Source organism: Phodopus roborovskii, unplaced genomic scaffold (assembly GCF_943737965.1).
Source record: "Phodopus roborovskii unplaced genomic scaffold, PHOROB, whole genome shotgun sequence".
NCBI lineage: Eukaryota > Metazoa > Chordata > Mammalia > Rodentia > Cricetidae > Phodopus > Phodopus roborovskii.
This window is the reverse complement of record NW_026125940.1, coordinates 685-72,773: the sequence shown is the minus strand read 5'-3', so window position 1 is coordinate 72,773 and position 72,089 is coordinate 685. Positions and strand designations below refer to the sequence as shown.

Sequence of the window (72,089 nt, the reverse complement as noted above, 5' to 3'; positions counted from 1 at the left end):
TCTCTAGGACATTAAAGACACAGCTATAGCCACCACCCTCTTCAACTACTGAACACCTCCTTAGATAGGTGTGTCTGCTGCTGATTGTGATAGACTGCTAGAATTATCTGCTGGTTTTCTTGTATATGATTTTATGATATTCTTTTAAATGTACTGTTTCTACCCTCGAGAGAATTAGCATCATTCTTATAAGCTTACTTTAAGGGCTATCATATTTTTTTTTCCTTTTCTTTTCTTTCTTTCTTTCTTTCTTCCCCCCCCCCCCCCTTATTGTAGAAAGTCTTTGTAGCTATTTGCTATGGATGGCATACTTTTGCCACCTGGTGTTCAAAGGGTAAACTGCAGCTTGAAGCCCGCTGAGCTAGGTGAAAGGGAGGGGCCAAGGCTGATTGTGCTCATAGAGCTTTCTGGAAATCTGAATGGATAAAGAGGAATTTAAGGCTACTACGGCTGCCAGACAAAGAGTACTGTCTAACACCATGTAGAATTAAAAACCATGAGAGAGGCACAAAATATTTTATTTTCATTTTTGTGTGTAGCTCTGCTGGGTTGATAGCTAAGAGATATATGAAAAAGTAAATCCTAGCCCATTGTGTTCTTTGTGGCCACCTTTTGCCTATATTATGACCCTATTTATATAGAAATACGTTTAAAATAGCTCTATAGTACAGTTCTGTTTTACATTTTATATCAAATTGTTGTTTCTTTAGAATAAGTGCCAAGTTAGTTTTACCAGTAGTTTTATGATAAAATTTCATTTCCTTACATTTTTAAATTAAACTTTAGTTTTAATACCCATGTACATATATAAGTAAGTGCACTCTAAATCAGTTTTCTACACTAATATTTTCAAAATGTTCTTTGAACACTATGAAATGTGTACTATGCATGTATTGACAGAAGACATTCAGTATATTATTATTGCTTATTGTTATCAATATAATATGAAATGGTGGTATTAATTTGTACTATTGCTAATGTGACAGACACTATATCCATCTGTCATCATTGTATTGTTTTATTATAGTTATTTATACTTCCTTCTAGAATTTTTCATCTTATACTTATGAAAGAATTTTTCACAAAATTCATCTTATGTATTCTGATATCTTTTACTATAAAATAGGTAAATAGGTGTGTGTGTGTGTGTGTGTGTGTGTGTGTGTGTGTGTAAGGGAGATGGAGTGTGTCCAAACGCTTGTGATGAAAACCGTATTTTCCGCTGATTCCTTCTGCCCCTTTCATAGTTTGTCTTTTGCTTGGCTAAATTTCCTAAATTCAGGCCCAGAAGTGAAAGAAACACAATTTCAGGGTGGCATCATTGGAATTCCTTAGAGTGTCTTATTGGAATTCCCCCACTCTATCCTTAAGGCTAGCTTCTGCAAAGCTCTTTTGACAAGTATTGCCATCCTGACACCCAGGAGGTGGTTCTAATTTATGCTCACTGACATGAAATCATTCGAAGAAGTCTAGAGACACACAAGGACACTAACAATACTGACTTCATAGAAAGCAGATCTTGGGCACTTTCGTAGGTCCATCCTCTTTTTTTGTTTTGTTTTGTTTTTGTTGTTGCTATTGTTCTTTTTGAGACAGGGTTTCCCTGTGTAGGTCTGGGCTGTCCTGGAAGTCACTCTATAGCCCAAATTGGTCTCACACTCGCAGAGATCCACCTGCCTCTGCCTCCAGAGTGCTGTTGATTAAAGGCACGTGTTACCACAACTCAGCTGTTGATCCATTCTTAAGGTACTACTTCAGAATATGGGAAAGTAATCAGATATAAGGGTAGCCTAGTGAAGTATGCAGAGAAGAAGGAGAAGTCAGTGATTGGAAAAATACAGGACAGGGTCAGAATGACTAGGAGCATATAGCCAGCTTTATATGTATTAGTGTTTATGTAACATATATTCATTGGGTCTTCTTTGTATGAAAAAGATGGTTGCTCCTGTGGCACAGAAGACACGGTTTTAACAACTTAAAATTATTTATTTTTGAGATTATAATATGTAATATTATCAGCAATATATATCATGAATATCTATGTAGTAATATAGATATATAATTATATCATTTTCCACTTCCCTTTCATCCCTTCAAAATCTCCTACATATCCCTCCTCACTCCCTTTCAAATTCATGGCTCTTTTTTCAATAATTGTTGTTACATACATACATTGTAGATACGTGTGTGTGTGTGTGTGTGTGTGTGTGTGTGTGTGTATTACTTAATACATAAGCACAACCTTCTTGGTTTTGTATATTCTTACTTGTGTGTCTGTGTTTTCAGGGTTGACCATTTTGTACTGAATAGGTGTGCTTTTCCTTGGAGAAAACTATTTCTCCCATTCTCAGCGTTTTTAGTTGCTGTAGCTCTTTGTGTAGGGCTGAGGCCGGATAAGGTTTCCCCATCCACTTTAGCATGTTAGTTATTGTTGTTCATGTTCAGCTCATGTTTAGGTAGACATGTTGGCAAGGGTTTATGGGTGTAGCTTCTGCCTTGACTAGGAGATGCACTCTCACAACAGATTCCCACGATCTTCCTGTCCTGCCCTCCTTATTCAATGTCCCCTGAACCTTAGTTGTGGGTGGTGTTTTCTAGATTTAGCCAGTAGGACTGGACTCCAAAACTCTGCATTTTGATTGTCTGTGGTTTTCTGTAATGGTCTCTGTCTGTTGCGAAGAGAGGCTTCTTTGATGATGGGTGAGTAATACACTTCTCTGTGGGTAAAAGGACAACTATCTAGGATATATTTGGGGATTATCATGGTTTAGTTAAGTGGTGGCTGTACGTTCTCTAAAATCTATGACTTCACTAGCTCTGGGTAGTTGGCTAGAGTACCAGGCATGGTCTCCTTAATGAGCCAATATTGAATTCTGTCCAATTAGAGAGCTAAAGTGTGGATACCACTGCAGGACCCTTGGGGTTATTGTGCCACGCCAGTCATTTTGTGGTTCATAGGCATCACATTGTGTAGGGCTATTGGTTGCTTTCCTTTTTGGAAGCATGCATGGTGCCTTATGGTACCATGAAGGCCAGTCCTCAAGTCTGTTCCCATTTTGTACAAAATAATTTAAAAACAATTAAAGGCTACATATTTAAGCCAGGTATTGTGGATCACACCTCTAACCTTGGTACTTAGGAAGATGAGGTAGGAGGATTACCATACATTTGAGGCCAGTGAAGACTACAGAATGTGACCTTATCTCAAACAACAATAAAACATACCCCAATATATTAAGGATAATTTTCAGTAAATATATGTCATCATGTACCACTGTAATAACTTTCAGATACTTCTGTCACCTTAAAGCCTCTTATTATGGTTTAGTATAGTTAGACTTTTACACTCCAGTTGAATATGGAACAGTATTGTGAGACAGGCTCTGTTTGTGTAGGCTACACTGACTTTAAATTCACTCTGTAGTTGGAGCTAACCTTAAACTTGCAATCCTCTAGCACCAGCTTGCTTCCTGAAAGCTGGGATTATAAAAGAGTAGTGTCCTGTCCAGTCACAGATGTCTCTCTGGATTCTCCCTTTCTCTACTGGAGCATTTGATATAAATGGATTCATGCTATATTTGTTTTACATCAGGTTTCCTTCCATTTTGTGATGTTTTCACAGTTCATCCATATTCTAGAATGTGGGAGAATTTATTTCTTTGTCTTTAAACGTCTGAATAATAGTCTATTGTTTGGATAGTTCACATTTTATTTATTTGTTAATCACTTGGTGGTCTTTAGACGATTTTCACTTTGGACATGTTATAAGTAATGTTCCTGTAAACTTTTGTGTACAAATGTTTATGTAGACTTAGGTCTAACTTTTTCTTGGGTTTGTACCTAGAAGTGGAATTGCTGTGTACATGGCTACTCTGTGCGTATCCAGTAGAGGAATTCCTACAAGGCTTTAAGTGGCCCTGATACCCATGAAGAGCACTGGTTTCATTAACTGTCTTTCCTGAAATTCAACCATTCTTCAGGATTATGGAAAGAATACCACAGAGTTGAATGGCCCTTCTCATCACACCACCTCTGGGAGCACATGATGCTAATGTGACATTATGGGTAATGCTGGTTAATTGCACATGCATACACTCATGTTCATCAAGTATCTACAGTGTACAGCAACTGGAACCATCTAAGAGTAGGTGAGAAAGTTGGAGGAAAATTTTGGCATGTTTTTGCTTCCTGTAAGTCCATGTGGTGGCCTGAGTGTCCTCATTTGTTTAGAAGAGACAAAGGGGATCGAACTTCCATTGACTAAAGTCACCACTGACTCCATTTGATGTGCTTGTGGAGTTTTCTTGTTCCCATAATTTACTTTTCCTCCTTTCCCCACTTTCCCTGAGAGAAATGTGCTACCTTTGAGCTCCAAAAGGGTGAGGTGGGATCCTTGTGCATTTTCAGCTGGACTGGACACCAGAGTGATAGCTCGCCAATGGCAGGTACCACTCTCAAAGCAGAAAAATCTGTGACACGCTTTTCTATGGGAAAGTCTCTATAGTCTCTTGAACTAAAGAGGAAATACACAAGTTGAACAGAATTCTAAGATACCACTGAGTTACAAAGGGCTCATCTGGGTGCTTTGTGTCCCCTGCATTGCGTGTCACCCTGGGTTGTAGGCATCTGGAGGTTCCCCTCCCCTTGGACATCAGACAACCTCTCTCACACTGGTGACCATTGGGCCTGGCAGCTACAGAAGCTTACCTGGGGCTTTGTCCAGGGTGCTTTGGCTCTACTCCACAGAATATTCCAGGTGCAGAGCTGCCAGATTAAATTTAATCCAGTTACATTTGAATTTCAGGCCACAATAAATAGTTACACAAATATGCCATATAAGTTTTTTTAATCTGAAATGCAAGTGAAACTGGATGGCCTACATGTATTCAGATTTGTTAAATCTGACATCTCAGGAGAAGAAACTTTGAGTTCATTAACAAGAAGATAAAAGACTTCTAAAACAGATGTCTATGAAGCAAAGAAGCATCCAAAGCTGTGAGCAAAAGCTGAGAAGACTGACAGGGCAACAGACAAATCCACAGGAACAAATGAAGTCAATAACAGAGGGGATTAGGAGAAAGAGAAAGCAACAGGGTCCAGGTGAGCTGAATACCATTGACCAAGTGTATCTGCTGGGTGTGGGCTTTACATTCTATCTAAAAACAAGGGAATGTACACTCCTCAAATAGCTGTGGGTCATTCACTAGTGTGTGAGTGTGTGTGTGTGTGTGTCTGTGTCTGTGTGCGTGTGTGTGTGTCATGGGTCACATAACCACACAGAAAAACAAGAAGTTAAGTAAAAACAAAATGGGTTATTTGGCAATAATGAATATAACTATAAATAAAAGTATCCAGGAATATAGAAATTAGACATCTACCTAATTGATTCATGCATTAAAGAAAGTATGTCAATATAATTAAATTATATGCAGATATATTATACAGAAAACTCCCATGTGCCAAATTTGAGAGGATCAGAATTTAGTTTATAACAATGGTTGTGATGTACAGTACAGATACACTTTAAGAAACAGAGGATAAACCAGGCATGATGGTGCACGCCTTTAATCCCAGTATTCTGGAGGCAGAGGCAAGCACATCTCTGAGAGTTTGAGACCAGCCTGGTCTACACAGCAAGTTCTAGGACAGCCAGGGCTATTAAAAAAAAACCCTGTCTCAAAAAGAATAAAACAAAAACATCAAAAAAAAAAAAACTATAACTAGATAGAGACAGTAGAGAAGGCCTATGATGATAAGGCTGTTGTATATCTTCATTGTGAATCAAATAGGATCATATACCCTTGTTAAGACTTGCAGAATTGTATCCCAAAAGAATGGATTTTACTAATCCAATGAAAAAGTGATGTACAAAACTAAACAAGAATTCTCAATGGAGGAATTTTAAATGGCTGAAAAACACCTAAGAAAGTGTTCAACATCCTTAGCCATAAGTGAAATGCAGGTCAAACAAATCTGAGATACCGTCTTCCTCCAGTCACAAAGGCTAAAATTAAAAACACTAATGACAGATTAAGCTAGACAGGATTGAAGAAAGGGGAACACTCCTCCACTCCTGGTAGGAGGGCAAACTCATATAGCCACTTTGGAAATCAGTATGATAGTTTCTCAAAAAAAAAAAAAAAATGGCAACCAGTCTACCTCAAGACAAAGCAAATCCACCCTTAGACATATACCCAAAGGATGCACAATCATACAAGGACATCTATTCACCTATGATCATAAAAGCACTATTTGTAACAGCCAGAATCTGGAAGCAAACTTGATGACCCTCAACTGAAGAATGGATAAAGAATGTGGTACATTTACACAATAGAGTATTACTCAGTGGGTGGAAAAACAAACAAACAAAAAACCAATGAAATCTTGAACTATTTCAGGCAAGTGGATGGAACTAGAAGAAATCATCCTGAGTGAGGTAACCCAGTCACAAAAAGACTAACATGGCGTGTACTCACTCATATACGGGTGTTAGACATAGAGCAAAGGATTAGCAGCCTACACTCCACACTGCCAGAGAAACTAGGAAGCAAGGAGGACCCTAAAAGAGACATGCACGGTCGCTCGGGGAAGGGGAAAAATGACAAGAGCTCCTGAGAAAATGGGGAGCAGGGGGTGAAGAGAGAGGGAGTTAGGCGAAAGGGGAAGTAAGAAGAGGAGGGGAGAGGAGGACATGAGGGAGCAGGGAGATTGAGTTGGGGGAAAATACAGGAGAGCAAGAAAAGTGATGTCATATTACAGGGAGCCATTATAGGTCTAAAGAGAAACCTGACAATAGGGAAATGTCCAGAGACCTACAAGAATGGCCCCAATGAACAATCTGAGCAACAGTGCAGTGGCTACCTTAAATGCCCTTCCCCTATAATGAGATTGATGACTACCTTATATGGCATCTTAGAGCCTTCATCCAGTGGCTGATGGAAGCAGAAGCAGACACTCATGGCTAAACACTGAGCTGAACTCCTGGAATCCAATTGGAGAGGGAGGAGTGATGAGCAAAGGGGTCAAGAACAGGCTGCAGAAATCCTCAGAAACAGCTGGCCTGAACAAGGGGGAGCTCATGGACCCAAGTCTGACAGCTGGGAAACCAGCATAGGACTGACCCAGGCTGCCTGAATATGCGTGTCAATTAGGAGGACTGGGCAGTCTATGAGACCTCTGGTAGTGGATCAGCATTTATCCCTAGTGTACGAATGGATTTTGGGAGCCCATTCCACAGAGAGAGATACTGTCTGAGTCTAACCACAGGGGGAGGGCCTAGGCCCTGCTCCAAATGATGTGACAGACTTTGAAGATCCCCCATGGAAGGCCTCACCCTCCCTGGAGAGCAGACAGGGGATGGGATGGGGGTTGGTGGGGGGCAGAGGAGGAGGGGAGGGAGAGGGAACTGGGAATGACATGTAAAACAAGATTGTTTCAAATTTAAATAAAAAATCCTGCAAAGGAATGAATTTGACTTTAAGCAATACTTTACTAAGATACACATCTATGTGAACAGTATTAATTAGGAGATCAGTTTTATTTTGGGATTCCAATTTGTCATCCTAAAATTAAATTGAAAACCAGCCAATGTATAGTCAAGTGTATATGTGTGTACGTGCAGTTCTATAAGCATAAAAATATCACAGTACAGACTAAAAGAAAGCTGAACTTCATTTTTACAGAACAAGACAAAAGTATATGAGTCAAAAATCTTTCATATTAATGGTAAAGGGATTGTTTGCTTCCTCCAACCACATGAACAGTGGCGAGGATGGATTCATGTATAGGGCATTTTTAATTGCACATAAAATTACCCTCACAACCCATTAGAAGTCAGTATGTATAGGGATGGGATTCTGATGAGCAGTGGAATGCTGCGGAAAATGAAGATGATATTCAGTGTAGACTTAACATGTTTTTGTCCTTCCTTTGTTCTATCAAAAAAAAAATGATGTGATAATTTCTGATGTAAAACGCAAAAAAAAAAAAATAAGTAAAATTATGTCCTGTAGGTAACAAAATTTTTAAATAGATATAATTTATGGTCCTTTCAAATTATAACTCGTTAAGTGAAATGGTTATTGTCTTATAAAGAATAGTTATGTCGGGATGAAGAGATGGCTCAGTAGTTAAGAGCACTGGCTGCTGTGGCAAAGAACCTGGATTCAGTGGTCAGCATCTGTATCAGGTGGCTCACAACCACAGGTAACTCCAGTTCAGGGGGGACCCAAGCCCTCTTTTAACATCTGCAGTCAAGATGTTGATGGGAACACAGAACTTTTCTCAAAAACAGAAAGAGAAGGTCTAACCATTTCAGTTTCTTTCAGCCCCATGCAAGGAAGTAGGGCCACGTGTCTCTGTGGCCTTTGTCCTATCTTACTGTATCTTGACAGTCTAGCCTGAATTCCAGGTGGACCATCTGTCTTTATGTCCTCTTTGCCTCAGGCTATCCACTCACTTGGTAGAAGGATCACGAGTATCCTATCAGCCTTAGCCACCTCCAAGTCCTATGACAGGCCCTAAAATTATCACCAGCCCAATGGCAGGCTTCTGAAATAAAAGGGTAATATTCTGTTTGCTCCAGTGCCTGCATTCACATCCCATGCATCCCATTTAGTATCTCTACCTCCATTATGGTTCCCACGATGGTGAGACGCTCTTCCTCTCTCTGTCTCTGTTCCTCTCTCTTCTTACATCTGTGTTTGACACAGGAGAGAAAAAAAATTACAGGATTTGGTTTTGTGAGACTGTTTTATAAGCAGTAAAAATAATGATTTCTAGCTCCATCCATTTCCCTGAAAATGTTGGTTTTACCGAGAGCAAAAGCCAGGTCCTGGATTTCTTTTTTTTTTAATTTATTAGAGGAGCTCTTGAACAAGCGAAAGAGCTGCTCTCTCAATCTCCTCAGGCTTGACACAAAGGTCTGTGTGTGAACCAAAAGCTCATCATTGAGCAATGTGACATCTACAACACAAATGAGTGGACTGTGATGGGATACATCAACACTGCACACAATTTTGCTTTTATTAGACAGACTGTTCCCATCTGAAGCAGTCACAAATGAATCCTCAAGTAAACATCCAAGATCTCTAACAGAGGACCACAAGAGCTCCATGCATGTGCTGCGGCTTTGGGGCCACACATGAAGACAACACTAATAATGACAGAGCTGGGGTAGGTAGGCTATGGGTGAAACTCAGAAACACAGTGCATGGTTAAACCTGCCATTTACATAATAGTAACCCTCTGCATGTGTGTGCCAATCGTGTAGCTTGATCTCCTAGCAAGGCTTCCCACAGTGAGAGCAGGACCTCTCCCTGGCACTTAGCTGGCTTTTGGTAAACTTCTCCCCAAACTGGATTACATGGCCCTGCCTTGATATAAGGGGAGGAGGAGGTCCTGACTCAACTTGATGAGCAAAGCTTCCTGCAAGCCCATGGGAGGCCTGTCCCTTTCTGAATGGAGAGGGAGGAGGAATGGATAGGGAGTGGGTAGATGGGGAAGGGGAGGAGATGTGAGGAGAGGAACGAGGGGAAACTGGTTCGCATTTAAAATAAATGAAAAAAAATGTTATTTAAATTAAAGAATAACAAAAATGTGAGCGTATACTAGTTAAAAAGTTTCCTGTACAATTTTGTTAAAATGAAGGTGTTTGGAGCCTATCCCTGATATACTGAATCTCTTACTTGATGTTCTTTTAGTATAAATGGTTGCTGCCTTATATACTGGTGAAACATTATGTCTCGGGAAATTATTACATGTTTTATCACAAGATGTTTTCTTTACAAGTATTAGATCCATCATTTTTTGTGAATCAGATGTAACATTCATTGTTTCAAATGAAGACATAAAAATTAGCAATATCTATGTTTATTTTATAATTTTTGGGACCAACTTTGTTACACTTGTTGCCATAAAAGCAACTAAATCTCATCAGCTGCACTATTTAGATTACAGGTGTCCTTCTAATTTTGCTTTAGAAACTTATTACTGTTAAATTAACTACAGCCATTTTTATTGAGACTGAATTTCTCTATGTAACTAGCCTGGCTGTCTCACAACTAGCTCCTGTAGACCAGGCTGACCTGGAGCTCACAGAGATCTACCGATCTACCTGACTCTGCCTCTGAGTGCTGGAATCAAAGGCTTGCACCACCACCACCAGGCCTTAAACATAGCCATTTAAAACACCTCTTTCCTACAAGCAATTCTTGCTTTTCTCTCACACTTTGCTAATGTGTATCTCCAGGGAAGAAAGCCTGAGAGCCCTGTGTAAATGCATGTCAGCATAAAGGTGGTGTGTCGGTTAGTTTTATGTCATTTTGACACAAGCTAGAGACTTTTTTGAGGAGGCACCCTCAACTGAGAAATTTTCTCCATAAGATCGAGTTGTAGGCAGGCCTGTAAGACATCTTTCTAATCAGTGATTGACAGGGGAGGATCCAGCCCATTGTGTGTGGTGCCATCCCCGGGCTGGCAATCCTGTTGTCTGTGAGAAAGCAGAGTGAACAAGCCACAAGAACAAGCCAGCAAGCAGCATCCTCCATGGCCTCTGCATCAGTCAGCTCCTGCCTCCAGGTTCCTGCCCTGTGTGAATTTCCGTCCTGATTTCCTTCAATAATGAAGAGCAGTATGGAAGTGTAAGCCAAATAAACTTCTATCTCCCCGACCTTATTTAGTCATGGGGTTTCATCACAGCAATAGAAATTCTGACTAAGACAGATGGGGAGGTAGGATATGTGAGGGAAGAATCAGAGAGTCTCGCATGCGGACATTTTAAGACTTACAAAGGCATTAAAGGGGTAAGTAGGCAGAATGCAAGAGCTCCCTTTGCCCCCCTGTTTTGGAAAAACAAGAGGTCATTTGTTCATCGTGGGTCAAGGCTATCATGCCAGGAAACAGTTTCTACCCTAAAGCTGTGCCCCAAAAGAGTGAAGAAAAAGCCCAAAGGTCACCAGGACCCAGGAAGCAGTGACAGACTCTTATGAGCAGGAAGGGGGCGTGAACAGAAGAGCACTGTGGCCTCCTAGTCTGGGAGAACCAGGAGGTGTTCTCCTGACATGTGGGTGATCAGTGCTTAAGTGTTTGCCTCTAGGGCCTGTCTAAATGTGTATAAAGTTGTTTGTGTGTCAGAGAGCAGCTCTTCTCCAAGTGACTACATGTCCTGTATAGTTGTTTTTAAAATATAAGCTCAATGTAAAAAGTGCTGCATTTTCACATTATATAAAAGGTTCAATATGTTAATATAGAATTATCAGTCCTTGTTATAAGAGTCAATATGCAGTAGAAATATTGACTGTGTGCAATTCTAAAGAGAGTCAGTCATTTTAAAAATGTGTTTTTAACAGTATTTTTGTTTATGTTACAAAATACCATAACCACAAACAAGTTGAAGAGGAAGTTATTTATTTCTTCTTAAATATCCAACACCAAATGAAGTCAGGACAAGATTTCAAGCAGGGCAAGAATCTGGAGGCAGAATGGAGGGATGTTGTTTATTCTCTTGTTCCTAGTGGCTTACTTAGCCTGATTTCTTAAAGCAGCAATGACTACCCAACTAGAGATGGCACTGCTCCCAGAGAGCTGTGCCCTCCCCCATCCCTATCAGTCACTACTTAAGGCCAATCATGTGGAGACTTTCTCTATTTAGATTTCCCCTTCCAAAATGTCTGCCTGTGTCAATCTGATGTAAAACTAGCCAACAGGGTCTTATTGAATCTACCTCTATCTAGTGTGTGTGTGTGTGTGTGTGTGTGTGTGTGTGTGTGTGTGTCTGTTCAGTTGACTCTAAACCATTGATGTGTATTTCTCCATATCTTGTTTCATTTGTTGTGAGGACATGTTGAATCCAATGGTTTGGATTTCCCAAAACCTGTCCAGTACCAGCCCCGAGCCCCCACTCTAGGCTTGCTGACCACTATTTGTATATACCAGTCGTGTATTAATTATACTCTTTCAATCTTATAACAGTCAGGAAATTAGGTACTGCAAAATGGAAATTTGTGGAGGGAAGTGTATAGTGTATGTTTGGTATATGCATAATCCAAGTGTATGGAGGAAACGCTTTCCTATGCATGGAGGCCAGTGATGGACATTGCTTGTTATCTCCCATTGTTCTCTTCATTATTCATTTAAGGTAAAGTCTAATCTTTGACTCAAATACTTTATTCTTTAGCTAAAATGGCTGGTCAATAAGCTCCAAGAATTCACCTGTATCTGCCCTTCAATGTTGGGATGACAAGCATGTGCAGCCATGCCTGACTTTTTTTTATGTAATTGCTAGAGATTCATAGTGAGGTTCTCATGCTTGCACAATAAGTACTGTAACTCACTGAACCATTTCCCTGGTCTCTGTAAAATGAAAATTTGAAAATAATATCTTTTCCTGTTGCTTTCCCACTCTCTGTTGAATGTACAAATTTAAATTGAGTATTTTCATTATTCATGCACATATGATAACCTGTAGGCTGATAACTATGAGATTGTTTATAAGCCTTAGGAAGTAATGACTGCCATGAACTACACAAATCAATTGGTAATTTTTCACAGAAATAGGAAAAATCATCTTAAAATTAATAAGGAAAAAGCTGATGAAATTATCCAGTGGTTAAGAACACTTGCTGCTCTTTAGGAGAGCCTGGGTTTATTTCCCAGTGCCCACATAATGACTCTCATCCATCAGGAACTGCACTTCCAGGATGACCTCTTCTGACCTGTGTGGCCACCAGGCACACACTTGGTACACATACATACATGCAGGCAAACATCCACACATATAAAATAAAAGAAATAAATATTAAAACATCTTAAAATTCATATGGAAGCACAAAAGACTTCAGCTATCAAACAACCCTGAACAGTAAAAGTATTGCCGGAGGTATCACCATACATGATTTCAAGTTATACTACAGAGTCAGAGTAGTAAAAACAGGATGGTACTGGCACAAAAACAGAGACACTGATGAATGGACCAGAATTGAGGATCCAGAATATAAGAATATAGAATTGAAGTCCATGCACCTACAGACACTGGAGTTTTGACAAAGAACGGTGTTGGGAAAACTGTATGTCTACATGTAGTAGAAAGAAACTTGATCCATCTCTTTCACTTTGCACACAAAATTCAAATAAGTCAAAGATCTCAGTGTTATACCTGACACTTCTAGAAGAGAGTATGTATGTCAGGATGGAGATTTCTTTTTGAAAAGGATTTTGCTTACCCAGGAATAAGACTGACTATCAACAATTCATACAATTGAAAAGCATTTGTACTTTAAGGAAGTGGATAATCAAATGAAGACGTAGCCTACAGAATGGGACAAAATCTTTACCATCAGTACATCAGACACAGAATTAGTGTCTACTATATACAAAACAAAAACAAAAACAAACAAAAAAACATCAAAAATCCAAACACCAAGAAAACATACAGCCTGATTTTAAAAAATAATGTGGTGTAGAGACTAGAGAGATAGTTCAATGAGCTTTGGCTTGGCTGCTCTACCTTTAGATCCCCAGCACCCATGTGGAGGTTCACAAACATCAGGCCCAAGGGATCTGACAACTTCTTCTTTTGTGGGAAATATATGCACAGGGTACCACAGACATACATGCAGGCAACACACCATACACATAAAATAAAATTAAAAATAAAAGTGGGCTACAAAAACTGAAGAAGTATAAATGGCTAAGAAATATTTTTCCAAGTGTTCATCATTAGTCATCAGGAAAATGCAAATCAAAACAACTTTGAGATTCCACCTTACTCCAGTTAGAATTGCTAAGATAAAAGGAAAAAAAAAAAAAACCGCTAGTTAGGATGCGTGGGATGGGGAAGCCTTATGCATTATCGATGGAGCTGTAAATTAGTGCAGCCACTGTGGAAATCAGTGTGGTTGTTCCTAATAAAACTAGAAATGTGACCAGATAATATAACTTCTGTGCATATACCCAAAAGATTCTATTTACTACTAAAGAGACATATGATCATTTATATTTGTAGTGGCTCTATTCACAATAGCTAGGACATAAAAAGAACCTGAAGTCTCCATCAACTGAAAAATAGACATTGAAAATATGCTGCCTATATGCAACAAAGTTTTATTCAGCTGTTGAAATGAAATTATCAAGCTTACTGGTAAGTGAAATGAGCTGGAACATATTATACTGTAGTGACATGCTATTTATGATTTATTAAAGCTTGCCTGAGGATTCAGAAAGCAAAGTCAGCCACAAGCCATAGAAGCCAGACACACACCTTTAATCCCAGCAGCCAGAAACTAGGAAGTGGTGGCACACACTTTTAATCCTAGGACTCAGGATTAAGAAGTAGAAGGCTCTCTGTTAGTCCATGGCCACCCAGATCTACGCAAGAGTGAATCTAAAAAAGAATTATAGCTCACACCTTTAATCTCAGTACTCAAGAGAGGTATATAATTCAGTATCAGGATTCAGTATGAGACATTTGTTCTCCATTCACACTGAGGAGAGGCAGCAGTTTGAGACTCTTGTGTGGATCAGCCCCTTAACCTGAGCTAGAGGTGAGAGCTAGAGGCTGGCTGCTTTGCTTTTCTGATATTCAGCTTGAAGCTTGAACCCCAATATCTGTCTTTGGGTCTTTGATTTATTCTTGTTATATTTTGGTACTCCACATTGGGTACCACATGGAAATTGATGTTTCTGAACTGCCTTAGTCCCTCAAACATTTAGTTCCAAATAAACACACAGAGGCTTATATTAATTATAAACTGTTTATCCAATGGCTTAAGCTTCTTACTGGCTAGCTCTCTCTAAATTGCTAACCCATAACTATTAATCTATGTATTTCCACATGGCCTTATCTTGCCAGAGAATGCCCTACTTGGAAGGTAGGATGCCTGTGGCATCTCTCTGGAGACTTGACTCTGCCTCCTTCCTCCCAGAATTCTCTGGTAGCTCTGCCTATACTTCCTGCCTAGATACATCCTGCCTGTCCATTGGCCAAACAGCTTTATTCATCAACCAATAAGAGAAACATATATTCACATCATATAGAAGGACAGTCCCCATCATTATACTGAGATAAGTAACTGAGTCTCAGAAAGACCAATGTAACATCTTCTCACACATGAATCTTAGCATTGAATCATTACATTTATGTGTTTAATTTATATTGCCTATAGAATCCAGGAAACTAGAAAGGGATCCTTGATGGAAAGAGTGAAGAAAGGTCCTAAGGAAGAACACTGTGAAAAGGAAATGTGAAATAGTGGGGAGTGAGGTTTAAATAGGAAGAGGGATAGGATGGTAGAGCAGAAGGATAGATTAAGGGAAGAATAGCTAATATTGTAGGTGTTCGATTGAAAAAGCCATATGGAAAGCTACTATTTGTGAGGTTCATGTGTGTGCATTTGTGTGTGTGTGTGTGTGTGTGTGTGTGTGTGTGAGAGAGAGAGAGAGAGAGAGAGAGAGAGAGAGAGAGAGAGAGCCATTGGTTGCCAAATAAAAGACCAGCACCATGGGCGAGATAATTCCTTTGGAATTTTAGTCAGAAGTGTTCAAGAGACCTTCCTAAACAACACAGGTCACTGACAGTACATGGGCGCACATTGGTGTGCATATATATTCTTGTCATAGTCACCACCTACTCTTTCTTGTATCCCTTCAACACATATCAACACCCACCCTCCTTCCAGTAAAGTCTCCTATCACTGTAATGTCTCTTTGCTTTCTTTTTCTTTTGTTAACAACTGAGTTGAACAAAGGCTACCTACAAGGGGATGGGTATAGAGCTAGCCATCGCAGTGTGGAAGATGAAATAGTGGCTGTATCACTGAAGATAATGATGACGATTCCTTTAGCAGCCATCAGTTAATTCCCAGTACCTGTCAGGAAGAGGAGAGGCTCCATGAGACCCTCACACATCTATGACTTAATGTTGGAAGCTCCATGTAAGCAACCATAGCTGATGTGAGTCATAAGAGCAATAGTCTTGTAATACCTAGAGATAACATTTTATGATTCTCCTCACTATTGTCTCTTGACTGCTTAGACATCAATGACAATTTTATCAGAGTTAAAAAGAAAAATTCCAATGGCTTTACACCATGTGTTCTTGTAGAAATAAGACGCAGGTTTGGTTCCCACCATCTACCAGTAAGCTCACAACCATGTATAACTCAACTTCCAGGGGAATCTGATGACATTTCTGACTGCTTTAGATACCAGTTGCCTACCTGGAACACAGACACTTATGCATGCAAGATACTCCCACACATATATTAAAATAAATTTAAGAGGACAATAAGAAAAGTTCCAGGGCAGGTAAGCTATAAATCTCCGCAGTTGTCCCCAGGAAAACTGTGTAGCAGAAGCAGAGGAAACGCTGTATCATTGGAAATAAGCCTGCAGGGATGACTCCCACATGGTTAATAAGCAGCCACACAGTAGGAAGGGAGCTTCAGAGAAAGAGTGAAGCTCATGGTGTTAGGGAAGCAGGAAGAGTTAGTGAAACCACACCTAGAACAGAGAAGAAAAGTGTGCAGATTGAAGAGGCTGCAAGACTGCAGCTCTGAGGGAGACCTCTGGAGGAGCAGGGCTTATGGGAAGGGAGAACACAGTGCCTCAAGAAAGGATCCTTATTGTCCCTTTTCTTTTAGTATGGGGTAGGGAGAGGGATCCCCATTTGTTGAGAAGGGGTCCTTTGGCCTGCTGGTTGGCTGACCCAAGTGGACTGGACTAACTCTTAACCAGGGAGAGAGTGGCATGCCTCCACTGACAGGGACATTTCATCCTTTGGGAAGGGAGTCAACAACATCCCATTTTAAAGAGGCTTCCAGGCTATTGTAATGGAACCATCCTAAGGCTTTTGCATGGGGGCGGGGAGGCTACACACACAAGCACAAATAGGGGCTCCTTGTTTACAACTTGATAAAGCAGGGGAGTCAGACATCATTAGTGCTTGCCAAAGATGCAAGCTAGAAAGCTTTGTGATGGAGATCATTTTAAAACACCAAAGACTTCAGGCATGGATTGCATATGCAACAGGAATTTCTTGAGACTATTAAACTGGAAACAAGGCATGTCACAGATTATGGGGCATATTCAGATGTATGTAAAGGCAAGTGAGGTAGAGAAGAAGTCAGAACTCCCCAGATACACCTGCTTGCCTTTCACACCCCACCAAAATAACACACATAACACAAGTTTTTGTTTTCTGTCTCTTCAGACCCTCAATATGATTCTTGGATGTGAGCATCATTATATCCTTTCTATACAGGGGCTCAGAGAGTGCCAAGTTTAGACTCAGGATATTCTCCAGAGGTACCAGCTGAACACTTATGCCATCATAAATGGATTCTTCAGGCCAATACTGGGATATATTGAGCATCATGATAGGAAGGACAATATGAGAGGATAATAGTAATGGGTATCCTGAGCTATACTAATATAAGTCAGTACATGAATAAATACAAAGAATAAATAAGGAATATGCTAAACACCAGATAATAATTGAAGAAGCAGAAGTAGAATTATACCACTTACAAGCTGTCATAGCATTAGGTAATTTAATTCATTTTCAAGAGCATGTCATCAGTTTCTTCCAAATTCCACAGAAGTCATTTACTCCCTGAGGTAATGATGCAAGGGTAAAAAGGTACAACACCAAACTTGTTCTATGTGCTAGAATCTATGAAGGACATGAACACATCATTTAACTCCCAGTGGGCCACAAGATGAATATGTCTGGCAACTTCAGAGACACGTTTACAGATGTAAATGAAAAAAGGACAGTTCTCCCCTCAAAGCAGGAAGATAGAGTTTATTCTGGGGTCAAATATGAATGAGACAGATTTAGGTTAGTACAAATTCCATGTCACAATGTGGGAACAGTTACATGAAGGTTTTGTAGTAACAGAACAAAGACCACTATGAATCCAGGCACCCCTTATAAATACATTGGTAGAAATACTAAGTAGGCTGTTAGCATAAAGCAGAGGAACCTCAGCTACGGTTGTTAGTGAGCTGGATGTGATGACACACAGTCATTTGACTGGCAGAATAGTAAGGCCTTGTTAAGGTGATATATTCTGATTTGTTTTAAAATCTATTAGTGTGTCAGGTCCAACTTCATCTGCTACTGACAAGAAGTGAGGTAATTCCAACACAGAGGGACCAAAGAATGGCTACTCATGGCCTAAAGAGAACATAAATTATAATTATACAATGGGCCTCCGAACTTCCATTCTCTCGCATCACTCAGGGTTCTATCCATCAATGCACTTGTCTCTGCACACTGGACATCTGTCCAGGATATCCTTTTCACACATACACATACACCTCTCACTCTCACCATCTTAGCTCCCTGCTATTCATTACAGTGCTTAATGAGATGTCAAGAGGTATAACCATATCTTGCAACAGACCCATCTCTAAGCACACATGTGATGCTGAAAGCTACTAAATATGTTCTTTCGGTGTGATTCCTGGGAAGATGGCCTGTGGACTTGTGGAAATGTGGGCAAACTGCATCAAGCATCAAAGAAAGTCTCTATAATGGAGTAATCCATGCTTTCAACAAAAAACATCTTTCATGATCACCATTGACATTTGGCTCCTGGCAGTTCACAGAAAATTTAATAGTAATTAGGTACTGTATTTTAAAAATAATATCAGGTATAGTTGAATGAAAAAGTACAAAAACTTAATGAATAATCCTGCCATATAGATCCATAGTATCTATAGATTGAAACATGCCAAAACATTGCTGAATTGGGGACAACCTACATAATGAATTATGTTCATGTGTCAAATGTCCAAATACTGGTAAGATGTTTACTGATTCAAAATTGATCCACAGATTCAGTGCAATAACAATAAATCTAGACTATTTTTTAAAAAATTGGCTAATTCTAATATTTGTGGATCAATGCTCTGTATGGGAAAAACCTTAGAAACAGGAAAAGTTAGAGAACACCATTGCTTGATAGGAGCTCTACATATGAAGCTACATTAGTTGGGTCATCCTGCTACTGGAATCCAAGTTGGCAAATAAAGGACACAAATCAGAAGTCCAGGCTTACACCCATACGTTTACAGACCACAGCTTCTTTGAAGCCAGCCCTTTTCAGTGTATCCCATGCTGCCATCAAACTTGTGTGTCGTCTAGGCTAAGGAGAACTGACAATAATCCTCTTGCAACCTCCTAGGCAGTGGGGTTATTGATATAAGTGCCATGCCTGGATTACTGGAGAACTAGTGCTTGACAAATGTGCAAAGGCAATTTGGTGTAGAAAGGATGGACTTTAAGCAAACAATGCTGAGACAAGGGTATGTCATTCCCCTCATATATAAATCAGGATATACATCGTACCATGTGGAAAAATTTAAAAATAAGCCTATATATATCAAAGGGAACACACAGAAGAAAGTCCATGTCACTGTGCCTAGGTGAATACTTCACAGAAAAGACATCAAATTAAACCCATAACTAGCACAGGGGAATCAACAGGAATACACAAGGAAGACCCCAACTAAGAATCTAAGCAAAACTGGAGAGGCTAACTTAAATGTCCTTCCCCTATAATGAGATTGATGACTACCTTAAATGCCATCATAGAGCCTTCATCTAGTAGATGATGGATATAGAAGCAGACACCCACAGCTAAACACTGAGTAGAACTACAAGAATCCAGTTGCAGAGAGGGAGGATTAATGAGCAAAGGGGCCAAGACCAGGCTGGAGAAACCCACAGAAACAGCTGACCTGACCACCAACTGGCAGCTCAAAAACCAGCAGAAGACAAAATCAGGCACCCTAACTGTGGGTGTCAGTTGGGAGCCAGGGCAGTCTATGGGGCCTCTAATCGTGGATCAGTATTTATCCCTAGTATTAGAATGGATTTTGGGAGCCTATTCCTTATGGAGTGATACTCACACAGTCTAGATACATGGGGAGGGGCCTGGGTCCTGCCTGAAAGAAATGATGTGTCAGATTTGATGATCCACCATAGGAGCCCTCACCCACCCTGGGTAGTAGATGGGGGTGGGACGCAGGGAATGGGAGGACTGGAAGCAGAGGAAACTGGAAGGCTTTGTAAAGGAAGACTGTTTTTAATTTAAATAAAACAAGAATTTAAAAATAAAACCATAACTGAAGAATTGGAGAAGGAATACTTACAAATTAAAATCTCCTGTATTTCCAAATGCACCTATGAGAACTGAAAAGACATAAGTCTATGGATAGGAGAAAAGTTAGACAAACATATAAAATAAATAATTGCCAAGAAACAGGAAGAAAAGGTCACAAAGTCAGTTACAAAATAGGAATTGAAAAATGTGAAAGATTTATTTGGTCTATTCAAGGGGACATTGATAGGACTGTTCTATTTATAAGACATTCAATAGAGATTTTCATGCATATGCAGAGAGCATCATGGCAGGAATTCTGAGGAAAGATAAGCGACAATTGGAAGGGTGGATCCCACAATAAAGGAAATTAAAGTCACAAACTGGTGCCAAGGATACAGTGTCCCACACTTGTAATCCCCACAGCTGAGGCAGGAGATTCACTGAGAGTTATGAGCCAGGGTAGGACACTTTGAAACACTGTCTGAAAACCAAACTAAATTGAAAACTACTAAAAAGGAAAAAATGTCTAACCACCTGCATATTTAAATGATCATCTTAGAAATGCAGGTTAATCACCGATTGCTCTTTAAGCATTTCTGCTTAATGTCCCTCAGAACCTGTGGAGGAACAACCTCATTCCCCTTTCACAGAGCACAAGCTGGGATCAGGGAGAGCTCACTCTACTGACTTATCTCTCTCCAACCACTCCCCCACCCCCATGGCTCCAGTAAACCCAGGTACAGAGAGAACAGCAAACTGAGGAGGCAGAATGGTTCCAAGGGTCTCTTCTTCTGGAAACATACTGGCTGCAAATCAGGAAGTGGAAGTAAAAACACATGGGTGTGGGATCCCTGCATCTGCCACCCCACCAACAGAAAGATTCAGGTACTCACCTCCAGGAACACAGAAGCTTGCTCACTCCAAACACCAGAAGAGCTCCTTTCCATATCATAGCTGAGTGGCCATTAAACTCAATCGCCATATTAACACAAGGTTTCTATGACAACCACACTGCTTCCTGTGTAAAGTACAAGGAATAGCTCAGCCCAGCCTTCCCATCCTTTCTTTCACAGCAAGAATGCTTTGCCCTTGTAATCACGCTGAGGAGCACACTCATTAGAGAAACTGTCACCAGAATGAAAGCAGAGATTTGCATTTTGTGAAATCCAAGAACAATACCTGTGCATGGAAACATAAAAAAATTCTACTCACTAGACTATAGAGGTCTCCATGGAAATGTCGACCGAGCCATAGATGAACACTATTGTCACATGACAGAAGAGCATTTTCATCCATTAATAATCATAGCAATTACTACCTAATAAAAAAAAGTTAACACTTGTTACAGTCATGCAAATAAATCCAGAAAAAGAAAATTCAATTTTTGAAAAGGTCTAACTCAAAAATGCCTTGGCTCAAACCAAAGGGCACACATATGTGATGGCTTTCCCCTATAATGAGACTGATGACTTCCCTCAATTGCAATCCTAGAGCTCCATTGCGTATCTGCTATGACCCCCCCGTTGAATGTTTTCATGACATTTATTGCACAAGGAAACAATTTCTTTGCAAGCCAAGCGAAATAATAATAATATGAAACCTCACCTTCATTAAAATAAGACAGGATAACAATAAATACTACTTGAAATAATTCAGGCTCATCCATTTTTATTCACATTTATCCTGTACTATTTTTCCAACATGACAGTGTCCTGTGGAATATAAAATGACAAGTGGTTTACTAGCCATATTCTATCATATCTGAAGCATGAGAAGTTTCCAGAAACCTTAATGATCATACAAATATGTTTTCTGAACACTTGCCTTAGCTTGCAGGCCTTGAAAAACAATTTTCCTATTTGATTTGGGGAAGGCTAGTCATCTTGTTTCAAACATTGCAACACTATATGTGACTTCAGGTACTGAAACAAGTTGTATTGACGTAAACTTCTGTTTGTGAAATACGAATGTGCGTTCTCCTTCTCTACATTTATGCATCTCACCACTTGCACCTTAAGCTTCACACAATGAGAGTTTAACTACAGTATGCCCCCTCGCTCACATGCCATCTTTTATATGTATAAACAACAAAAGCAACAAAAAATCATTAACTAACTATATTCTCTATGGTCACAAGAGTGAAAAAGGAATAAATATTGGCAAAACTCACACCAGAGTACACAAGATCACCTGGCCTTCCCTTTTGTTCCCTCTGAGCAAGAACTCTTCGCCCTTGTTAACAACATGAAATGGGCATATTAGAGAATCTGCCACTAGCAAGAAAGCTGGGCTGAGGTTCTTTGTTGCATCCTAGAAACTTACATATGCCTGGTGGCTTGACAACATTCTACTCACCAGATTAAAGAGATCATCACTGGAATATAGTCACAATCCTTGACGAACATCGTTGTCACAAGGGAGATGAGAATTTTCCTCGACTAATAACAGAAGCAACAGTGAGCTCCTAACCAAAAGTTAATGACGGGCACAGGTTGGGCCATCAGATCCAGAGAAACAAAAAGGCAAAGTTAATTTTCACCAACCCCGCATGTGAAGGAGCACTGATCTCCAAAACACAGAAAGAACACAAGATGCTTGTCACCAAAACACCAAATGATACAATTGAAAAGTGGGGAACAGAAATAACAGAGGAATTCTCAATATAGAGTCCCAAAAGGCAAAAGATATTGACAATTAACCATTGTCATTCACTTTTATACTCTACTCCTGCTTCAACATGATAGTGTCCCGTGGAATTCATAATGGCGTGCGGCTCACTCACTAGCGATATTCCACCATACCTGAGAGCATGGGCAGTTCCCAGAAACTTTCCTTTTCATATGTCTATGTTTTCTGAGCACATGCCTTAGCTTGCAGGCCTTGAGAAACATTTTTTTTTCTTCCTGTTTGATTGGGGGCAGGCTAGTCATCTACTTTCAAACGTTCCCAAACTATCTGTCACTGCATTTATTGAAACACCTTGTATTGAGGTCCCCGTTTGTTCGGGAAACACGAATGTGCAGGCGCCTTCTGTATGTTTACCCATCTCACCACTTGCATTGTAAGCTTCTGACGATGAGAGTTTCACTACAGTATGCCCCCTTCCTCACGTGCCATCTTTCTTGTGTCTCAACAACAACAACAACAACAGAAAAATCATTAACTAAGTATTTTTCTCTATGGTCACAAGAGTGACAAAGGAATAAATATTGGCCCAGCTGATGCCACAGTATACCAGATCGCCCCGCCTTCCCTTCCCTTCCCTCTGAGCAAGAACTCTTGGGCCTTGTTAACACCCTAGAAAGCCTACTAGCATTAGAGAAAGTGCCACCAGCACGGAAGCGGGCCTTAGGTTTCTTGTGGCAACCGTGAGCCATACATATGCCTGGTGGCTTGACCACGCTCTACTCACCAGACTACGGAGGTCTCCACCGGGATGTAGTCACAGTCCTTGATGAACATTATCGTCAGGAACCGGATGAGCGTTTTCAGCCACTAGTTACCGTTGCACCAGGGAGCTCCTTATGAGGAAGTTAAAGGAAGCCACAGGTTGGGCCATCAGATCCTGAGAAACATAAAGTCAAAGTTGATCTTCACCAACCCCGCATGTGACAGAGCGCTGATCTCCAACATACACGAAGAACACAAGATGCTTGTAACCAAAACACCAAATGATCCAATTGAAAGGAAGGGAACAGAAATAACTGGAGAATTCTCAATATAGAGTCCCAAAAGGCAAAAGACATTTGAGAAAGTGATCAACCTCCTTAGCCTTCAGGGAAATGCCCATCAAACAACTCTGAGATACCTTGGTGATCCTATCAGAAAGGTTAAAATAAAAAACAAAAACAAAAATGACAGCCAATGCTGCAGAGGGTGTGGAGAAAGAGGAACACCCCTCCATCGTTGGTGGGAGCTCAAAATGATGCGGCCAATTGTTGTCAGGAAAACAGGAATCAGTCTACCTCAAGATCCGGCAATTACACTGCCTGGCAAATACCCCAAGGATGCACATCCGGATGGGGAGCACATACGTTCACCTGTGTTCCTAGCAGCTTTGTTTGAAATAGCCAGACATGGAAGCCATCTAGACAGATGCCCCTCAGCCCACGAATGCATGTTGAAAATTTGGTATCTCTACACAAAGGAGTTGGGTTACTCAGCAGGACAAAACAGTGGAAGCTGGAAATACCAAGGCAAACGGAGGGCACTGCAAGAAACCTGTCCCGACTGAGGCAAAGCAGCAGCCACAGAGAGACAAGCCTTCGAAGTACTCACTCATAGATGGATGTTAGGCACAGAGGAAAGGGCCACCCACTAGCCTCTGATCCACACCTCCGGAGAAACGAGGAAACCAGGAGGACATGAAGAGAGACACCCGAAAAAGGGGACAGTGGAAAAGAACCTCTGAGCACATTGGAAGCCTGGGGGAGAGGAGAAAGTGAAACAGGGCTGGGGAGGGCCAGGAGAAGGACAAGGTTGAGACAGCCTGAATGCGTGGATGGACAGAGCAGAGCAGAGCAGAGCAGAGCAGAGCAGAGCAGGGAAGGAGATACCTTAACAGAGGGAGCCAGCTAAGGTTTTAAGAGAAGAATGGCACTAGGGAGAAGTTCAGAGATGCACAAAGATGGCCACGACTTAGTATCTGGGCATTAGTGGAGAGGCCGCATTGATGGCCTTCTGTCCTCGTGAGACCGATGGCTTCCCACAATTGCCATCGCAGAGCCTTCACCCAGTAGCTGATGGAAGGAGAAGCAGACAGGCCCAGCTAAGCTTTGAGCCATCCTCCTGGAATAGAGTTGTTGCAGGTGATGGGGGCAGGTGGCCCGAGGAAAGCAAGCAAGACCTGCCCAGGATATCCTACAGAAAGAGCTGCCTCGAGCAAGTAAGTCAGAGCACAGGGAGGAACCCAGTTGTAACGCCGAGAAAGCAGCACTGGACCAATCCAAGCCCTCAGCCTGTAGATGTCATGTAGGAGGCCTGGCCATTCTATGGGACCTCTAAGGGAGGGAGCGGCATTTCCCGCGAGGGCAGGAATGGACTTTGGGAGCCCCTTCCCTCTGGGCAGATACCCTTTGAGCCCAGGGAGGCGGAGGAGGGCCTAGGCCCTCTCCCAAGTGGTAAGACAGACGTTGATGATCATCTCCCACGGAAGGGCTACTATCCTTGGGGAGTGGGTGGGTCTGGGTTGGTTCGGGTCGGTGGGAGGCCTGGCAGGATGGGACGGAGAGGGCTAGCTGGTGGGACTGATATGTAAACTCAGTTTGCTTTTAGGTAAAAGTCATTACTACAGTAAGGAGAGAAGAAAAGTCAAGGTTTAAAAGTGTTACCCTTGGAGATGCCGGGGCTCGAACCCGGGACCACATATATGCTAAATACGTGCTCTCCCGCTGAGCTACACCCCCAGGTCTAACAACCCCGTTCACCAAACCTCATATGTAGGCATGCTCGCCATACCCCTCACTAGTCATCGCGGCTGCCACACATTGATTACATCAGCTCCTTGGAGTATGCTCGCTATGGCCTCCCCGCCAATGTTCTCATGACAGTTTGCACCACAGTTACTGCGCGAGGAGTCAACTTCTTTGCAAGCCAAGCAAAGTAACAGTAATATCAAACCTCACCTTCTTCAAAACGAGGCAGGCTAACAACTAATACTACTTGAATTAATCCAGGCTCCTCCCTTGTCATTCACTTTTATGCTCTACTCCTACTTCAACATGATAGTGTCCCGTGGGATTCATAATGGCGTGCGGCTCACTCACTAGCGATATTCCACCATACCTGAGAGCATGGGCAGTTCCCAGAAACTTTCCTTTTCATATGTCTATGATTTCTGAGCACATGCCTTAGCTTGCAGGCCTTGAGAAACATTTTTTTTTCTTCCTGTTTGATTTGGGGAAGGCGAGTCATCTTGTTTCAAACTTTCCCAAACTATCTGTCAATGCATTTATTGAAACACCTTGTATTGAGGTCCCCGTTTGTTCGGGAAACACGAATGTGCAGGCGCCTTCTGTATGTTTACCCATCTCACCACTTGCATCGTAAGCTTCTGACGATGAGAGTTTTACTACAGTATGCCCCCTTCTTCACGTGCCTTCTTTCTTGTGTCTCAACAACAACAACAACAACAACAACATTAAAATCATTAACTAAGTATTTTTCTCTATGGTCACAAGAGTGACAAAGGAATAAATATTGGCCCAGCTGATGCCACAGTATACAAGATCGCCCGGCCTTCCCTTCCCTTCCCTCTGAGCAAGAACTCTTGGGCCTTGTTAACACCCTAGAAAGCCTACTAGCATTAGAGAAAGTGCCACCAGCACGGAAGCGGGCCTTAGGTTTCTTGTGGCAACCGTGAGCCATACATATGCCTGGTGGCTTGACCATGCTCTACTCACCAGACTACAGAGGTCTCCACCGGGATGTAGTCACAGTCCTTGATGAACATTATCATCAGGAGCCGGATGAGCGTTTTCAGCCACTAGTTAGCTTTGCACCAGTGAGCTCCATACGAGGAAGTTAAAGGAAGCCACAGGTTGGGCCGTCAGATCCTGAGAAACATAAAGTCAAAGTTGATCTTTACCAACCCCGCATATGACAGAGCGCTGATCTCCAAAATACACGAAGAACACCAGATGCTTGTCACCAAAACACCAAACGATCCAAATGAAAGGTAGGGAACAGAAATAACTGGAGAATTCTCAATATAGAGTCCCAAAAGGCAAAAGACATTTGAGAAAGTGATCAACCTCCTTAGCCTTCAGGGAAATGCCCATCAAACAACTCTGAGATACCTTGGTGATCCTATCAGAAAGGTTAAAATAAAAAACAAAAACAAAATTGACAGCCAGTGCTGCAGAGGGTGTGGAGAAAGAGGAACACCCCTCCATCGTTGGTGGGAGCTCAAAATGATGCGGCCAATTGTTGTCAGGAAAACAGGAATCAGTCTACCTCAAGATCCGGCAATTACACTGCCTGGCAAATACCCCAAGGATGCACATCCGGACGGGAAGCACATACGTTCACCTGTGTTCCTAGCAGCTTTGTTTGAAATAGCCAGACATGGAAGCCATCTAGACAGATGCCCCTCAGCCCACGAATGCATGTTGAAAATGTGGTATCTCTACACAAAGGAGTTGGGTTACTCAGCAGGACAAAACAGTGGAAGCTGGAATTACCAAGGCAAACGGAGGGCACTGCAAGAAACCTGTCCCGACTGAGGCAAAGCAGCAGCCACAGAGAGACAAGCCTTCGAAGTACTCACTCATAGATGGATGTTAGGCACAGAGGAAAGGGCCACCCACTAGCCTCTGATCCTTACCTCAGGAGAAACGAGGAAACAAGGAGGACATGAAGAGAGACACACATATGTGGACACCTGAAAAAGGGAGAGTGGACATGAACCTCTGAGCTCATTGGAAGCCTGGGGGAGAAGAGAAAATGAAACAGCGAGAGGAGGGTCAGGCGAAGGACATGGATGAGACAGCCTGAATGAGGGGATGGACAGAGCAGAGCAGAGCAGAGCAGAGCAGAGCAGAGCAGAGCAGAGCAGAGCAGAGCAGAGCAGAGCACAGCAGAGCACAGCAGAGCAGAGCAGAGCAGAGCAGAGCAGAGCAGAGCAGAGCAGGGAAGGAGATACCTTAACAGAGGGAGCCAGCTAAGGTTTTAAGAGAAGAATGGCACTAGGGAGAAGTTCAGAGATGCACAAAGATGGCCACGACTTAATATCTGGGCATTAGTGGAGAGGCCGCATTGATGGCCTTCTGTCCTCGTGAGACCGATGGCTTCCCACAATTGCCATCGCAGAGCCTTCACCCAGTAGCTGATGGAAGGAGAAGCAGACAGGCCCAGCTAAGCTCTGAGCCAGAGCTTGGCTCCTGGAATAGAGTTGTTGCAGGTGATGGGGGCAGGTGGCCCGAGGAAAGCAAGCAAGACCTGGCCAGGATATCCTACAGAAAGAGCTGCCTCGAGCAAGTAAGTCAGAGCACGGGGAGGAACCCAGTTGTAAGGCCGGGAAAGCAGCACTGGACCGAGCCAAGCCCTCAGCCTGTGGATGTCATGTAGGAGGCCTGGCCATTCTATGGGACCTCTAAGGGAGGGAGCGGCATTTCCCGCGAGGGCAGGAATGGACTTTGGGAGCCCCTTCCCTCTGGGCAGATACCCTTTGAGCCCAGGGAGGCGGAGGAGGGCCTAGGCCCTCTCCCAAGTGGTAAGACAGACGTTGATGATCATCTCCCACGGAAGGGCTACTATCCTTGGGGAGTGGGTGGGTCTGGGTTGGTTCGGGTCGGTGGGAGGCCTGGCAGGATGGGATGGAGGAGGGCTCGCTGGTGGGACTGATATGTAAACTCAGTTTGCTTCTAGGTAAAAGTCATTACTACAGAAAGGAGAGAAGAAAAGTCAAGGTTTAAAAGTGTTACCCTTGGAGATGCCGGAGCTCGAACCCGGGACCTCATATATGCTAAATATGTGCTCTCCCGCTGAGCTACACCCCCAGGTCTAACAGCCCCGTTCACCAAACCTCATATGTAGGCATGCACGCCGAACCCCTCACTAGTCATCGCGACTGCCACACATTGATTACATCAGCTCCTTGGAGTATGCTCGCTATGGCCTCCCCGCCAATGTTCTCATGACAGTTTGCACCATAGTTACTGCGCGAGGAGTCAACTTCTTTGCAAGCCAAGCAAAGTAACAGTAATATCAAACCTCACCTTCTTCAAAACGAGGCAGGCTAACAACTAATACTACTTGAATTAATCCAGGCTCCTCCCTTGTCATTCACTTTTATGCTCTACTCCTTCTTCAACATGATAGTGTCCCGTGGGATTCATAATGGCGTGCGGCTCACTCACTAGCAATATTCCACCATACCTGAGAGCATGGGCAGTTCCCAGAAACTTTCCTTTTCATATGTCTATGTTTTCTGAGCACATGCCTTAGCTTGCAGGCCTTGAGAAACATTTTTTTTTCTTCCTGTTTGATTGGGGGCAGGCTAGTCATCTTGTTTCAAACTTTCCCAAACTATCTGTCACTGCATTTTTTGAAACACCTTGTATTGAGGTCCCCGTTTGTTCGGGAAACACGAATGTGCAGGCGCCTTCTGTATGTTTACCCATCTCACCACTTGCATCGTAAGCTTCTGGCGATGAGAGTTTTACTACAGTATGCCCCCTTCCTCACGTGCCATCTTTCTTGTGTCTCAACAACAACAACAACCACAACAACAACAAAAAAATCATTAACTAAGTATTTTTCTCTATGGTCACAAGAGTGACAAAGGAATAAATATTGGCCCAGCTGATGCCACAGTATACAAGATCGCCCGGCCTTCCCTTCCCTTCCCTCTGAGCAAGAACTCTCGGGCCTTGTTAACACCCTAGAAAGCCTACTAGCATTAGAGAAAGTGCCACCAGCACGGAAGCTGGGCTTAGGTTTTTTTTTGGCAACCGTGACCCATACATATGCCTGGTGGCTTGACCACGCTCTACTCACCAGACTACGGAGGTCTCCACCGGGATGTAGACACAGTCCTTATGAACATTATCGTCAGGAGCCGGATGAGCGTTTTCAGCCACTAGTTACCGTTGCACCAGTGAGCTCCTTACGAGGAAGTTAAAGGAAGCCACAGGTTGGGCCATCAGATCCTGACAAACATAAAGTCAAAGTTGATCTTCACCAACCCCGCATGTGACAGAGCGCTGATCTCCAAAATACACGAAGAACACAAGATGCTTGTCACCAAAACACCAAATGATCCAATTGAAAGGAAGGGAACAGAAATAACTGGAGAATTCTCAATATAGAGTCCCAAAAGGCAAAAGACATTTGAGAAAGTGATCAACCTCCTTAGCCTTCAGGGAAATGCCCATCAAACAACTCTGAGATACCTTGGTGATCCTATCAGAAAGGTTAAAATAAAAAACAAAAACAAAATTGACAGCCAGTGCTGCAGAGGGTGTGGAGAAAGAGGAACACCCCTCCATCGTTGGTGGGAGCTCAAAATGATGCGGCCAATTGTTGTCAGGAAAACAGGAATCAGTCTACCTCAAGATCCGGCAATTACACTGCCTGGCAAATACCCCAAGGATGCACATCCGGACGGGAAGCACATACGTTCACCTGTGTTCCTAGCAGCTTTGTTTGAAATAGCCAGACATGGAAGCCATCTAGACAGATGCCCCTCAGCCCACGAATGCATGTTGAAAATGTGGTATCTCTACACAAAGGAGTTGGGTTACTCAGCAGGACAAAACAGTGGAAGCTGGAATTACCAAGGCAAACGGAGGGCACTGCAAGAAACCTGTCCCGACTGAGGCAAAGCAGCAGCCACAGAGAGACAAGCCTTCGAAGTACTCACTCATAGATGGATGTTAGGCACAGAGGAAAGGGCCACCCACTAGCCTCTGATCCTTACCTCAGGAGAAACGAGGAAACAAGGAGGACATGAAGAGAGACACACATATGTGGACACCTGAAAAAGGGAGAGTGGACATGAACCTCTGAGCTCATTGGAAGCCTGGGGGAGAGGAGAAAATGAAACAGGGGAGAGGAGGGTCAGGCGAAGGACATGGATGAGACAGCCTGAATGAGGGGAGGAACAGAGCAGAGCAGAGCAGAGCAGGGAAGGAGATACCTTAACAGAGGGAGCCAGATAAGGCTTTAAGAGAAGAATGGCACTAGGGAGAAGTTCAGAGGTGCACAAAAATGGCCACGACTTAGTGTCTTGGCATTAGTGGAGAGGCCCCATTGATGGCCTTTTGTCCTCGTGAGACCGATGGCTTCCCACAATTGCCATCGCAGAGCCTTCACCCAGTAGCTGATGGAAGGATAAGCAGACAGGCCCAGCTAAGCTCTGAGCCATCCTCCTGGAATACAGTTGTTGCAGGTGATGGGGGCAGGTGGCCCGAGTAAAGCAAGCTAGACCTGGCCAGGATATCCTACAGAAAGAGCTGCCTCGAGCAAGTAATTGAGAGCACTGGGAACCCAGTTCTAATGCTGGGGAAGCCGCACTGGACCGATCCTAGCCCTCTGCCTGTGGATGTCATGTAGGAGGCCTGGCAATTCTATTGGACCACTAATGGATTGCTTTAGTAGGCACTGGCAATGTCCTTGGCTTGGTGTTTTCCTTCTAGTTTTTCTCTGGGCTGGATTTGTGGATAAGTGTTGTTTAAATACGTTTGTTTTTTTTTTTTTATAATGGAAAGTCGTGTTTTCTAATCTATAGTGTCTTGATTTTGCTGGGTATAGTAGTCTACTTGGCATTTCTTTGTGTTTCTTAGTTTCTGCATAATGTCTGTCCAGGACCTTCTGGCTTTCAAAGTGTGCATTGAGAAATTGGGTGTTACTCTGCTGGGACTGCCCTTATGTTTTACATCTGGCCAGCCAATTGGTAGCACTGACACTGTCTGAAACATACTTCCACAGATTAGAAAATGAACCACAGCAAAATCCATGTGCTGTTAATTTAACAGACATGTTAAATAACATAAAGTATGAAAAGGGTTTCAAAAGTGTTCTTTACAGTGTATGGTAAACCAACAGAAAGATCGTTAACTTGTATTTCCTTTTCAGAATATAATGTAGGTAATGTAAGCACTCCCATGTTCACAAAGAGACTAAAGAAAGAAGAGAAAAGATAATGAACTCATCACCAGTGTCATAGTAATTGGGCAAGGCTTCTCAAACTTTTCCATGTCAGATCATTTTGGATTTGTTTTAAATGACCAAACATTGCTTTGTTATGAGAAGAAAAATCTCAAACCAACAAACAGTTCATCTCACACTTGTTATACATTTTAAAATGTATGGAAGCCTAGCATTGTGTTTCATGCCTATAATCCCAGCACTTGGGAGGTGGGGGTTCACAGATCTCTATGAGTTCAAGGCCAGCATGTTCTACAAACTGATTTCAAGGACAGATTGGGCTGTTCCTCAGAGAAACCCTCTGTGAAGAAACAAACAAAAATAAAAATCAACAATGATAAAACACATATTATACCAGAAAACTCAGCAATAACCCCTGAGGTTCTTGGTCTCACTAATAAAGGAAGTTTTACAAAAGACTACATGGAAATGTGATGACAATAAAATATGTAGATTTATTTATGGTCTTTTCTGTCTATGGGTATTCTACATGAATGCATACAGGTAGAGCCCTTGATTTCTGGTGATCAGAGTGTCAGAACCCCAGGAACTGGAGTTACAGTTGTTCATGATCCTCCACTATATTGCTGAGAACTGAACAAGGGCAACCTGCAAGAACAAGGTCTCCTGAGTGCTCAGCCATCTCTCCAGCCCCTGGAAGACAATGCTCATGCTTGTAGAGGACTTGCTCTTGCAGAAGACCCAGGTTCGGTTCTCAGCATTCACCAGGAGGCTCACACCCCTGTATAACTGCACTTCCAGGAAAACTTTCATGACATTTCTGCCATTTCTGACCTCGTTGGGTACCAGAAAAACTCCCACACAAACAATAAAATAAATAGCCCTAAGGAGGAAAACAAAGAAATGAATCACTGCAAATCGACAGGGCAGGTAAGCTACAAATCTCCGCAGCAGCTGTCCCCAGGAATCCGTGTAGCAGAAGCAGAGGAAACGCTGTATCATTTGATGTAAGCCTGCAGGGATGACTCCCACATGGTTAATAAGCAGCCACAGAGTAGGGAGGGGGCTTCAGAGAAAGAGTGAAGCTCAACAGTGTTAGGGAAGCAGGAAGAGTTAGTGAAACCACACCTAGAACGGAGAAGAAAAGTGTGCAGGTCGTCCTGATGATTGGCGTGGAGGTGTGCTTGGTAGTCAAGCTGTGTGCTGATATCATGCCTGATTCTAGTTCTGTTCTCCTCCGGGATCTGATCATTGCCCCTTTTATACTCAGTTTCCCACTTAAAATAAATGAATCATCCTCTCACTCGGCTCCAAATATAAGTCCTTTCCATTTTCATTAGAGAATGCATGGAAGTCAGATAATAAATTTAGGAAGCCACATTTGGCGAGACAAATTCCTAAGTTTTCTTACTCAGAAGTACATTGTCCTACTGTCCACGCATTCAGTTCCCAGTTATAGGACTTGCCTCACTGGCTCTGATCTTGCAATAGATCTGAAAGCAACATTGTCAAGATTCTTCCATCACCCCGCCCAGTACCACCGAAGAAAACAAAAACAAAGTGTGGCATTGAATAAAATTCATTATAAAACCAACTTTCCCACAAGAGAAACAGACACACCCTAGAGGCAAAGGAAGGGTACCTGATTCCACTCCTTGAGTGGTGTGTGACTGGCTGAGACTTGCTAGCAGGCAGGAGGGAAGGCTGATGCTGGGTGCTGTCATGTGATTTGCGAGCTGGAGTGCCCCTCCCTCGCTCCCCAGGGCTCTGTCCCAGAGCCTTCTCTCAGGTCCCTGGGCTCCTGGTTTCCGTTCTTGCATCTCTCAGGTCAGAGTAAGTAAGGCTTTGATCCCAGAGACTGGAGGCGAATGCTGGGGGTGTGAGGCCAGCTGGGCTCTAGGAGGGAAAGACAGGAGGTGGAGTTTGGGACAAAGGAGGAGGGCTTGGGTGTAGACCACAAGGCAGGGGGGAAGGGGAGGCTGCTCCGGAGCTTGCAGCCACCAGGGAGCTTGCAGCCTCTGTGCAGAAAGCAGAGAAGCAGACACCCCCAGTATCCCCGCCTGCCTGCTACCCCCACCCCATATCCTAGCTGCTTTCCTACACCTTCTCTGCCTCCTTTTAGAGTCTCAGAACCGAGCCTGGGCTTGGAGGAGCCCTCTCTTAGAGAGAGTGCTGAGAGAGAGAGAGAGAGAGAGAGAGAGAGAGAGAGAGAGAGAGAGAGAGAGAGAGAGAGAGAGAGAGAGAGAGAGAGGAGAGGAGGGAGGGAGGGAGGGAGGGAGAGAGAGAGAGAGAGAGAGAGAGAGAGAGAGAGAGAGAGAGAGAGAGAGAGAGGCAACCTTCTGCCATTACTGACCCAAAAGCTGTGCAGCGCCGAGGTGGTCTCTGGAGTTGCATCCAGGGCAAAAAGACTCACAGACCCCAAAATAGTTAGAAGAGCGTCCTCACTGGAGCTCAAGGCTCGAAAGGAAATGGCGGCTGGGGAGCAGGGAGGAATGGAGGAGGACAAGTCCTGAATCCTGTTTCCCAGTCACAGCTTCTTCACTGAGTGTGTAGACACAGCCCCACCCCACCCCACCGCCACGCCCCTTGCCCTGTAAGCTTATCTGTGCCTGCCACTGCCTCCTTGCTGGGACACCTGGAAAGAAGGGGCGGCCTGCTCTCTGTCGCTGCAGCATGGCCAGGGGCACGGGAAGGTTTGTGTCTCCACCGCGCACCCCCACCCTATCTATCACACAGCGTTTGCCACACTGAAGGAGCACAGAGAAGGTGGCAGGACCTGCCAGGGTATGCTTACCTCACCTGCGAGGGAAGGAAGGGTGCGGGCAGAAAGCCCACTTGGAGGGCAGCCGGGCTTAGTTAGAGAACCATTCTCAAGGACAAGATGCAAAGACTATGTGAACGTGCCTTTGGCGTCTGCTCTTCAGTCTCTCAGTCTCGGTGCCTTCTCTATTTCCTCTTCCCGCCCCCACCCCACCCCAATCTCTACCTCCAGGACAGAAAAATAACAATCCGGACATGGAAGAAGTCTCCAGGGAGAAGGAAGGAGGGCCTTGGAAGCAAGCACAGGTGGGAAATGGTAAAGAGCCACAGGAAGAGGCACAGTCAGAAGCAGCTTTTCCTCTGGAAGACAAAGAAACGTCAGAGAGCCAGGCAAAGGCAGGAGATGAGGGGGTGCTGCCAAGGCGCCAAGGGCAGCCAGAGCCCCAGAGAAGGGCAAAGCAGGAAGGAGGGCCAGAGAGACAGGGAAAGCCAGAATTTAGTAAAGGGAGCCCTGCTGTAAAGCGCCCAGCTGAGGACCACCTGCCCAGAAAAGCCAAAAGGAAAACCAACAAGGGGCTGGCCCACCGCATCAAGCAATATAAGGAGGCCATTCACGATCTGCACTTCAGCAACGAGGACATGATCAGAGAATTTGACAACATGGCCAGGGTAAAGGAGGATGAGAAAAAGAACAAGCAGAAGATGGCACAGATCTTCTGGATGCAAAGAAGTTTGCAGGACCCTTTCTACCCAAGGGGCCCAAGGGAATTCAGGGGTGGCTGCAGGGCACCTCGCAGGGACATCGAAGACATCCCTTATGTTTAGTTCCCCTTGGGCACTCATAGGGCATAGTGCTCTAACCTTATGCAGCTGCTTTGATTTAGGCCTTCCCCATGTAAGCTGCAGCCTGTTTGACCCCACTCCCTGCTGTGTTCTGATCCCAGTGTAGTTGATTTCCCCTTCACTGCATGGGAAGATATTCAGAGTGCACTGTCAATCCCAAGTACATAAGCCACAGAACCCTCTATTTGGCATCAGCCCACTTTTGTGAAACTGCAACAGAGTAATCTGCATGGAGAAAACGAGTCTGGGAATTACTTGTGTCGTTCTTTATTGTTCTGTCAACAGTTTATTGTCTCCTAAGGTGACTGACTGCTCCTTCTGGGCATAAGATACAGGAGTTGGGAAGTAGTCATAAGCACTCACAGGTTGTTGCATGGGCGAGTGGAGTCATTGCGATGTTTATTTCCTGGGTGTAACATGGAAGGTAGCATTGTATTACTCCTGTGGCTGCATGAGGGAAGAGTCAATCTGTCCTTTACTGCTGTAAGGCCGAACCCCGATGCCTGTGAAATGGGGGTAAATCTTACCAGGTAGGGGTGTGGGGGGGGCAGTGACTGAAGCACTGAGAATGTAAACTGCTATGGTTTGCTCCTGCTCTCCGCCCCTCCCCACTAGGAGCTCTGGAACCTGGTCAGACACTTGGTGTGGGCCAAGGCAGGTCTCCACTTTGTCCAGGACTAAGTCCATATAGCTGAGAGTCCGTGCCATGGCTCCATGCTGCCATGCCTCTTGTCACAGTTCCTTTCTCCTCTCAGGACACTGTTGCTGATGGTGATCCAGAGGCTCTGCTAGAGCAAAGAAACCCCTTAGCCCAACAACAGGATAGAGACACCCATTCTCGACTCCAATAGAATTGTGTTCCCTGTTGGGAGGCCCCAGTTATCATTTGGGTCTTGATAATCCATGAGATGCATGGGGACCCTCTTTCTTGCCTTTTGTCTATTTCCACACAGCCCCTCCATAGAACTGAGATAGAGGCGAACGATGCAGCAAACAGTGTCAATGAACAGGTGCCATGCTGTTCTCCGCAGTCACCTGAGCGTTCACACACCTTTCTTCGGGGTTTGTTTCCCCAGAAACTCAGGTCAAGCCCTCTCTTTCCATTTCCACAGACTCATCACCACCACTTTGTGAGGCTTCCCTCTATCTGATTAGGATTAGTTTATTTCTTTACAGTTGTTTTAAAATAGACCTTTTGGTAATAGTTCTGTATGTTTCCAGAATTATTACAGACATGACACCCAGTTTCCATGTTCTCCATAGCAAGTGTCAACTCTTAACTAATGCCTGTCATTATGATGATTCAGTTGCCAAAATCCACACTAATGCTTTAATACATACTGAATAATGTGCCCTATTCACATCCTCCAGTGTCCTCTCTCTGTTGTAGGAGCCTGCTTATGCTACCACATTACATTTTAAATCATATTTCTGAGGATTCCACATCTTCCTTGGGAGTTTTTCAAAGTTCACCTAGTTGTAATGACCTTATCACTTTCGAAGCATAGTTTTTAGATATTTATTGTCTCACAAGATGGCTTTGCTTTATGTTTTTCTTCTTAGTGCACCCATAGCTTCGTCTTCTTCCTGTTGCTGTGATATATGCTATGGCTAAAAAAAAAAAAAAAAAAAAAAAAAAAAAAACTAGAAGAGGAAAGAATTATTTATTGCAGCTCATGGGTTATGGTCACTGTCCATCATCAAGGGAACCCAGGGCCGGAACTGGAGGCATGAGCTTTAAAGAAAATTACTACCGGCTCTCGTCTAGGTTCACAGTAAGGTACCTTTCATATACTAGGCCTTATCTGTGTAGCTATGATACTTACTGCCCACAGTAGTCTGCGACCTCCTACATCAACTAGAAATCAAGAATACGCCCCACAGAAATGCCCACACGTCATCTTCATGATGCAGTACTTCAGTTGAGACTCTTCCCAGGCATCAACTTGACCACCCAGTTTAGCCGTCACATCTTATGCTAATGCAATTTTGGAGAAAGAAATCACAAGTGTAAAATTCCATTCTTGTCACATCATATAAAGAATAAAAAGAATATTAAAGCATATATGGTATAGTAGTGGCAGGAATGTCATGGAAATGTCCAACCACTTTTTGATTGGTTTTAAATCCTACTTCACAAGATGAAACCCATACCTCAAATTATTATTGGTCCAAGAATTTAAGGATAAATAGGTCATAGGCCCTAGAAGAGTTTTAACCTTAACATAGCAAAATATATCACATAACAGTTATCAAATAAGAATCACAGTTAACACTATTTAGCCCATTAACATATAGCAAGATTTAAGAAACTATTCTATAATCTATCCTATATTTGTGAGTCTAAAGTTCTATATGTAACTTATCTTCAAGCCTAACTAAGGAAAACTATAACCATAACTATCTGTCTTCAACTCCTTCAAACACCACAGAAGGATAGTATATAAATTCTAGAAATGACAGAAATATCTTGCCTTGTCAGTCATCTGAAGTTCCTCTGTAATCTTTCATCTTTAGCTCATAGGACATAGTGTGTCTAGCAGACTCTTCAGCAAAGCAGGAAACTTTAAACTGTCTTCTTGTACTGTCAGTTTGTCAGTCATTTCTCTCTGTGTCCTGAAGACTGTCTGGCAGACTCTTCCATGAAGCAGGAACTCTGTAGCAATGTCCATCTTGAATCAGCAGACACTTTTCAGTGGGTCTTGCATGTCCAGTTTATACAGCATAAAGTCAAACAGTCCAGACAAGAGCAGTATATTGTTCAAAGTGCTAGTTTTGCCATATTATAAGTAATCTCCATAATGAGTTTCTTCAATGTCCATCTTCCTTTCTGACGCAGGTGGTGTTGCCAGGAGCAATTATGTCTCACTGCCAAGAAAACCCTAAACCATTTTAAATGTCATATTCTGTAGGTCTTTGAAAGGTTTGAAGAATGCCTATTCATCTCAAATACATCTCTACATATCTAGAAAACCTAACTCACCTAACTATAAGTTTTGATATTATAGGTAACTATCTAAAATCTGTATTAAGTTATACATTATATTTAAATGAGCTATGAAAACATAATACCTAAACAAAAGGAGAAATATACATATCACAAAATTGACTTTAAATTTGTATCCATAAATGAAAATCCATTCCAAAACAAAGTAATCATGTCTATATCATAATCCCCTTTTTAACCTTTAAAAAGATTGGCTGCGGTCATTAACCATTTATAACCAACCCCATTTAAATGAAAACAAACATTTATAAACAATATTTGGGAATTTGGGTGTCGTTCTTTCCAAACTACTTTCTGCTGACAGGGGGCGCTGTTATAGGGATCCTAAGAAGATGCAGAAATCCTGGCTGTAGTCTGCAAGGCTGCCATGTTTTAGCTGTTGGATCCCCAGGAATGCTGTTTCAGGGGGTCTGGCTTGCTCAAACCACATTAGTCTGGAAGGAATCCACAGCTTTTTATTTTCTGTGGAAACAAAAAATAGAAATCCTTTTCCCCAGTAACTTGTCCTTGGACTTAAATTTTTGAGTCAAAGCATTTTAAAAATATATAAATTGAATTAATCCAGCAGTATTTCCTTGAATAGTTGTTGTTATTTCCTCAGCAGTCAAAAGATACAAAGACAATATAACCCCATACAGTATCCAGATTCTCTCTGAGCTTTCCATCTTTACGTGTCTTTATCATTACTCTCTTTCTTCTATTTTTTCATTTTTTTGATTTTTTGAGACAGGGTTTCACTGTGTAAATCTTATCTGTCCTGGAATTCACTCTGCATACCAGGTTTACTTTATAATCACAGAGATCTGCTTGCCTCTGTCTCCTGAGTGCTGGGATTAAAGGCATGTGCCACCACACCCAGCTCCTCCCTGTATTTTTAAAACCACTTTATTTCTTTTCTCTCCCAAGCCTATGTATATTTTAAAACATACTGTAAACCTTTAGAGGTTTTTCTTAATATGAATCTGTCTTTACTGTAAATCTTTATCTTTTTTTTTTTTTTTTTTTTTTTTTTTTTTGCCATGACATTGCTAAATGAAAGTCATTGTTGTTTCTGCCTTGGTTTATCAAACATGGAGGAGGCTATTTTACCTCCAGCACTGAGAGCTGTGGTCACTGCCTTGGTCTGCTGCCATCCAGCAAGCATGCTGCCGGCTTGGAGATGTGGTCACTGCCATTGCCATCTCTCATACACACAAATAAATTGTTAGCAGAGTTTCTTAAAAGCCTTGCAGTTTTTTCCAGCTTATGCTGAGTCAGGAAACTTTTCATAAAGGAGCCATGCACCACTAATCTGGTTGTCTCTTGCAAAGCAGAGTCCAACCGAGAAAAATGCTGCTACCAAGAAACCTTGCTTGTCTCTGTTCTTTTGTTTCTAAAACCCTTTTTTAAGATTTTGTTATATATTAAGTGGAAGTTATTATTAGCCACATGGGCGCTATATGTAAGGAGTATGGTTTTTCCTCCCACAGCCGGTCTTGTCCCGCCATCGTGCCAGCCCCAATTAACACACAGAGACTCTGTATTTGATATAATGCTATTGGCCAGTTACTTGTTTCTTATCGGCTAGCTCTGTCTTAAGTATTAACCCATTTCTGTTAATCTAGTATTTCCACATGGTCTTCTCTTACTGGGGAGCCGCCGGCATTCTGCTTTCTCCAGTCTCTCCATCTTGACCCCTCCTTCCTACTTCCTCTTTCCTCCTTGTCTCCTAGTCCCTCCTATCTCCTTTCCTATTGGCCAACAGTGCTGTATTCATTAACCAGTATGAGAAACATATATACATAATGGCATCTGCCATCACGCTCACATATGCTATCAGCAAAGGTACAGGCAATCCTGTGGGTGAGCATTTTTCTGCTCATTTAATAGAAAGGGGAGTTGGGCTTAGACTTATTCCTTGTCTTATCCTCCATTATTACCCACCTGCATTTGGAAAATGGGTCCGGGATGGTGTGTAGCAGGAAAGGACATCCATAGCACATGACTGTCCCATGCGCTTCTTCCATTGCTATATCCTTACATATAGTACCAAAGTAGGAACCAGCTGACTTAGAAGTCATTAGGAAAGCCAATGTTGTGCCATGATCCAGGAGTTTCAGCCTCTATTATGAGACAAACACATACTCATTTGAACTCTAATACCTGGGAGAAGGGAACCTGCCCTTCTCCCGAGACCATGTGAGTCTCCATTGATATACTAATGAAGTTGAGTTTCTATGATGATTACAATAGTGACATTGATATACATACTGTAGATATCTCAGAACAGACATCAAGTGCGGACGACGCTACACTCTTACAGAGAAACTTTCTCTCCCCCTCCTAGCAGGTAACAATTGCCAATAGCTCCATCTGATTAGGGCTTCCACAGGTTTTCTAGATGCTGTGAAACCATGCTGAGTTCATATGTGAGCTCGTGGGGCTGTAGTATATGTGTTACTTTTAGGTATGAATATTCTATATTCTTTTATGCTCTGCAACATTGGCCAGTTGTAGATTTCTGCGGTTTGTAGACGAGGGTTTAAAGATACACAGGCTTAAAAGTCATTAGGAGTTAGTTTAATACTATGCCCATTTAGCCACATAATGGCAACGGGTGCTCCCCTAGGGCCTATGACCTATTTATCCATAAATTCTTGGACCAATAATAATTTGAGGTATGGGTTTCATCTTGTGAAGTAGGATTTAAAACCAATCTATTTATCCTTAAATTCTTGGACCAATAATAATTTGAGGTATGGGTTTCATCTTGTGAAGTAGGATTTAAAACCAATCAAAAAGTGGTTGGACATTTCCATGACATTCCTGCCACTACTATACCATATATGCTTTAATATTCTTTTTATTCTTTATATGATGTGACAAGAATGGAATTTTACACTTGTGATTTCTTTCTCCAAAATTGCATTAGCATAAGATGTGACGGCTAAACTGGGTGGTCAAGTTGATGCCTGGGAAGAGTCTCAACTGAAGTACTGCATCATGAAGATGACGTGTGGGCATTTCTGTGGGGCGTATTCTTGATTTCTAGTTGATGTAGGAGGTCGCAGACTACTGTGGGCAGTAAGTATCATAGCTACACAGATAAGGCCTAGTATATGAAAGGTACCTTACTGTGAACCTAGACGAGAGCCGGTAGTAATTTTCTTTAAAGCTCATGCCTCCAGTTCCGGCCCTGGGTTCCCTTGATGATGGACAGTGACCATAACCCATGAGCTGCAATAAATAATTCTTTCCTCTTCTAGTTTTTTTTTTTTTTTTTTTTTTTTTTTTTTTTTTAAGCCATAGCGTATATCACAGCAACAGGAAGAAGACGAAGCTATGGGTGCACTAAGAAGAAAAACATAAAGCAAAGCCATCTTGTGAGACAATAAATATCTAAAAACTATGCTTCGAAAGTGATAAGGTCATTACAACTAGGTGAACTTTGAAAAACTCCCAAGGAAGATGTGGAATCCTCAGAAATATGATTTAAAATGTAATGTGGTAGCATAAGCAGGCTCCTACAACAGAGAGAGGGACACTGGAGGATGTGAATAGGGCACATTATTCAGTATGTATTAAAGCATTAGTGTGGATTTTGGCAACTGAATCATCATAATGACAGGCATTAGTTAAGAGTTGACACTTGCTATGGAGAACATGGAAACTGGGTGTCATGTCTGTAATAATTCTGGAAACATACAGAACTATTACCAAAAGGTCTATTTTAAAACAACTGTAAAGAAATAAACTAATCCTAATCAGATAGAGGGAAGCCTCACAAAGTGGTGGTGATGAGTCTGTGGAAATGGAAAGAGAGGGCTTGACCTGAGTTTCTGGGGAAACAAACCCCGAAGAAAGGTGTGTGAACGCTCAGGTGACTGCGGAGAACAGCATGGCACCTGTTCATTGACACTGTTTGCTGCATCGTTCGCCTCTATCTCAGTTCTATGGAGGGGCTGTGTGGAAATAGACAAAAGGCAAGAAAGAGGGTCCCCATGCATCTCATGGATTATCAAGACCCAAATGATAACTGGGGCCTCCCCAACAGGGAACACAATTCTATTGGAGTCGAGAATGGGTGTCTCTATCCTGTTGTTGGGCTAAGGGGTTTCTTTGCTCTAGCAGAGCCTCTGGATCACCATCAGCAACAGTGTCCTGAGAGGAGAAAGGAACTGTGACAAGAGGCATGGCAGCATGGAGCCATGGCACGGACTCTCAGCTATATGGACTTAGTCCTGGACAAAGTGGAGACCTGCCTTGGCCCACACCAAGTGTCTGACCAGGTTCCAGAGCTCCTAGTGGGGAGGGCGGAGAGCAGGAGCAAACCATAGCAGTTTACATTCTCAGTGCTTCAGTCACTGCCCCCCCCCACACCCCTACCTGGTAAGATTTACCCCCATTTCACAGGCATCGGGGGTTCGGCCTTACAGCAGTAAAGGACAGATTGACTCTTCCCTCATGCAGCCACAGGAGTAATACAATGCTACCTTCCATGTTACACCCAGGAAATAAACATCGCAATGACTCCACTCGCCCATGCAACAACCTGTGAGTGCTTATGACTACTTCCCAACTCCTGTATCTTATGCCCAGAAGGAGCAGTCAGTCACCTTAGGAGACAATAAACTGTTGACAGAACAATAAAGAACGACACAAGTAATTCCCAGACTCGTTTTCTCCATGCAGATTACTCTGTTGCAGTTTCACAAAAGTGGGCTGATGCCAAATAGAGGGTTCTGTGGCTTATGTACTTGGGATTGACAGTGCACTCTGAATATCTTCCCATGCAGTGAAGGGAAATCAACTACACTGGGATCAGAACACAGCAGGGAGTGGGGTCAAACAGGCTGCAGCTTACATGGGGAAGGCCTAAATCAAAGCAGCTGCATAAGGTTAGAGCACTATGCCCTATGAGTGCCCAAGGGGAACTAAACATAAGGGATGTCTTCGATGTCCCTGCGAGGTGCCCTGCAGCCACCCCTGAATTCCCTTGGGCCCCTTGGGTAGAAAGGGTCCTGCAAACTTCTTTGCATCCAGAAGATCTGTGCCATCTTCTGCTTGTTCTTTTCTCATCCTCCTTTACCCTGGCCATGTTGTCAAATTCTCTGATCATGTCCTCGTTGCTGAAGTGCAGATCGTGAATGGCCTCCTTATATTGCTTGATGCGGTGGGCCAGCCCCTTGTTGGTTTTCCTTTTGGCTTTTCTGGGCAGGTGGTCCTCAGCTGGGCGCTTTACAGCAGGGCTCCCTTTACTAAATTCTGGCTTTCCCTGTCTCTCTGGCCCTCCTTCCTGCTTTGCCCTTCTCTGGGGCTCTGGCTGCCCTTGGCGCCTTGGCAGCACCCCCTCATCTCCTGCCTTTGCCTGGCTCTCTGACGTTTCTTTGTCTTCCAGAGGAAAAGCTGCTTCTGACTGTGCCTCTTCCTGTGGCTCTTTACCATTTCCCACCTGTGCTTGCTTCCAAGGCCCTCCTTCCTTCTCCCTGGAGACTTCTTCCATGTCCGGATTGTTATTTTTCTGTCCTGGAGGTAGAGATTGGGGTGGGGTGGGGGCGGGAAGAGGAAATAGAGAAGGCACCGAGACTGAGAGACTGAAGAGCAGACGCCAAAGGCACGTTCACATAGTCTTTGCATCTTGTCCTTGAGAATGGTTCTCTAACTAAGCCCGGCTGCCCTCCAAGTGGGCTTTCTGCCCCGCACCCTTCCTTCCCTCGCAGGTGAGGTAAGCATACCCTGGCAGGTCCTGCCACCTTCTCTGTGCTCCTTCAGTGTGGCAAACGCTGTGTGATAGATAGGGTGGGGGTGCGCGGTGGAGACACAAACCTTCCCGTGCCCCCTGGCCATGCTGCAGCGACAGAGAGCAGGCCGCCCCTTCTTTCCAGGTGTCCCAGCAAGGAGGCAGTGGCAGGCACAGATAAGCTTACAGGGCAAGGGGCGTGGCGGTGGGGTGGGGTGGGGCTGTGTCTACACACTCAGTGAAGAAGCTGTGACTGGGAAACAGGATTCAGGACTTGTCCTCCTCCATTCCTCCCTGCTCCCCAGCCGCCATTTCCTTTCGAGCCTTGAGCTCCAGTGAGGACGCTCTTCTAACTATTTTGGGGTCTGTGAGTCTTTTGCCCTGGATGCAACTCCAGAGACCACCTCCGGCGCTGCACAGCTTTTGGGTCAGTAATGGCAGAAGGTTGCCTCTCTCTCTCTCTCTCTCTCTCTCTCTCTCTCTCTCTCTCTCTCTCTCTCTCCCTCCCTCCCTCCCTCCCTCCCTCTCTCTCTCTCTCTCTCTCTCTCTCTCTCTCTCTCTCTCTCTCTCTCTCTCTCTCTCTCTCTCACACTCGCCTCTCTAAGAGAGGGCTCCTCCAAGCCCAGGCTCGGTTCTGAGACTCTAAAAGGAGGCAGAGAAGGTGTAGGAAAGCAGCTAGGATATGGGGTGGGGGTAGCAGGCAGGCGGGGATACTGGGGGTGTCTGCTTCTCTGCTTTCTGCACAGAGGCTGCAAGCTCCCTGGTGGCTGCAAGCTCCGGAGCAGCCTCCCCTTCCCCCTGCCTTGTGGTCTACACCCAAGCCCTCCTCCTTTGTCCCAAACTCCACCTCCTGTCTTTCCCTCCTAGAGCCCAGCTGGCCTCACACCCCCAGCATTCGCCTCCAGTCTCTGGGATCAAAGCCTTACTTACTCTGACCTGAGAGATGCAAGAACGGAAACCAGGAGCCCAGGGACCTGAGAGAAGGCTCTGGGACAGAGCCCTGGGGAGCGAGGGAGGGGCACTCCAGCTCGCAAATCACATGACAGCACCCAGCATCAGCCTTCCTCCTGCCTGCTAGCAAGTCTCAGCCAGTCACACACCACTCAAGGAGTGGAATCAGGTACCCTTCCTTTGCCTCTAGGGTGTGTCTGTTTCTCTTGTGGGAAAGTTGGTTTTATAATGAATTTTATTCAATGCCACACTTTGTTTTTGTTTTCTTCGGTGGTACTGGGCGGGGTGATGGAAGAATCTTGACAATGTTGCTTTCAGATCTATTGCAAGATCAGAGCCAGTGAGGCAAGTCCTATAACTGGGAACTGAATGCGTGGACAGTAGGACAATGTACTTCTGAGTAAGAAAACTTAGGAATTTGTCTCGCCAAATGTGGCTTCCTAAATTTATTATCTGACTTCCATGCATTCTCTAATGAAAATGGAAAGGACTTATATTTGGAGCCGAGTGAGAGGATGATTCATTTATTTTAAGTGGGGAAACTGAGTATAAAAGGGGCAATGATCAGATCCCGGAGGAGAACAGAACTAGAATCAGGCATGATATCAGCACACAGCTTGACTACCAAGCACACCTCCACGCCAATCATCAGGACGACCTGCACACTTTTCTTTCTCCGTTCTAGGTGTGGTTTCACTAACTCTTCCTGCTTCCCTAACACTGTTGAGCTTCACTCTTTCTCTGAAGCCCCCTCCCTACTCTGTGGCTGCTTATTAACCATGTGGGAGTCATCCCTGCAGGCTTACATCAAATGATACAGCGTTTCCTCTGCTTCTGCTACACGGATTCCTGGGGACAGCTGCTGCGGAGATTTGTAGCTTACCTGCCCTGTCGATTTGCAGTGATTCATTTCTTTGTTTTCCTCCTTAGGGCTATTTATTTTATTGTTTGTGTGGGAGTTTTTCTGGTACCCAACGAGGTCAGAAATGGCAGAAATGTCATGAAAGTTTTCCTGGAAGTGCAGTTATACAGGGGTGTGAGCCTCCTGGTGAATGCTGAGAACCGAACCTGGGTCTTCTGCAAGAGCAAGTCCTCTACAAGCATGAGCATTGTCTTCCAGGGGCTGGAGAGATGGCTGAGCACTCAGGAGACCTTGTTCTTGCAGGTTGCCCTTGTTCAGTTCTCAGCAATATAGTGGAGGATCATGAACAACTGTAACTCCAGTTCCTGGGGTTCTGACACTCTGATCACCAGAAATCAAGGGCTCTACCTGTATGCATTCATGTAGAATACCCATAGACAGAAAAGACCATAAATAAATCTACATATTTTATTGTCATCACATTTCCATGTAGTCTTTTGTAAAACTTCCTTTATTAGTGAGACCAAGAACCTCAGGGGTTATTGCTGAGTTTTCTGGTATAATATGTGTTTTATCATTGTTGATTTTTATTTTTGTTTGTTTCTTCACAGAGGGTTTCTCTGAGGAACAGCCCAATCTGTCCTTGAAATCAGTTTGTAGAACATGCTGGCCTTGAACTCATAGAGATCTGTGAACCCCCCACCTCCCAAGTGCTGGGATTATAGGCATGAAACACAATGCTAGGCTTCCATACATTTTAAAATGTATAACAAGTGTGAGATGAACTGTTTGTTGGTTTGAGATTTTTCTTCTCATAACAAAGCAATGTTTGGTCATTTAAAACAAATCCAAAATGATCTGACATGGAAAAGTTTGAGAAGCCTTGCCCAATTACTATGACACTGGTGATGAGTTCATTATCTTTTCTTCTTTCTTTAGTCTCTTTGTGAACATGGGAGTGCTTACATTACCTACATTATATTCTGAAAAGGAAATACAAGTTAACGATCTTTCTGTTGGTTTACCATACACTGTAAAGAACACTTTTGAAACCCTTTTCATACTTTATGTTATTTAACATGTCTGTTAAATTAACAGCACATGGATTTTGCTGTGGTTCATTTTCTAATCTGTGGAAGTATGTTTCAGACAGTGTCAGTGCTACCAATTGGCTGGCCAGATGTAAAACATAAGGGCAGTCCCAGCAGAGTAACACCCAATTTCTCAATGCACACTTTGAAAGCCAGAAGGTCCTGGACAGACATTATGCAGAAACTAAGAAACACAAAGAAATGCCAAGTAGACTACTATACCCAGCAAAATCAAGACACTATAGATTAGAAAACACGACTTTCCATTATAAAAAAAAACAAACAAACGTATTTAAACAACACTTATCCACAAATCCAGCCCAGAGAAAAACTAGAAGGAAAACACCAAGCCAAGGACATTGCCAGTGCCTACTAAAGCAATCCATTAGTGGTCCAATAGAATTGCCAGGCCTCCTACATGACATCCACAGGCAGAGGGCTAGGGATCGGTCCAGTGCGGCTTCCCCAGCATTAGAACTGGGTTCCCAGTGCTCTCAATTACTTGCTCGAGGCAGCTCTTTCTGTAGGATATCCTGGCCAGGTCTAGCTTGCTTTACTCGGGCCACCTGCCCCCATCACCTGCAACAACTGTATTCCAGGAGGATGGCTCAGAGCTTAGCTGGGCCTGTCTGCTTATCCTTCCATCAGCTACTGGGTGAAGGCTCTGCGATGGCAATTGTGGGAAGCCATCGGTCTCACGAGGACAAAAGGCCATCAATGGGGCCTCTCCACTAATGCCAAGACACTAAGTCGTGGCCATTTTTGTGCACCTCTGAACTTCTCCCTAGTGCCATTCTTCTCTTAAAGCCTTATCTGGCTCCCTCTGTTAAGGTATCTCCTTCCCTGCTCTGCTCTGCTCTGCTCTGTTCCTCCCCTCATTCAGGCTGTCTCATCCATGTCCTTCGCCTGACCCTCCTCTCCCCTGTTTCATTTTTCTCCTCTCCCCCCAGGCTTCCAATGAGCTCAGAGGTTCATGTCCACTCTCCCTTTTCAGGTGTCCACATATGTGTCTCTCTCTTCATGTCCTCCTTGTTTCCTCGTTTCTCCTGAGGTAAGGATCAGAGGCTAGTGGGTGGCCCTTTCCTCTGTGCCTAACATCCATCTATGAGTGAGTACTTCAAGGCTTGTCTCTCGTGGCTGCTGCTTTGCCTCAGTCGGGACAGGTTTCTTGCAGTGCCCTCCGTTTGCCTTGGTAATTCCAGCTTCCACTGTTTTGTCCTGCTGAGTAACCCAACTCCTTTGTGTAGAGATACCACATTTTCAACATGCATTCGTGGGCTGAGGGGCATCTGTCTAGATGGCTTCCATGTCTGGCTATTTCAAACAAAGCTGCTAGGAACACAGGTGAACGTATGTGCTTCCCGTCCGGATGTGCATCCTTGGGGTATTTGCCAGGCAGTGTAATTGCCGGATCTTGAGGTAGACTGATTCTGTTTTCCTGACAACAATTGGCCGCATCATTTTGAGCTCCCACCAACGATGGAGGGTGTTCCTCTTCTCCACACCCTCTGCAGCACTGGCTGTCAATTTTGTTTTTGTTTTTTATTTTAACCTTTCTGATAGGATCACCAAGGTATCTCAGAGTTGTTTGATGGGCATTTCCCTGAAGGCTAAGGAGGTTGATCACTTTCTCAAATGTCTTTTGCCTTTTGGGACTCTATATTGAGAATTCTCCAGTTATTTCTGTTCCCTTCCTTTCAATTGGATCATTTGGTGTTTTGGTGACAAGCATCTTGTGTTCTTCGTGTATTTTGGAGATCAGCGCTCTGTCACATGCGGGGTTGGTGAAGCTCAACTTTGACTTTATGTTTCTCAGGATCTGATGGCCCAACCTGTGGCTTCCTTTAACTTCCTCATAAGGAGCTCACTGGTGCAACGGTAACTAGTGGCTGAAAACGCTCATCCGGCTCCTGACGATAATGTTCATCAAGGACTGTGACTACATCCCGGTGGAGAACTCCGTAGTCTGGTGAGTAGAGCGTGGTCAAGCCACCAGGCATATGTATGACTCACGGTTGCCAAAAAAAAAACCTAAGCCCCGCTTCCGTGCTGGTGGCACTTTCTCTAATGCCAGTAGGCTTTCTAGGGTGTTAACAAGGCCCAAGAGTTCTTGCTCAGAGGGAAGGGAAGGGAAGGCTGGGCGATCTTGTATACTGTGGCATCAGCTGGGCCAATATTTATTCCTTTGTCACTCTTGTGACCATAGAGAAAAATACTTAGTTAATGATTTTTCTGTTGTTGTTGTTGTTGTTGTTGTTGTTGTTGTTGAGACACAAGAAAGATGGCACGTGAGGAAGGGGGCATACTGTAGTGAAACTCTCATCATCAGAAGCTTACGATGCAAGTGGTGAGATGGGTAAACATACAGAAGGCGCCTGCACATTCGTGTTTCCCGAACAAACGGGGACCTCAATACAAGGTGTTTCAATAAATGCAGTGACAGATAGTTTGGGAAAGTTTGAAACAAGATGACTAGCCTGCCCCCAATCAAACAGGAAGAAAAAAAAATGTTTCTCAAGGCCTGCAAGCTAAGGCATGTGCTCAGAAAACATAGACATATGAAAAGGAAAGTTTCTGGGAACTGCCCATGCTCTCAGGTATGGTGGAATATCGCTAGTGTGTGAGCCGCACGCCATTATGAATCCCACGGGACACTATCATGTTGAAGAAGGAGTAGAGCATAAAAGTGAATGACAAGGGAGGAGCCTGGATTAATTCAAGTAGTATTAGTTGTTAGCCTGCCTCGTTTTTGAAGAAGGTGAGGTTTGATATTACTATTACTTTGCTTGGCTTGCAAAGAAGTTGACTCCTCGCGCAGTAACTATGGTGCAAACTGTCATGAGAACATTGGCGGGGGAGGCCATAGCGAGCATACTCCAAGGAGCTGATGTAATCAATGTGTGGCAGCCGCGATGACTAGTGAGGGGTTCGGCGTGGATGCCTACAAATGAGGTTTGGTGAACGTGGCTGTTAGACTTGGGGGTGTAGCTCAGCGGGAGAGCACGTATTTAGCATATATGAGGCCCCGTGTTCGAGCCCCAGCATCTCCAAGGGTAACACTTTTAAACCTTGACTTTTCTTCTCTCCTTTCTGTAGTAATGACTTTTACCTAGAAGCAAACTGAGTTTACATATCAGTCCCACCAGCGAGCCCTCTCCGTCCCATCCTGCCAGGCCTCCCACCGACCCGAACCAACCCAGACCCACCCACTCCCCAAGGATAGTAGCCCTTCCGTGGGAGATGATCATCAACGTCTGTCATACCACTTGGGATAGGGCCTAGGCCCTCCTCCGCCTCCCTGGGCTCAAAGGGTATCTGCCCAGAGGGAAGGGGCTCCCAAAGTCCATTCCTGCCCTCGCGGGAAATGCCGCTCCCTCCCTTAGAGGTCCCATAGAATGGCCAGGCCTCCTACATGACATCCACAGGCTGAGGGCTTGGATCGGTCCATTGCTGCTTTCCTGGCGTTGCACCTGGGTTCCTCCCTGTGCTCTGACTTACTTGCTCGAGGCAGCTCTTTCTGTAGGATATCCTGGCCAGGTCTTGCTTGCTTTCCTCGGGCCACCTGCCCCCATCACCTGCAACAACTCTATTCCAGGAGGATGGCTCAGAGCTTAGCTGGGCCTGTCTGCTTCTCCTTCCATCAGCTACTGGGTGAAGGCTCTGCGATGGCAATTGTGGGAAGCCATCGGTCTCACGAGGACAGAAGGCCATCAATGCGGCCTCTCCACTAATGCCCAGATACTAAGTCGTGACCATCTTTGAGCATCTCTGAACTTCGCCCTAGTGCCATTCTTCTCTTAAAACCTTAGCTGGCTCCCTCTGTTAAGGTATCTCCTTCCCTGCTCTGCTCTGCTCTGCTCTGCTCTGCTATGTCCATCCCCTCATTCAGGCTGTCTCAACCATGTCCTTCTGTGCCCCTCCTCTGCCCTGTTTCACTTTCTCCTCACCCCCAGGCTTCCAATGTGCTCAGAGTTTTTTGTCCACTGTCCCCTTTTTCGGGTGTCTCTCTTCATGTCCTCCTGGTTTCCTCGTTTCTCCGGAGGTGTGGATCAGAGGCTAGTGGGTGGCCCTTTCCTCTGTGCCTAACATCCATCTATGAGTGAGTACTTCGAAGGCTTGTCTCTCTGTGGCTGCTGCTTTGCCTCAGTCGGGACAGGTTTCTTGCAGTGCCCTCCGTTTGCCTTGGTAATTCCAGCTTCCACTGTTTTGTCCTGCTGAGTAACCCAACTCCTTTGTGTAGAGATACCACATTTTCAACATGCATTCGTGGGCTGAGGGCATCTGTCTAGATGGCTTCCATGTCTGGCCATTTCAAACAAAGCTGCTAGGAACACAGGTGAACGTATGTGCTTCCGTCCGGATGTGCATCCTTGGGGTATTTGCCAGGCAGTGTAATTGCCGGATCTTGAGGTAGACTGATTCCTGTTTTCCTGACAACAATTGGCCGCATCATTTTGAGCTCCCCACTCAACGATGGAGGGTGTTCCTCTTTCTCCACACCCTCTGCAGCACTGGCTGTCAATTTTGTTTTTGTTTTTTATTTTAACCTTTCTGATAGGATCACCAAGGTATCTCAGAGTTGTTTGATGGGCATTTCCCCTGAAGGCTAAGGAGGTTGATCACTTTCTCAAATGTCTTTTGCCTTTTGGGGACTCTATATTGAGAATTCTCCAGTTATTTCTGTTCCCTTCCTTTCAATTGGATCATTTGGTGTTTTGGTGACAAGCATCTTGTGTTCTTCGTGTATTTTGGAGATCAGCGCTCTGTCACATGCGGGGTTGGTGAAGATCAACTTTGACTTTATGTTTCTCAGGATCTGATGGCCCAACCTGTGGCTTCCTTTAACTTCCTTGTAAGGAGCTCACTGGTGCAACGGTAACTAGTGGCTGAAAACGCTCATCCGGCTCCTGACGATAATGTTCATCAAGGACTGTGACTATATCCCGGTGGAGACCTCCGTAGTCTGGTGAGTAGAGCGTGGTCAAGCCACCAGGCATATGTATGGCTCACGGTTGCCAAAAAAAAACCTAAGCCCAGCTTCCGTGCTGGTGGCACTTTCTCTAATGCTAGTAGGCTTTCTAGGGTGTTAACAAGGCCCGAGAGTTCTTGCTCAGAGGGAAGGGAAGGGAAGGCCGGGCGATCTTGTATACTGTGGCATCAGCTGGGCCAATATTTATTCCTTTGTCACTCTTAGACCATAGAGAAAAAATACTTAGTTAATGATTTTTCTGTTGTTGTTGTTGTTGTTGTTGTTGTTGTTGTTGAGACACAAGAAAGATGGCACGTGAGGAAGGGGGCATACTGTAGTGAAATCCTCATCGTCAGAAGCTTACGATGCAAGTGGTGAGATGGGTAAACATACAGAAGGCGCCTTGCACATTCGTGTTTCCCCAACAAACGGGGACCTCAATACAAGGTGTTTCAATAAATGCAGTGACAGATAGTTTGGGAAAGTTTGAAACAAGATGACTAGCCTGCCCCCAATCAAACAGGAAGAAAAAAAAATGTTTCTCAAGGCCTGCAAGCTAAGGCATGTGCTCAGAAATCATAGACATATGAAAAGGAATGTTTCTGGGAACTGCCCATGCTCTCAGGTATGGTGGAATATCGCTAGTGAGTGAGCCGCACGCCATTATGAATCCCACGGGACACTATCATGTTGAAGAAGGAGTAGAGCATAAAAGTGAATGACAAGGGAGGAGCCTGGATTAATTCAAGTAGTATTAGTTGTTAGCCTGCCTCGCTTTGAAGAAGGTGAGGCTTGATATTACTGTTACTTTGCTTGGCTTGCAAAGAAGTTGACTCCTCGCAGTAACTATGGTGCAAACTGTCATGAGAACATTGGCGGGGAGGCCATAGCGAGCATACTCCAAGGAGCTGATGTAATCAATGTGTGGCATCCGCGATGACTAGTGAGGGGTTCGGCGTGGATGCCTACATATGAGGTTTGGTGAACGTGGCTGTTAGACTTGGGGGTGTAGCTCAGCGGGAGAGCACGTATTTAGCATATATGAGGTCCCGGGTTCGAGCCCCGGCATCTCCAAGGGTAACACTTTTAAACCTTGACTTTTCTTCTCTCCTTTCTGTAGTAATGACTTTTACCTAGAAGCAAACTGAGTTTACATATCAGTCCCACCAGCGAGCCCTCTCCGTCCCATCCTGCCAGGCCTCCCACCGACCCGAACCAACCCAGACCCACCCACTCCCCAAGGATAGTAGCCCTTCCGTGGGAGATGATCATCAACGTCTGTCTTACCACTTGGGAGAGGGCCTAGGCCCTCCTCCGCCTCCCTGGGCTCAAAGGGTATCTGCCCAGAGGGAAGGGGCTCCCAAAGTCCATTCCTGCCCTCGCGGGAAATGCCGCTCCCCTCCCTTAGAGGTCCCATAGAATGGCCAGGCCTCCTACATGACATCCACAGGCTGAGTGCTTGGCTCGGTCCATTGCTGCTTTCCCGGCGTTGCAACTGGGTTCCTCCCTGTGCTCTGACTTACTTGCTCGAGGCAGCTCTTTCTGTAGGATATCCTGGCCAGGTCTTGCTTGCTTTCCTCGGGCCACCTGCCCCCATCACCTGCAACAACTCTATTCCAGGAGGATGGCTCAGAGCTTAGCTGGGCCTGTCTGCTTCTCCCTTCCATCAGCTACTGGGTGAAGGCTCTGCGATGGCAATTGTGGGAAGCCATCGGTCTCACGAGGACAGAAGGCCATCAATGCGGCCTCTGCACTAATGCCCAGATACTAAGTCGTGACCATCTTTGTGCATCTCTGAACTTCGCCCTAGTGCCATTCTTCTCTTAAAACCTTAGCTGGCTCCCTCTGTTAAGGTATCTCCTTCCCTGCTCTGCTCTGCTCTGCTCTGCTCTGCTCTGCTATGTCCATCCCCTCATTCAGGCTGTCTCAACCATGTCCTTCTGTGCCCCTCCTCTGCCCTGTTTCACTTTCTCCTCTCCCCCAGGCTTCCAATGTGCTCAGAGTTTTTTGTCCACTGTCCCCTTTTTCGGGTGTCTCTCTTCATGTCCTCCTGGTTTCCTCGTTTCTCCGGAGGTGTGGATCAGAGGCTAGTGGGTGGCCCTTTCCTCTGTGCCTAACATCCATCTATGAGTGAGTACTTCGAAGGCTTGTCTCTCTGTGGCTGCTGCTTTGCCTCAGTCGGGACAGGTTTCTTGCAGTGCCCTCCGTTTGCCTTGGTAATTCCAGCTTCCACTGTTTTGTCCTGCTGAGTAACCCAACTCCTTTGTGTAGAGATACCACATTTTCAACATGCATTCGTGGGCTGAGGGGCATCTGTCTAGATGGCTTCCATGTCTGGCCATTTCAAACAAAGCTGCTAGGAACACAGGTGAACGTATGTGCTTCCCGTCCGGATGTGCATCCTTGGGGTATTTGCCAGGCAGTGTAATTGCCGGATCTTGAGGTAGACTGATTCCTGTTTTCCTGACAACAATTGGCCGCATCATTTTGAGCTCCCACCAACGATGGAGGGGGTGTTCCTCTTTCTCCACACCCTCTGCAGCACTGGCTGTCAATTTTGTTTTTGTTTTTTATTTTAACCTTTCTGATAGGATCACCAAGGTATCTCAGAGTTGTTTGATGGGCATTTCCCTGAAGGCTAAGGAGGTTGATCACTTTCTCAAATGTCTTTTGCCTTTTGGGACTCTATATTGAGAATTCTCCAGTTATTTCTGTTCCCTTCCTTTCAATTGGATCATTTGGTGTTTTGGTGACAAGCATCTTGTGTTCTTCGTGTATTTTGGAGATCAGCGCTCTGTCACATGCGGGGTTGGTGAAGATCAACTTTGACTTTATGTTTCTCAGGATCTGATGGCCCAACCTGTGGCTTCCTTTAACTTCCTTGTAAGGAGCTCACTGGTGCAACGGTAACTAGTGGCTGAAAACGCTCATCCGGCTCCTGACGATAATGTTCATCAAGGACTGTGACTATATCCCGGTGGAGACCTCCGTAGTCTGGTGAGTAGATCGTGGTCAAGCCACCAGGCATATGTATGGCTCACGGTTGCCAAAAAAAACCTAAGCCCAGCTTCCGTGCTGGTGGCACTTTCTCTAATGCTAGTAGGCTTTCTAGGGTGTTAACAAGGCCCGAGAGTTCTTGCTCAGAGGGAAGGGAAGGGAAGGCCGGGCGATCTTGTATACTGTGGCATCAGCTGGGCCAATATTTATTCCTTTGTCACTCTTGTGACCATAGAGAAAAATACTTAGTTAATGATTTTTCTGTTGTTGTTGTTGTTGTTGAGACACAAGAAAGATGGCACGTGAGGAAGGGGGCATACTGTAGTGAAACTCTCATCGTCAGAAGCTTACGATGCAAGTGGTGAGATGGGTAAACATACAGAAGGCGCCTGCACATTCGTGTTTCCCGAACAAACGGGGACCTCAATACAAGGTGTTTCAATAAATGCAGTGACAGATAGTTTGGGAAAGTTTGAAACAAGATGACTAGCCTGCCCCCAATCAAACAGGAAGAAAAAAAAATGTTTCTCAAGGCCTGCAAGCTAAGGCATGTGCTCAGAAATCATAGACATATGAAAAGGAATGTTTCTGGGAACTGCCCATGCTCTCAGGTATGGTGGAATATCGCTAGTGAGTGAGCCGCACGCCATTATGAATCCCACGGGACACTATCATGTTGAAGAAGGAGTAGAGCATAAAAGTGAATGACAAGGGAGGAGCCTGGATTAATTCAAGTAGTATTAGTTGTTAGCCTGCCTCGTTTTGAAGAAGGTGAGGTTTGATATTACTGTTACTTTGCTTGGCTTGCAAAGAAGTTGACTCCTCGCGCAGTAACTATGGTGCAAACTGTCATGAGAACATTGGCGGGGAGGCCATAGCGAGCATACTCCAAGGAGCTGATGTAATCAATGTGTGGCATCCGCGATGACTAGTGAGGGGTTCGGCGTGGATGCCTACATATGAGGTTTGGTGAACGTGGCTGTTAGACTTGGGGGTGTAGCTCAGCGGGAGAGCACGTATTTAGCATATATGAGGTCCCGGGTTCGAGCCCCGGCATCTCCAAGGGTAACACTTTTAAACCTTGACTTTTCTTCTCTCCTTTCTGTAGTAATGACTTTTACCTAGAAGCAAACTGAGTTTACATATCAGTCCCACCAGCGAGCCCTCTCCGTCCCATCCTGCCAGGCCTCCCACCGACCCGAACCAACCCAGACCCACCCACTCCCCAAGGATAGTAGCCCTTCCGTGGGAGATGATCATCAACGTCTGTCTTACCACTTGGGAGAGGGCCTAGGCCCTCCTCCGCCTCCCTGGGCTCAAAGGGTATCTGCCCAGAGGGAAGGGGCTCCCAAAGTCCATTCCTGCCCTCGCGGGAAATGCCGCTCCCTCCCTTAGAGGTCCCATAGAATGGCCAGGCCTCCTACATGACATCCACAGGCTGAGTGCTTGGCTCGGTCCATTGCTGCTTTCCGGCGTTGCAACTGGGTTCCTCCCTGTGCTCTGACTTACTTGCTCGAGGCAGCTCTTTCTGTAGGATATCCTGGCCAGGTCTTGCTTGCTTTCCTCGGGCCACCTGCCCCCATCACCTGCAACAACTCTATTCCAGGAGGATGGCTCAGAGCTTAGCTGGGCCTGTCTGCTTCTCCTTCCATCAGCTACTGGGTGAAGGCTCTGCGATGGCAATTGTGGGAAGCCATCGGTCTCACGAGGACAGAAGGCCATCAATGCGGCCTCTGCACTAATGCCCAGATACTAAGTCGTGACCATCTTTGTGCATCTCTGAACTTCGCCCTAGTGCCATTCTTCTCTTAAAACCTTAGCTGGCTCCCTCTGTTAAGGTATCTTCCTTCCCTGCTCTGCTCTGCTCTGCTCTGCTCTGCTCTGCTATGTCCATCCCCTCATTCAGGCTGTCTCAACCATGTCCTTCTGTGCCCCTCCTCTGCCCTGTTTCACTTTCTCCTCTCCCCCAGGCTTCCAATGTGCTCAGAGTTTTTTGTCCACTGTCCCCTTTTTCGGGTGTCTCTCTTCATGTCCTCCTGGTTTCCTCGTTTCTCCGGAGGTGTGGATCAGAGGCTAGTGGGTGGCCCTTTCCTCTGTGCCTAACATCCATCTATGAGTGAGTACTTCAAGGCTTGTCTCTCTGTGGCTGCTGCTTTGCCTCAGTCGGGACAGGTTTCTTGCAGTGCCCTCCGTTTGCCTTGGTAATTCCAGCTTCCACTGTTTTGTCCTGCTGAGTAACCCAACTCCTTTGTGTAGAGATACCACATTTTCAACATGCATTCGTGGGCTGAGGGGCATCTGTCTAGATGGCTTCCATGTCTGGCCATTTCAAACAAAGCTGCTAGGAACACAGGTGAACGTATGTGCTTCCGTCCGGATGTGCATCCTTGGGGTATTTGCCAGGCAGTGTAATTGCCGGATCTTGAGGTAGACTGATTCCTGTTTTCCTGACAACAATTGGCCGCATCATTTTGAGCTCCCACCAACGATGGAGGGGTGTTCCTCTTTCTCCACACCCTCTGCAGCACTGGCTGTCAATTTTGTTTTTGTTTTTTATTTTAACCTTTCTGATAGGATCACCAAGGTATCTCAGAGTTGTTTGATGGGCATTTCCCTGAAGGCTAAGGAGGTTGATCACTTTCTCAAATGTCTTTTGCCTTTTGGGACTCTATATTGAGAATTCTCCAGTTATTTCTGTTCCCTTCCTTTCAATTGGATCATTTGGTGTTTTGGTGACAAGCATCTTGTGTTCTTCGTGTATTTTGGAGATCAGCGCTCTGTCACATGCGGGGTTGGTGAAGATCAACTTTGACTTTATGTTTCTCAGGATCTGATGGCCCAACCTGTGGCTTCCTTTAACTTCCTCATAAGGAGCTCACTGGTGCAACGGTAACTAGTGGCTGAAAACGCTCATCCGGCTCCTGACGATAATGTTCATCAAGGACTGTGACTACATCCCGGTGGAGACCTCCGTAGTCTGGTGAGTAGAGCGTGGTCAAGCCACCAGGCATATGTATGGCTCACGGTTGCCAAAAAAAAAAACCTAAGCCCAGCTTCCGTGCTGGTGGCACTTTCTCTAATGCTAGTAGGCTTTCTAGGGTGTTAACAAGGCCCGAGAGTTCTTGCTCAGAGGGAAGGGAAGGGAAGGCCGGGCGATCTTGTATACTGTGGCATCAGCTGGGCCAATATTTATTCCTTTGTCACTCTTGTGACCATAGAGAAAAATACTTAGTTAATGATTTTTCTGTTGTTGTTGTTGTTGTTGTTGTTGTTGTTGTTGAGACACAAGAAAGATGGCAAGTGAGGAAGGGGGCATACTGTAGTGAAACTCTCATCGTCAGAAGCTTACGATGCAAGTGGTGAGATGGGTAAACATACAGAAGGCGCCTGCACATTCGTGTTTCCCGAACAAACGGGGACCTCAATACAAGGTGTTTCAATAAATGCAGTGACAGATAGTTTGGGAAAGTTTGAAACAAGATGACTAGCCTGCCCCCAATCAAACAGGAAGAAAAAAAAATGTTTCTCAAGGCCTGCAAGCTAAGGCATGTGCTCAGAAAACATAGACATATGAAAAGGAAAGTTTCTGGGAACTACCCATGCTCTCAGGTATGATGGAATATCGCTAGTGAGTGAGCCGCACGCCATTATGAATTCCACAGGACACTATCATGTTGAAGCAGGAGTAGAGTATAAAAGTGAATGACAATGGTTAATTGTCAATATCTTTTGCCTTTTGGGACTCTATATTGAGAATTCCTCTGTTATTTCTGTTCCCCACTTTTCAATTGTATCATTTGGTGTTTTGGTGACAAGCATCTTGTGTTCTTTCTGTATTTTGGAGATCAGTTCTCCTTCACATGCGGGGTTGGTGAAAATTAACTTTGAGTTTTTGTTTCTCAGGATCTGATGGCCCAACCTGTGCCCGTCATTAACTTTTGGTTAGGAGCTCACTGTTGCTTCTGTTATTAGTCGAGGAAAATTCTCATCTCCCTTGTGACAACGATGTTTGTCAAGGATTGTTCCTACATTCCAGTGATGATCTCTTTAATCTGGTGAGTAGAATGTGGTCAAGCCACCAGGCATATGTAAGTTTCTAGGATGCAACAAAGAACCTCAGCCCAGCTTTCTTGCTAGTGGCAGATTCTCTAATATGCCCATTTCATGTTGTTAACAAGGGCGAAGAGTTCTTGCTCAGAGGGAACAAAAGGGAAGGCCAGGTGATCTTGTGTACTCTGGTGTGAGTTTTGCCAATATTTATTCCTTTTTCACTCTTGTGACCATAGAGAATATAGTTAGTTAATGATTTTTTGTTGCTTTTGTTGTTTATACATATAAAAGATGGCATGTGAGCGAGGGGGCATACTGTAGTTAAACTCTCATTGTGTGAAGCTTACGGTGCAAGTGGTGAGATGTATAAATGTAGAGAAGGAGAACGCACATTCGTATTTCACAATCAGAAGTTTACGTCAATACAACTTGTTTCAGTACCTGAAGTCACATATAGTGTTGCAATGTTTGAAACAAGATGACTAGCCTTCCCCAAATCAAATAGGAAAATTGTTTTTCAAGGCCTGCAAGCTAAGGCAAGTGTTCAGAAAACATATTTGTATGATCATTAAGGTTTCTGGAAACTTCTCATGCTGTCAGATATGATAGAATATGGCTAGTAAACCACTTGTCATTTTATATTCCACAGGACACTGTCATGTTGAAAAAATAGTACAGGATAAATGTGAATAAAAATGGATGAGCCTGAATTATTTCAAGTAGTATTTATTGTTATCCTGTCTTATTTTAATGAAGGTGAGGTTTCATATTATTATTATTTCGCTTGGCTTGCAAAGAAATTGTTTCCTTGTGCAATAAATGTCATGAAAACATTCAACGGGGGGTTCATGCAGCAGATACGCAATGGAGCTCTAGGATTGCAATTGAGGGAAGTCATCAGTCTCATTATAGGGGAAAGCCATCACATATGTGTGCCCTTTGGTTTGAGCCAAGGCATTTTTGAGTTAGACCTTTTCAAAAATTGAATTTTCTTTTTCTGGATTTATTTGCATGACTGTAACAAGTGTTAACTTTTTTTATTAGGTAGTAATTGCTATGATTATTAATGGATGAAAATGCTCTTCTGTCATGTGACAATAGTGTTCATCTATGGCTCGGTCGACATTTCCATGGAGACCTCTATGAGTCTAGTGAGTAGAATTTTTTTTATGTTTCCATGCACAGGTATTGTTCTTGGATTTCACAAAATGCAAATCTCTGCTTTCATTCTGGTGACAGTTTCTCTAATGAGTGTGCTCCTCAGCGTGATTACAAGGGCAAAGCATTCTTGCTGTGAAAGAAAGGATGGGAAGGCTGGGCTGAGCTATTCCTTTGTACTTTTACACAGGAAGCAGTGTGGTTGTCATAGAAACCTTGTGTTAATATGGCGATTGAGTTTAATGGCCACTCAGCTATGATATGGAAAGGAGCTCTTCTGGTGTTTGGAGTGAGCAAGCTTCCTGTGTTCCTGGAGGTGGAGTACCTGAATCTTTCTGTTGGTGGGGTGGCAGATGCAGGGATCCCACACCCATGTGTTTTTACTTCCACTTCCTGATTTGCAGCCAGTATGTTTCCAGAAGAAGAGACCCCTGGAACCATTCTGCCTCCTCAGTTTGCTGTTCTCTCTGTACCTGGGTTTACTGGAGCCATGGGGGGTGGGGGAGTGGTTGGAGAGAGATAAGTCAGTAGAGTGAGCTCTCCCTGATCCCAGCTTGTGCTCTGTGAAAGGGGAATGAGGTTGTTCCTCCACAGGTTCTGAGGGACATTAAGCAGAAATGCTTAAAGAGCAATCGGTGATTAACCTGCATTTCTAAGATGATCATTTAAATATGCAGGTGGTTAGACATTTTTTCCTTTTTAGTAGTTTTCAATTTAGTTTGGTTTTCAGACAGTGTTTCAAAGTGTCCTACCCTGGCTCATAACTCTCAGTGAATCTCCTGCCTCAGCTGTGGGGATTACAAGTGTGGGACACTGTATCCTTGGCACCAGTTTGTGACTTTAATTTCCTTTATTGTGGGATCCACCCTTCCAATTGTCGCTTATCTTTCCTCAGAATTCCTGCCATGATGCTCTCTGCATATGCATGAAAATCTCTATTGAATGTCTTATAAATAGAACAGTCCTATCAATGTCCCCTTGAATAGACCAAATAAATCTTTCACATTTTTCAATTCCTATTTTGTAACTGACTTTGTGACCTTTTCTTCCTGTTTCTTGGCAATTATTTATTTTATATGTTTGTCTAACTTTTCTCCTATCCATAGACTTATGTCTTTTCAGTTCTCATAGGTGCATTTGGAAATACAGGAGATTTTAATTTGTAAGTATTCCTTCTCCAATTCTTCAGTTATGGTTTTATTTTTAAATTCTTGTTTTATTTAAATTAAAAACAGTCTTCCTTTACAAAGCCTTCCAGTTTCCTCTGCTTCCAGTCCTCCCATTCCCTGCGTCCCACCCCCATCTACTACCCAGGGTGGGTGAGGTGGATCATCAAATCTGACACATCATTTCTTTCAGGCAGGACCCAGGCCCCTCCTCATGTATCTAGACTGTGTGAGTATCACTCCATAAGGAATAGGCTCCCAAAATCCATTCTAATACTAGGGATAAATACTGATCCACGATTAGAGGCCCCATAGACTGCCCTGGCTCCCAACTGACACCCACAGTTAGGGTGCCTGATTTTGTCTTCTGCTGGTTTTTGAGCTGCCAGTTGGTGGTCAGGTCAGCTGTTTCTGTGGGTTTCTCCAGCCTGGTCTTGGCCCCTTTGCTCATTAATCCTCCCTCTCTGCAACTGGATTCTTGTAGTTCTACTCAGTGTTTAGCTGTGGGTGTCTGCTTCTATATCCATCATCTACTAGATGAAGGCTCTATGATGGCATTTAAGGTAGTCATCAATCTCATTATAGGGGAAGGGCATTTAAGTTAGCTTCTCCAGTTTTGCTTAGATTCTTAGTTGGGGTCTTCCTTGTGTATTCCTGTTGATTCCCCTGTGCTAGTTATGGGTTTAATTTGATGTCTTTTCTGTGAAGTATTCACCTAGGCACAGTGACATGGATTTTCTTCTGTGTGTTCCCTTTGATATATATAGGCTTATTTTTAAATTTTTCCACATGGTACGATGTATATCCTGATTTATATATGAGGGGAATGACATACCCTTGTCTCAGCATTGTTTGCTTAAAGTCCATCCTTTCTACACCAAATTGCCTTTGCACATTTGTCAAGCACTAGTTCTCCAGTAATCCAGGCATGGCACTTATATCAATAACCCCACTGCCTAGGAGGTTGCAAGAGGATTATTGTCAGTTCTCCTCAGCCTAGACGACACACAAGTTTGATGGCAGCATGGGATACACAGAAAAGGGCTGGCTTCAAAGAAGCTGTGGTCTGTAAACGTAATGGGTGTAAGCCTGACTTCTGATTTGTGTCCTTTATTTGCCAACTTGGATTCCAGTAGCAGGATGACCCAACTAATGTAGCTTCATATGTAGAGCTCCTATCAAGCAATGGTGTTCTCTAACTTTTCCCCTGTTTCTAAGGTTTTCCCCATACAGAGCATTGATCCACAAATATTAGAATTAGCCAATTTTTAAAAAATAGTCTAGATTTATTGTTATTGCACTGAATCTGTGGATCAATTTTGAATCAGTAAACATCTTACCAGTATTTGGACATTTGACACATGAACATAATTCATTATGTAGGTTGTCCCCAATTCAGCAATGTTTTGGCATGTTTCAATCTATAGATACTATGGATCTATATGGCAGGATTATTCATTAAGTTTTTGTACTTTTTCATTCAACTATACCTGATATTATTTTTAAAATACAGTACCTAATTACTATTAAATTTACTGTGAACTGCCAGGAACCAAATGTCAATGGTGATCATGAAAGATGTTTTTTGTTGAAAGCATGGATTACTCCATTATAGAGACTTTCTTTGATGCTTGATGCGGTTTGCCCACATTTCCACAAGTCCACAGGCCATCTTCCCAGGAATCACACCGAAAGAACATATTTAGTAGCTTTCAGCATCACATGTGTGCTTAGAGATGGGTCTGTTGCAAGATATGGTTATACCTCTTGACATCTCATTAAGCACTGTAATGAATAGCAGGGAGCTAAGATGGTGAGAGTGAGAGGTGTATGTGTATGTGTGAACAGGATATCCTGGACAGATGTTCAGTCTGCAGAGACAAGTGCATTGATGGATAGAACCCTGAGTGAGGCGAGAGAATGGAAGTTCGGAGGCCCATTGTATAATTATAATTTATGCTCTCTTTAGGCCATGAGTAGCCATTCTTTGGTCCCTCTGTGTTGGAATTACCTCACTTCTTGTCAGTAGCAGATGAAGTTGGACCTGACACACTAATAGATATTAAAACAAATCAGAATATATCACCTTAACAAGGCCTTACTATTCTGCCAGTCAAATGACTGTGTGTCATCACATCCAGCTCACTAACAACCGTAGCTGAGGTTCCTCTGCTTTATGCTAACAGCCTACTTAGTATTTCTACCAATGTATTTATAAGGGGTGCCTGGATTCATAGTGGTCTTTGTTCTGTTACTACAAAACCTTCATGTAACTGTTCCCACATTGTGACATGGAATTTGTACTAACCTAAATCTGTCTCATTCATATTTGACCCCAGAATAAACTCTATCTTCCTGCTTTGAGGGGAGAACTGTCCTTTTTTCATTTACATCTGTAAACGTGTCTCTGAAGTTGCCAGGCATATTCATCTTGTGGCCCACTGGGAGTTAAATGATGTGTTCATGTCCTTCATAGATTCTAGCACATAGAACAAGTTTGGTGTTGTACCTTTTTACCCTTGCATCATTACCTCAGGGAGTAAATGACTTCTGTGGAATTTGGAAGAAACTGATGACATGCTCTTGAAAATGAATTAAATTACCTAATGCTATGACAGCTTGTAAGTGGTATAATTCTACTTCTGCTTCTTCAATTATTATCTGGTGTTTAGCATATTCCTTATTTATTCTTTGTATTTATTCATGTACTGACTTATATTAGTATAGCTCAGGATACCCATTACTATTATCCTCTCATATTGTCCTTCCTATCATGATGCTCAATATATCCCAGTATTGGCCTGAAGAATCCATTTATGATGGCATAAGTGTTCAGCTGGTACCTCTGGAGAATATCCTGAGTCTAAACTTGGCACTCTCTGAGCCCCTGTATAGAAAGGATATAATGATGCTCACATCCAAGAATCATATTGAGGGTCTGAAGAGACAGAAAACAAAAACTTGTGTTATGTGTGTTATTTTGGTGGGGGTGTGAAAGGCAAGCAGGTGTATCTGGGGAGTTCTGACTTCTTCTCTACCTCACTTGCCTTTACATACATCTGAATATGCCCCATAATCTGTGACATGCCTTGTTTCCAGTTTAATAGTCTCAAGAAATTCCTGTTGCATATGCAATCCATGCCTGAAGTCTTTGGTGTTTTAAAATGATCTCCATCACAAAGCTTTCTAGCTTGCATCTTTGGCAAGCACTAATGATGTCTGACTCCCCTGCTTTATCAAGTTGTAAACAAGGAGCCCCTATTTGTGCTTGTGTGTGTAGCCTCCCCGCCCCCATGCAAAAGCCTTAGGATGGTTCCATTACAATAGCCTGGAAGCCTCTTTAAAATGGGATGTTGTTGACTCCCCTTCCCAAAGGATGAAATGTCCCTGTCAGTGGAGGCATGCCACTCTCTCCCTGGTTAAGAGTTAGTCCAGTCCACTTGGGTCAGCCAACCAGCAGGCCAAAGGACCCCTTCTCAACAAATGGGGATCCCTCTCCCTACCCCATACTAAAAGAAAAGGGACAATAAGGATCCTTTCTTGAGGCACTGTGTTCTCCCTTCCCATAAGCCCTGCTCCTCCAGCGGTCTCCCTCAGAGCTGCAGTCTTGCAGCCTCTTCAACCTGCACACTTTTCTTCTCTGTTCTAGGTGTGGTTTCACTAACTCTTCCTGCTTCCCTAATACCATGAGCTTCCTCTTTCTCTGAAGCTCCCTTCCTACTGTGTGGCTGCTTATTAACCATGTGGGAGTCATCCCTGCAGGCTTATTTCCAATGATACAGCGTTTCCTCTGCTTCTGCTACACTCTTTTCCTAGGGACAACTGCAGAGATTTGTAGCTTACCTGCCCTGGAACTTTTCTTATTGTCCTCTTAAATTTATTTTAATATATGTGTGGGAGTATCTTGTGTGCATACGTGTCTGTGTTCTTCTTGTGCCTCTGGAGAATATCCTGAGTCTAAACTTGGCACTCTCTGAGCCCCTGTATAGAAAGGAAATACTGATGCCGCCCACATCAAAGAATCATGTTCAGGGCTTGAAGAGACAGAAAACAAAAACTTGTGTTATGCGTGTCTTGTATGGCAAACTCCCCTTGCCTCTTTCATGCCATCAATGTGATGGCTCTGGCATGACAGTAATGACAGGACTACACACAGAGGGAGCGTACTTGCAAGGCAATGGGGAGTGAACAAGCTCACATTTCCATTATGTGTATGTATTCATAGGTGTCACTGTGCGTGTTCATCAGGGGGATGTCATGAACTGGGAAGAGAAAAAGCATCATTGTGTATCTTCCACTGATGTAGTCTGAACAGGTAAGCCACCATCATTCCATGCCCTGGCTTTATGTGCTGCCTCATGCTGGTTTCCTCTATTTCATGTCTATTTTTTCCCCTTATGCTACCGTCCTGTATAAAACCCAAGGGTTTCATCTCTGCATCTCAGAAGCAGTAGCCAGTAGAGAAGCAATCCAGTGTGCTGTGACATCTGCCAGGCAGAAAGGGTGAAAGAACATGGGAACAGTATGGGTAAGTTACTTCTCTTCCCCCTTCCTTATCCATTAAAGAGGATAGCAATATCCAGTCTTTTGTTCATCAGCAAACCTTTGAGGGTAAATGAGATCCCATGTGCATAAATGCCCTGTCATCTCTGATGGATTAGTGTTACTTGGGCTGGAGAGATGGATCCACCTTTAAAGGCTAGGCTTACAACCAAAAATGGTAGATTAGTGGTATTCTGATAATGTGAGTGCCTGCATGTCTATCTTCCTGATGTTATTGTGAAGATATTGCCGTCACATCAACCCTTCTCCAATCCATTTTCACTATGTCTGTAGTGGATCACATCACTTATATTTCTTGATTCAACAATCAAAAAGAACTGAGAGACATTAAGAAGAAAAGAAAATGTGTACTTTGTTTAATCATATTCTTCAATACTTTTATTGTTCTTTCTTCCTGTATTTTCCAATGATCTTAGTCCTTTAAAAGGTGTTTGACCCCCCCACCTCAAAGATTGAGAACCACTGCTCTAAAGGGATATAAGTCCTAGAATGTGGTCCCTCTAGTACAACAATGGCTGTCTCTGGACAGTTGTTCATTTAACAATAGTAGATGTCTCAGCAGTCCAAATTTGGTGTTAGAGTTCTAGGGGATTCCTAGGAAGTAACTACTGTTCTTTGGTCTATATGAGTCCCAAAAATGTAGGTTCTAACATCAGCAAAGGGATGCCTCAGAAACAGGGTGGGTGATCTTGCTGATGTGAGGACAAGAGAAAACCAAAGCTTTCTTCTTCCATTTCCTTTCAAATTATCTTCCAACAGAGGTGTAGACCAGATTTATGGTGGGTCTTCTCACCTCAAATGTTCTAATCAAGAAACTCTCTGCTAAGAGTACTACTTGAGTTTTAATAAATTTCAGATGTACTGAAGTTGGCAACCAAGATTAGCTATCACATTCATCAAAGGAAAAAAGTTGCCAAGTGACTGGCATATACTTTGAAAAAGTAACATTTTTTCCCATAAAGTTTAGCCCATGGCATTAATATGTGTTTCAAAAATATGTCAAGTGTAGTTTGTTTTTAGCCTTTCATAAATATCAAAATTTTTATCTCTGGTTTATTTTTATTTGTAATTAACTGGAATGCCTTTTTTCATTTTTAAGTATACAGTGTAACATTTAAGTGGATATGTGCTTTGGAAGGCATTAGTTCAGATTTTACCTTAATAGGTAATCTGAAAAATGTTTCTTCATTTCTTGGTAAATTCATTTGCACTTATGTATTTTATAAAATTAATACACTTGGTTATTTGGAATCATCTCTGTTTTATTTCATGAACACACATAAGCAGCACTCATCTTAATGATACTGGTGAGACTTTGTGTATTTTACATATAAGGGGTCCATAATCTCACACATGATTTTCAAACATTTATTTGCCCAGGCAGGGACTTGTTTTCATTTTTCAGCCACATACTTGGAAGAGTATGTGTCTGTCACTCTATGCACATCCAAACAATCAACATCTCAGCTCATGAAAAGAGACTAGTTATATCTAAGAAGTTGCTTTCTAATTCATAGTTCTGAACATGGAGTTGTTTAGTTTGGAGAAATATATATATATATATATATATATATATTAGATTAATTTTTCATCATGGGAATGCTGTGAGTTTGCATGTGGAAAATGTGCACATCAGTGAATATGCCCAAGGAACCTAGGAGAGGCCATCAGTTCCCCTGGATCTGGATTTATAGGCAATTATGAACCACCAGGTGGGTACTGGAAATTGAACTCAGGCCCTCTACAGTGACAAAGCTCACTTTTGCACTCTGAGACATCCTTCCAGTCCTGTTTTAGACCTACTGTCTCTCAGTGTGCTTTCTCAGGTAGCCTGAAGGTCTTCTAAGGCATTTTACATTTAAAGAAAGTCTAGGGCACAAGGGAGGATGGGCAACAGTGTCTCTGTACAGCAGTCTGTGCACTACCGTTGCTATAGAGACCTGACATCAATAAGGCTACCAAGATGAGTTTTTATGGAGCACCAGGTGATCTGGCAAGAAGAGCAGAGGTTCCCTGCCCACAGCAACTGAGAGTGTGAGTGCCCTATGTTGGGGAGTGACCTCCATGGATGTGGGAAAAAAAAATCTCAGACTCAAGTCAGTTTGGTGCTGCTTCATCTCCTGAGGGAGAGAGACAAGGATACCTTCTGGGTACACAAGAGTGTCCCAACTCAGGGTGCCCAGGGAGTGTAGTGTCCTGGCTCAGGGTGCCCAGGAGCCACTTCTCGCTGACAAATAAATTAGGCAGCAGCGCCTGCTCTCACCCAACTCCCAGCTCTGTGAAAAGGGAGTGAAATGGCTCATCCACAGAATGTCAGGAACCTTCAGTGATAATACCCGCTGAAACCACCATCAATGCTACACTAGAATGTCTCAGATGGATGTAAAAAGACACATTTGGTTTGACAGTCTTGCTAAGAATCTGATTTTAACAGACTGCTCTTGATTTTAACAGAGACTTTTCTCTGGGCACGAGGCTGCTGGCTATCATGTACACACTTTAATAAATTCTGGGTGATTGTAAGTTTTAAACATAATTTCTTTGTTGATTCTTTAGGAATTTCACTTCAGGCATCCAATCCTGCTCACTTCCCAGTCACCCCCATATCAGCCCTTCACCCCAAAAGAAAATAAAAAATAAAAACCAAAGCAAAACAACCAAAAACCTCTTTGCTCCTCATCTTTCCTGCCTCTGCAACACACCTGTTCATTCATCTGAGGTGGCATTGGAATCCTCTGTGAGTCACACAGTACACCCTTTTGTCCAATCAGCTTTACTTGCAATGGGCATGACTTTCTTCATGGCCTCTGGTTTCTGCTACACCATCTCCACTGGACCCTGGCCGAAACTCCTCATGGTTATCTATCCAGCAGCCACCAGAGTAATGGAGATCTTGAAGGTATCGTTCCACAGGTTCAGTCTCTCCATGAGTTTCAGCAGGTCATAACGATGGGGTAGATGTTAGCATGGGCCAACCTAAGGCCCTGAACATGCCCTTGAGTGGTAGCTGAGCTCATCAGTACAGGCTACTAGGGCTGTAGCTGCTCAGGCTAGGGTGTGAGCCAGCTCTCCTATGCCCATGCCATCAGGACCAGTTCTCCCATTCCCATGGCCCAGGTCAGGGCAGCTCTCTTTCTGCAGTGTCCGTGACAGGACATGGACAGCTCAGCCTGGCCCTCAAATTCCATCATGTATAGTTCTTATGGCTCCGTGTGGTTAGCACTAGCCACAGGCATCAACACAGACCCCAGCTGCAGCAAGACTACGGACCCAGACATGACCCTTGGCTTCAGCAGGGACCTTGATGACACCAAGGCTCTGGGTGGCAGCAGTGACCACTCAGATCAGCACAGCTCTGGCAGAGGCAAGGTCCTCAGTCATCAACAAGGATACAAGTTGAGGCCCAGACCTCAGGCTCCCATGTAGTCTTTGGTGGCAACACGGGCCTTGGCCTTCAGCACAGATCCCAGCTGTAATAGCAATACAGACCCAGACAGCATCCTCAGCAGCAGCCAGGCCTGGGTGTCACCATTGCCCCAGGTGTCAGTGCTGGCTGTCAGTCACTCTGACTCTTCTTCTCAATGTCAGGTCCCTTCTATGAGAAGAACAGTAAGACTGCACAGAGAATGTGCAGAAGGTTGACAACAAGCTGATGTATGCCCATGTTTCCAATATGTTTGAGTTATCAGTGCCACGTGTGTGTGCATGCGTGTGTGTGTGTGTGTGTGCGCGCGCACGCGCGCGCGTGTGTATGTGTGTGCGCGCGTGTGGGAAGGGCCTGTGTGATGAGCAAAGAAGACAACATTGTCACTGCACAGCTTCCACTGGATTGAATGTCCACAGGCTACTTCATCCCTATACTCAATATAGTATAATGCATGTGTGATCTCATCTGCTTTAGTCTTTTCCATGTGATTTTTCTTTCCCCCTTCCTCTGCCTTCTAGTAGAATCTGAGAGAAACTGTGGGCTCTCCATCCAGAAGCAGCTCATGGAGAAGAACCACTTGTTGTGTAGAGTCTTGTCAGCTGATGTTACCTGAGCAAGAGTTACATGATCACGAGGGACACAATAGGTGAGTCAGTTCCTTTCCTCTTCCCATCTCCCAGCTCTGTGGAGTCGTGATGCCTTGTAGGAAAGCATCCTGTGCCATCAGGTGGCAGCAGACAGCAGCATGCTTTGGGATAATGGCATTAATAGGATCCCCTGATGTCTGAAACTTGCATGGGTGCCTTTAAATCACCAGCACTCAAATGAAAGCTGTTAGCATCAGAACATTACCCGGAATGGACCATAAAATACTGCATCACATTTGCAGGCCATACTTAATAAAATGGGAGACATCAGAGTCCATGATAGACGGTTGAGTCAAACCCAGGGTGTTGGGTGGGGCACATCCACTTCTTTCTGGTGGGTCCCTCCATTTAAAAAGTATTGCTTATGTGTTTGCAATTCTGTCTTCTAGGATATTGTGTCAACTACTACATATTCCTTTACCATGTTCTCTTGCTATTCATTTAAATATGTACCAATTCCTTCAGTTATATAATGTTTATCCAGATATTCATATATTGGCCTTTTTTGTGTGCACCAAGTTCCTGCACTGAGAAGACAAGCAGGGGTCCTGCAGTACCATGTTACATGGGGAAACAGTCAGGAAGCAGAGGAAATCAGTAATTGGAGCAATTCCATAAGTTATTTGTGCTTTGAAGAACACAGAGAGGATACAAAATGGTTTTTTATGGGATTGCGGTCTTTTTTTCCCAACAGTTTGGTTTCAGGAAGTAGCATTTGACTTGTGTCCTGAATGAGAAGAAGAAGGTGTGTACAAGCCATGTTGCTGGTGTGCCTGCACCACACGGAGTACAATGGATCTAAGAGCTGAGGACAGGCCCATGGCTAGAGCCTTGGAGACAATGCAGACACTGCTTGGGAATGAGATGGAAAGGCAAATCTATGACTTTTTAAAAGTCCATGCACGACATTTGGATTACATTCTAAGTGTGGAAGGTTGGTTATGGGACTGACATGATTTGATTCTTTTTGGTGGAAAGTTTGTTGTGACTGTGTAGAGAATGGATTGAGGAGGGCAGGATGAGGGAGTGTGCAGATGGTCATTGAAGGATGTAGACCAGGGGAGGAATGAAGGTGGAGAGAAGGTGTGCTGCAGCAGTGCACAGAGGGGGAGCCAACCCTGCGCACCTTTGTCTGGGAGAGAACATGTAGTTCCTGTTTCTGTAGTGCTTTGGCTTGTGGAGAAGTTCAGTCTAACACATCTGGTTTTGTCTGTCACATGAACACAGTGGTTCTGTTTACTGGAATCAGTTGTTCCATGTGTTTTTGATGCATTCTTAGGATATTTTGAATACCCGATATAGTTATTGTAAAATGTAGCAACTTAATAGCATATGTCAATTTGTGAATAATTTTTAGATGTAATTTTTTCCAAGTACAACTGCAGCAAAATTTAAAAAAGAATGAAATTCTTTACATGTGTAATAAAATGTGAATGGGAAAGTTAATATATTTTCAAAAACAGTTATTCTTCTACGGCATATACTGCAAGTGCCAGTTTTGTTAATAAAGCAAATGAGTAGGTTTTAGGTGACGAAAAGTGCAGCTATTGCTGGTCCCTATTCTTTTTCCAGAAGAAGGCTACCTTTAAAAATGCTTATTTTGTCAGCTGGTAGTAGCATATGCCTTTAATCCCAGGACTTAGGATGCAAAGGCATGTGGATCTCTGAGGCCTGCCTGTGCAAAGAGCCAGTTCCAGGACAGCCAAGACTACCCAGAGAAACTCCGTAAAAATCCCTCCCTGCCAACATTAGTCTGAAACATACTCAGGAACCTTCCTCAGACTGGGATTTAAAAAACAGGTCTTATCACTGAAAGACCCACAAATCTGTAGGTGAGCATTGTGACACTCCCTTTTCACAGATTGGGAATCGAGGCTCAGAGAAGGGAGAATTCCTCTGTCTCCTCCTCCCAGAAATGCCCTGCTTGTGATTGGAAAATGGTTCCAGTACATGCTGGCTCAGGGAACCAAACTTGCTGTAGCCAGGAAGGTTTCACTAGTCTCTCGCTCTAGAGCAATGGTTCTCAACCTGTGGCTCCAAAGCTATTTACATTATGATTCATAAAAGTAGCACAATTACAAATATGAAATAGCAATGGGAATAATTTTATGGGTGGGTGTTAGCAAAACATGAAGAACTGTATTAAAGGGTCCAGCATTGG

General features: G+C 43.9%; 2 protein-coding genes and 4 non-coding genes across 6 annotated transcripts; 3 read left to right on the top strand and 3 right to left on the bottom strand.

The window, feature by feature from the left end:
• Nucleotides 1-25,441: 25,441 nt before the first annotated feature.
• On the bottom strand, nucleotides 25,442-25,513 carry Trnaa-agc (transfer RNA alanine (anticodon AGC)). The gene has a single exon. It is a non-coding gene; the product is annotated as a tRNA-Ala (tRNA).
• A 3,021-nt stretch (nucleotides 25,514-28,534) lies between these two features.
• Trnaa-agc (transfer RNA alanine (anticodon AGC)) lies at nucleotides 28,535-28,606 on the bottom strand. Its single transcript has one exon. It is a non-coding gene; the product is annotated as a tRNA-Ala (tRNA).
• A 6,110-nt stretch (nucleotides 28,607-34,716) lies between these two features.
• LOC127218067 (transcription elongation factor A protein-like 4) lies at nucleotides 34,717-35,423 on the top strand. Its single transcript, XM_051179076.1, has one exon. The coding sequence runs from the start codon at nucleotides 34,734-34,736 to the stop codon at nucleotides 35,301-35,303; it is 570 nt and encodes a 189-aa protein (XP_051035033.1). The 5' UTR covers nucleotides 34,717-34,733; the 3' UTR covers nucleotides 35,304-35,423.
• A 7,493-nt stretch (nucleotides 35,424-42,916) lies between these two features.
• Nucleotides 42,917-43,827, bottom strand: LOC127218066 (transcription elongation factor A protein-like 4). The gene is given in 2 exon segments (XM_051179075.1): nucleotides 42,917-43,381; nucleotides 43,384-43,827. Coding segments are annotated over 2 exon segments (567 nt in total). The 5' UTR covers nucleotides 43,811-43,827; the 3' UTR covers nucleotides 42,917-43,241.
• A 9,095-nt stretch (nucleotides 43,828-52,922) lies between these two features.
• Nucleotides 52,923-52,994, top strand: Trnaa-agc (transfer RNA alanine (anticodon AGC)). Its single transcript has one exon. It is a non-coding gene; the product is annotated as a tRNA-Ala (tRNA).
• A 2,913-nt stretch (nucleotides 52,995-55,907) lies between these two features.
• Nucleotides 55,908-55,979, top strand: Trnaa-agc (transfer RNA alanine (anticodon AGC)). The gene has a single exon. It is a non-coding gene; the product is annotated as a tRNA-Ala (tRNA).
• The last annotated feature ends 16,110 nt before the right edge of the window (nucleotides 55,980-72,089 follow it).

Coding starts and splice junctions, on each gene's coding strand:
- LOC127218067 (XM_051179076.1), top strand. CDS start 34,734: ATGGAAGAAGTCTCCAGGGAGAAGGAAGGAGGGCCTTGGAAGCAAGCA.